Source organism: Pholcus phalangioides, unplaced genomic scaffold (genome assembly GCF_987345545.1).
Source record: "Pholcus phalangioides strain wild (caught in Gottingen) unplaced genomic scaffold, Ppha-v1.0 ptg000041l_1, whole genome shotgun sequence".
NCBI lineage: Eukaryota > Metazoa > Arthropoda > Arachnida > Araneae > Pholcidae > Pholcus > Pholcus phalangioides.
Genome location: NW_028301627.1, coordinates 2,920,304 through 2,973,368, shown reverse-complemented (window position 1 = coordinate 2,973,368; position 53,065 = coordinate 2,920,304). Strand labels below are relative to the sequence as shown.

At 37.5% G+C, this 53,065-nt stretch overlaps 2 long non-coding RNA genes across 2 annotated transcripts; one reads left to right on the top strand and one right to left on the bottom strand.

Annotated features, from left to right (window-relative positions):
* Window positions 1–18,649: 18,649 nt before the first annotated feature.
* On the bottom strand, window positions 18,650–36,665 carry LOC149065058 (uncharacterized). Its single transcript, XR_016195684.1, has 3 exons — window positions 36,456–36,665; window positions 35,878–36,041; window positions 18,650–24,679 (listed from the first exon to the last, which is right to left on the bottom strand). It is a non-coding gene; the product is annotated as an uncharacterized LOC149065058 (long non-coding RNA).
* A 763-nt stretch (window positions 36,666–37,428) lies between these two features.
* On the top strand, window positions 37,429–48,009 carry LOC149065057 (uncharacterized). The gene is made up of 2 exons (XR_016195690.1): window positions 37,429–37,577; window positions 44,047–48,009. It is a non-coding gene; the product is annotated as an uncharacterized LOC149065057 (long non-coding RNA).
* The last annotated feature ends 5,056 nt before the right edge of the window (window positions 48,010–53,065 follow it).

The window sequence follows — 53,065 nt, the reverse complement described above, 5'->3', positions numbered from 1 at the left end:
TAGAAGTGGGCCCTTGTTAGGACAGGGGGGGGGGGCCCACGAGAAAAAATGTGATCCATAGGAGGGGGCCATGAGCTGAAAAAGGTTAAGAAACACTGTTCTAGCCTACAAAGTTGTGGCTTTTCTGGTTATAGTCAGTAACTCTTCCCCCCCCCTTTACGAAAAAAAAATGGTTTTTTTTTGCCGAATAAATTGATAAATTGATTTCTTTGAAAAGTTGCGAAAGTCAGGGCTACACATTCTGTCTCCTGGAAAAACGGCCCAGAGATGACCTGGAGTCGAGGCCGTCCTAAAAGCATAATGGGGCCCCCGGAAAAATTGATTTTGCTCAGCCCTCTATCCAAATGCCTACTTACCAATTCACATGCTTATCTCTCAAATCTATAACCATATCCTCATTATTCCTCCCCCGCTCTTCATTCAAGGCCTCCGTGACGTGCCCGGGTTCGCCCATGTGTCAAGACGGCACTGCCTCAAGTGTATAGGTGCCTACCAAATTTGGTCCAATGATTTTAAAAATTAGGTATGGGTCCCAGACCAGACTTTTCACGGTCTATAGTAAACAAAAAAATTTAAGAACTCTTCTGGGTTCTTGGCAGGGCCGTTTTAAGAGCATCATGGGCCCCGAGCCAAGTGATTTTTCTGATTCCCTACATGGAAAATCTCTAAAAAATACAACTATCTCTCGTTTTTCTGAGGCCCCCGGGCCAAGCCCGGGTGGGTCCATGCGTTAATACGGCACTGGTTCCTGGGCTTGAGCCCTGCTAGCTCCACGCTTGTGGAGGCTACGGTTTCTTTCACAGGCTTCTGTGGTCTAGATACTGTGTTTCCCAACCGTCGGGCCGGAGCAACACCTTCTATAGCAGAAGGCCTCCGCGTGAAGCTCATGACGTCACTGAAGTTGCCCATTTCCCTTACAGTCATTAGATATACTACTTCCCTTATACTACATTAGATATATTATGACCGACCGGCCGCGGTATCATAAAGATTGAAAACCACTGATCTAGAACCTAGGACAGTTTCCCAAGTTTTTGTTTTACCGCCCCCTTCAATTATTGGGTGGCAAAGGCATTGGGGTTGAAAGTTCTGGCTTTCCATGGGTGCGATGCACCCCCCCCCCTCCTCCCACTTCTGCCTTCTCACGAAGAAAACACAACATAAGGTGGGGATTAACCGATTGACGGTCCTGCACGTATATGTACGTGTGAAGTTGATGCCTTCCAAACGGTCCAGGCCGTATTTTTACGTGTGAACTTTTTGACTTCCAAATGGTCCTGGCCGTAAATATACTGCCTTGCTTTCCCCCCATAAAGAATCACTAAGCTGGCTTAGCATACGCCCCTCTCCTTTCTCCACAAAATGACCATTGTACTCGCAACGGCGCTGGGCGTTGAAAACGACAAAATGGCTTCTGCCTCTTCGGCGGGAGGGGACAATTTTCAATTAACTTAGCAGATACAGACGTTTGACAAGGAGCTCTCGAATAGTCAGTTCAAAGAAGCCTTAATCCTTTTGTAAACGAAGAGGAATTTTTAGAAAGTATAAAGAAGGCTGCTCTTCAGCAAGAAATGCCCCACCTAAAAGGCACGTCTTTATCTTATTATATAAATTCTTATCCCTTGATTTGTTGGATATGTACTGGCATTCACTTTTATTTTGGCATGAAAAAAAAAATATATCACATCGTATTAAAACTCATTGACTGCGAAACACTGTGACCCCCTCCCGCGTGCAAAGTGATAATCGGGAAAGGGGGTTCAGTATTTCGATGGAAGTAACAGCTTACATATTTACATACTTTCAAAAATTATTGTGTGCCAGAATTTTATCATGTAGGCCCCATGAAGACATTATACCCCCCGGACTATGCCTGGATCAGCCCATACTTGTGAACCAGAGTTGGGCGAACGTACACAGAGAAAGCATATGGGAACGTATACGCATCACATTTGTGGTAAGGCGTACATAACATGTATGAAATTCTATTAGCTTTGCAAACTATGCCATGCTAATGTTCAGTGAAATCGAGAATGCGGCTCATTTGCAATACCTAAATCCACGCATGTATTCAATCTCTGCAACATTTCATTGCTTAGTTGATAATTTTCAGTTAGTATCAGTACTTATACAAATATATACATTTTTATATCATTGTTCATCGATTCGCTGAGCAATGCTCTAAAAAATAAATAATGCAAGGGCACTTGTGTGTGGCTTTTTTTTTTTTAATTTTATCGGTTATAGTAAGAATTAAAAAAAAAAAACAGTTGGAAGTGGAAATAAATATAAGCATGTTATCACATTGTTGACCGGTCATGAGTAAATTCGAACTTTCAAGCAGGATAAACCTGTAACCCAGCGATTCTCAACCGGTGCTCCGCGGAGCCCTTGGGGCTCCGTGTACACTTCCCAGGGGCTCCGCGGTGACTCCAGGAAAATAAAACAAATCGGTAACTTTGATAGATAAATAAAAAATAAGAGGCCTACAGGGCTCTACCATAAAAATTATATGCAAAAAGTGCTCCTCGAGTGAAACAGGGCTCCGCCCAAAAAGGATGAGAACCGCTGCTGTAACCGTGCATTAAGTGGAAAAGCCACAGAAAACGAGCTTCGGTAGACCACCACTCTTCCGCCAGTGAGGTACAAACTTGGATGTTCATGATGAGATCCCAGAATGATGTCCACGCGACGACACAGTAGCTCTAGAATATACTAAGTGGCTACGGGTGAAAATCCAGTAAAAAAGTATTGTGCTGTAAAAGCTGAGCCACGGCTTATGATTAAGCATTCCGTACAAAAAAAAAAAAATGTGCAGCTCATCTATCAATTCCTCACACTTATGTGACAGGACATGAATAAGCTTGTACGTGCTCATGAAGCACAATGCCTCAACATTGAACGAAAAAAAAAGTACATTTAAATTTAAAAATAAAATAAAATATTTTTTTATTGTACCTTTTGGTCATTTATCACACTTCTTATAAAATGTGTGCTCAGTGTACAAACGAAACATCCAGATGGTTGACTGACTTCTTTTTTTTCCATCTAAGATAGTGATCTGGTGGCCCAGCCATTAGATACGTCGGAAGAGTTACGAAACCGTGGGTGCAAAATGAATTTTGGGGGTGCTCAGATCAGTGGTACAGAATACTGTAGGTACTCGAGCACTCACTGCACCCTCTGGCTCCACCCCCACTGCCAGTCATCCCCCTAAATGCCAGAATTTTACTTATATATTGTGGAATCTTGACTAAGTACTGCACTGTCAGTTCCCTTCCCCCAACCCACAAGAAATTTCTGGCTACGGCTCTCCCAATAGCACCATTGCCCACATAATAGAAAGGTCTTACAGGTCTTGAGGCCAAACAACCTAACATAACATTTATTTGCACAATAATGTTTTTAGGAAGAAATTTAACGATCAAAAACAGTTCAGCTCCTGGATGTAAAACGGGCCACAGCAATTGAATTCAATTAGTGAGAAAAACTAATTTCTTAGTAAAATAATTACCGTACTTCCCCCACATTAGCTGGCATGCCGGGAAACAGTGAGGCAGACCAGCATGCTGAAAATATCCGTATTTTCCGGAATGCCGATAAATTCGATTCACGGATTCTGGAAAATTCTTGAATATCTTTATTTTTTATTAATTTCTTATCAGGAAAATAGATTATACATATCCACGGAACCAACAATGATGGCTCTTACTGGATGTTAGTGAAAACAAACAGTTGAATATTTAATATTAGAATGAATAACTGAATGGGAGGAAGAAGGAAATGAAACATTTCATAGAGAATCAGAAATATTGTTTAATGTCGGTACTGTAATTGAAAGAAGGTAAAATTTGATTAGTCTTCTATGCATGTGTATGAACAGGGCCGCAACTAGATGCTTGGTCACCCGGGGCAAGCGCGCATTTTTACGCCCCCTTGTAATGGTAAAGGAGAGGTTTCAGAATGAAATTTGCACCCCCTCGGGTTCAGCGCCCGGGGTACGAGACCCGTTTGCTTCCCCTAGTTGCGGCCCTGTGTGTGAATGAAGGCTGACAGTTGAATTCATATCAGATGGCATAGAGTTATAAAATTCAGGAACTATGTAAATAAAATACTTTCTTTTCAAAGTTTTATGAACACAAGATAATGCATAGATTCAATTTATTCCTGAGGAAGAACGAGACAAATTAATATTTAAAGAAAACTTATTTTTTTGAAAATGAGGAAGTGTGATTTAGGAAAATATACACACATATATCAACTTTATTCGGAAAATCCACTGATTCAGCTGAATGCATGCTGTGATCCTATTATAACCTCACTTTTTCCGGCATGCCAAAAGTGGCCAAGACCACAACATACAAAAAGCTGGTGCCCTCGTGTTTTACGGTATGCCGGCAAATGCGTGGGAATACGGTAAGTTAATTGAAATTTTTGAGTAAAATAATTTAGTAGTTGTTCAAATCAGCGCTCGTGTAATCACTTCCATTTTGCCAAGAGCTTTACTCGAAAAGTAAAAAATACGTTCGCAGAGGAATGGGAAAAAATACGAGCCCACAAAAAAGCCAAGTATTGTACTTAGTTTGAATCCTTTTACGAGAGAACACACTTTTTCTTTTCCTCTCCTACAAAGAAGCATTCAACAGTGGGCGGAACAAATATTTTAAACCACACAACACTAAATCCGATATCCCGCTGTTTGTACGGGGGGGAAGGAAAAATTGTTGGATTTTTTTCGAAGAGGTTTTGTGACAATTACCTGAACCTTTTTCAAGTAGATTTTCTCAACACCCTCAAACCGTCAGTCGGTTAAAGTGAAAAAGTAAAACTTTGCTCGCAAGCAAAGAAAAATTAGAAGAAATTCGCCATGAACACAATTTTGGAAAAACCGCCACCCGCCAAAGCCAAAAATTTCCCGCCGAACTGTTTTCAAATCAGCCCAATTTGGCGGGAAAACCGCCAATCTGGCAACTCTGCTCAAGAGATAAACAAAGGGTGAAGTTCGTAGTTGTTGTTGTCTTTCGAATGACCTTAAGCCGGGTTTTCCTAGGAATAGGTTTGTTGCGCAGCGTGAACCGAATTAGACTATTTCGCGCCGACAGAAACGTGTTACATAATCACGCTACGCGTTTGTGTTTTCCTAGCGAGGCGCATCAGATTGCGGCTATATAAAGTATATGGCTTTGGCATCAGCTACTCTGTCGTCTGCATGCTCCGGTTTGAAGGGAAGGAAAAGAAAACACAAAGGAGTGAAGAGAATATCGGCAAAACCGCGGCGCACGACGCATTTGACTTCGAGCCAATCACGCCCGACGTAAAGCGCTGTCGTCAGGCGTATTGCGCTCTTTAGGAAAACAGTCATGCTGCTTTTCTTACTGGTGAGTGGACGGCGTGTCGCGCTGGACGAATCACGTTGCGCGCGGCACAGGAAACCTGTTCCTAGAGCCGGGTTTTCCTAGGAGCAGGTTTCTACAGCGTGCGCAGCGTGAAAACGCTGATTCGTTAAAAAAAAACCTGAATTTCAAGTTTTTAACCAATCATCGTTTTCACGCTGCACACGGCGCAGAAGTTCTGCTTCTAGGAAAACCTAAGACAACTTCATATACGTGTATCAAGGGGTTCTAGGAAAACCCGGCTTTAACGTGACGTCATCGTCCTACTTCACGACCGTTTCATACATTTCCTTTCGTGTTTACCCAACACCATACTATATATTTAGTGTGGTGTTGCCTGTACACAACCAACACCACACTAAAGATATTATTTTTAACGTGGTGTTGACACAATCCGAGGACTTCGTGACAATTAGATCTGCTTACAATTTGCGACAGCTATTATGCAAATTGGTAGGCCGGTATTTTTAGCTGGTAATGGGGAGGGGGGCTCAGAACAGGTCCGTTTTAAGAGCATCATGGCGTCTGCATTTGTGCCATCCTTTTGATAAATCGAAAATTCTAGAATTTTCTGTTGGATACTTGATGCTGGAAAATATTTTACATTAAAAAAATCTATATATATAAAATTCATTTTCTGTCTGTGTGTGTGTGTATGTTCTCTATACAAATCTACAATTTTATATCGATCGTCGCCAAATTTTGCATATATACCAAATGGGACCCGACTTGAACGACAGGCTACTTTAAAATTTCGTCAGAGAAGGACAAGTGCCCCAAATGGGCAAAAAACTGTCGGGCAACAATGGTTTTTGGGCCTCAACAATCACTTTCCGAACGTTTACTTTGGTTACCGTGGTTTCCTAGCAATGCGTTTCATACGTGTATATGTCTTTACAAAGGTTTGTCACTTCTCTAATCCTGTTATTATAAGTATAATAGTTTATGCCTTTGTAATGGTTTGCCACTTTATTCAATCCTCCCAGTAATGAGAGCTTTTTTGAATAGACACCATCATCAGCATCACTTTGAGTGTAAGTCAAAGGATGATACCCATAGAAATCAGTTTAAAATTGCCGATTTTAATGTAGAAATGTGGAAATTTGGCGTGGTTTTTTCTGTCTCACCAATAATTTTAAAAACTGTATTAAATACTCGATTTTTGAAATATTGAGTTCGCTTAGATTATTGAAGACCAGAAAATTAGATATGAAGTAATTAGCCGGACCTACTTTTGAGTTGGATATTCATGCAATAACATTGATTTCAACTTTTTATTTATATTTTCTCAAGCATGAAAATTAATGTCTCCGTATTGTCTTTTGATATTGAACTGCATAAATTCATAGTTTAGGATGTTTTAAAATTAATTATGGGCCCGTAAAGTACATCGAAGAAATTCCACAGCTTCAATTAAGCATTTTTTGAAGCAGAAACAGGCAGAGATCAATAACTTGAAGTTCAATGGGCGCAATCGAAATATCTAGCACTCCTTAAAAAAAGAAAAATATATATATTAATTTTTTTACGTTTCTTTAAATCTAGATTTGTTTATTTCATGAGTCGTCATATTAGTTAACTTGGACACGGTTTGCATGTCCCTCAAAGAAAGAGGGAGATATCACGTGATCCAAAAAGCCTCATAGAAGAAAACCCGGGCAACGTCGGGTATTTTAGCTAGTATATATATATATATATTTGATAACTTTTTGTGGTGTCCCTTTTCTCCTGATGCCCTAAACACATGCTTATTTTGCTTAATGGTAAATCCGGCCCTGGGCTTGAGAACTTGAATTTTCATTCATAAACATCACCCGATCTCCGAATCATTCTCTCATTATATTCCGGAAGACGGATATACAATATATAAATTCTAAATTTTGATAATTTTTACTACTGAGCTTCCGAAAAAAAAGTTAGATGTTCCTTCTTTGAATTTTTTTGTCTTCTCAATCTAATTATTAACCTAGTACAGTACCAACATTAGATATATTTTGTTTCATGAACGGAGCCGGATCTTGAATCCAGCGAACTACGCGGCCGCAAAAGGCGCCAACTGAAAGGGGTGATTTTTTTTTTATCGCCAAAACATCATTCACTTGAAAAATGTCCAGAACCGACCCTGTTCATGAATAGAGAATGCATGCATAAAAACATTTAAGAGCACAAATTTCCAACATTTAGGATGGAGGCTACGTTGCTTACAGCGCCGGTAGTTCATTGCCTACTATTAAATAAGTTATACCTGAGGTTTAGGCTGATTGCAGCTAGTGTTGTTAATTCAATGTACAACCTATTCCGGAGCATCTTTTTGAATTTCGAATTTGAATATTCAAATATTGAGATTGCAATCTTGGATTTTGTTTGTGGCAACAAACTCTTAGTTTTAAACAAGTAATAACATTGAAGAGCTGGAGCCCTGTAAGCAGTGCCGTCTTAACGCATGGACCCACTCGGGCACGGCCCGTGGGGCCTCAAGAGAAAAGGGGCCTCACAAAAATGAGATATAGTTGAGATTTTCGAGAAGCATACGTGTAAATTTGCGTGGTAGGGCCTCAGAAAAATCATTTGGCCTGGGGGCCCATGGTGCTCTTAAGAAGGTCCTGGCACTCGAACAAAGGGATATATCTGAGCTCCCTTCCCCTTCTGGCTGAAATGCTCACCTAATAATTTGCATAAAAAATGCTCCGAAAAAAAGTTCAATTATTATTATTCTGAGTCCGCTCCGGGGGGGACCCTGGCCCGTAAAAGGGCTGGGACAACCAGAGTACTGCCTCGAGCAAATAGGGCGGGGGCTTCAAAAAAATATATACATATTATACATGATAATAAATCTTTTTAAGAGGCCCCAAGAAAGTCTGCCCGGGGGCTCCGAGGAAGCATGCTACGTCCCTGTGTGGACCCCATAGGCTCCTTCCCATAAGCAGGGTCACAACAGGGTCGATGCTTGGTTAGCCGGGCAAGATTACATTTTGGCATCCTTTGTAATGTTGAAAGAGGGTTAAAAGTTGAAATTGGTGCCCTCTCTGGTCTGGCGTCAGGGGCACTGGACCTGCTTGCTCCTCCCCCCCCCCCCCCACTAGTTGCGGCCCTTCCCACAAGAGTAGGCAGGACTGCAACTAGATGCTTAGTCAGCCGGGGCAAGCACGCATTTTGTTTGCCCATCCCCTCTGATCCGACGCCCGGATCACAAGACCCGCCTGCTTCCAGGGCCCGCAACTACAGGGGAGCAGACACGGGACGATAATTATCATTTTTTGTGTGATTTCCCACATTATAAACTTACTCTGGGGGGGGGGCATGAATAGTTTTGCCTGGAGGCGTACCAAAGATCCCAGCCTAGGAGCCATGCTGTCGGATATGGGATCCATGGTTCTTATAAATTCATTACAGAGTAATGAATATTCGGAAAAAAAATCTGACACAGCGGCCCTGCTTCTGGAAGGTGAAGAGAGGGGCGCTTGTGCGGAACCTATTTTTGGTGCCCTGCACAAGTTGTTTTTTTTTTGTCGACAAAGCTTCTCACTTTTTCAACTGGAATTTCGCACTCCTCTTAGAGCAGTGCGCAAGTGCGGATCCGATGGGGGGGGGGGCGATCGCCCCTCCCAAGAGCCGAATAATATGGGAGAAATTTGCCCTGCCCCGTGGAAATAAGGATGATCCACACAGGAAGTCGCTTCTCCGACACATCGTCCTGGATCATTGACACCGTGACTCACGGATCTCATTATCACGAGGCTCTTTTTGTACTTGAGGGGCCCTCTGGGCCCATGCGTTAACATAGCACTGCCCCTCTTCCAAAATAAATTACTGACTTCGATTGAGGACAAATATTTTTGGTTTTAATTTGGAGACCCGAAAAATTATGAGACCCCGAGAAATAGCCTACTTGTCCTGTGGGAAAATCGGTGCCCCCCCCCCCCCAACATCTTGCAGCAGGATCCCTAGGCTGGGATCTTTGACGGGCCCCTCTAAAGTGAATTTACGGTGGTTAAAAACAAAAATATGATAATAGAACCGTCCCTGGGTACAGGCCCGTAGCCAGAAATTTTGTTTGGAGGGGGCCCAAAGTAATAAAACAATAGATTTGGCGATCTTTCTCTTTTTTCGGTCATTTTCTCACATTTCGGGGGGGGGGGGACCCAGATCCCCAAATCCGCCCCTTCCCACTACGGCCCTCCCGGGGCCCAAGGCCGGTGCCGTCTTAATGCCTGGGTCCACCCGGGCACAGCACAGGGACCGTGAAATGAGATCTGGTTGAAATTGTGAGAACCAAGAGTGAAACCGATACGCTTATTGGTTGCATTTTTCAAGTTCTATAAAAGAATTTTTGCCAATCTTTTATAGTGTAATATCGGACTTACTATAAGAATTTTATGGGCGACTCCCTATTCAAAAGTATTTTATCGGCAGATTATGTCCCCTCTCCCTCTTCTAGCAAGTGTCGTCTTAATGCGGGGGGGGGGGGGCACCCGAGCACGGCCGAGAAGAGACGGGGCTCAACTGTAGAAATTAGCCTCATGAATATACGATCGGGTAGAAAATTCTGAGAATAAACACGTAAATTGGTAGGCGGGTAGTTTTTTATAGCCAGATAGGAGGGGTGCTCAGAAAACTCACTTTGCCACAGGGCTTATGCAAGGCCGCATCTAGGGCGAAGCCGGCTGGTTTGGTGAATCGGGCGCTGGGCCAGAGGGGGAGCGAATTTCACCGCTCAATCTCTGCTTCAACATTACAAGAGGGTGCCAAAATGCTTGTTTGACACAGTTGACCAAACCTCTAGTTGTGGCCCCGGGTCTACGATGGTCTTAAGGTGGCCTTGATGTACCAATGGGTAGTGGCAGAAAAGAGAAAGGAATCTCTGCCCGTCCGGGATCTATTTTTGGTGCATCCGATGACGTTCCTCAGCTCAACAAATTTTTTTTACCTTCCATTTCGGATTTGGCACCCTTTCCTAGAGAGGTGCCCCATGTGGATGCACAGGTCACACAACCTCTGTGGGGGCTGAAAGGCTTCAGCCTAGTTTCTTATAATTTTTGTTTTTTTTTTCATACTAGAAATTCTTTATCGAGGGACCAGTAAAAAATCTGGCCTCTAAGGTCCCAACAAAGATCCCAGCCTAGCGTCCCCTGCTGCAGGACATGGGTGCGATAAATGCATCGGCTTTCCGACTAGGCCAGTACGTCCCATAGATATTGTATCTAGGAAGTAATGAGTCCCGTATATACCGAGTGACTCGAAACGTTACGCCGTCCTCCAATAGCAGTTTTTTTTGCCTTGTAGCATTTGCAGCGAATTCGCAATGGCACTAACAATTTTAAGGGAACTAAAATTAATTTAATACTCTAGAATATTTTAAGCCATTCATTTTTAAAAATATTGTTGGTGCTGCTATCTACTTTAAAATCAGAAGTGCCTTATTATGTGGTGATGACGAAGCTCATGTATAAAACAACTAAATTCTCCCATTCACAGCTTTGCTTCTTGTAAACAACGCTTATAAACTGACCTGAAAGATCAAACTTCCAGTTCACTTATTTTTTCACGACCCAAGGAGCATCGAGATTGTATTACTGGAGAGAGCATGACGTCGTCAGCGGTCTCCGCCTTGGTAGTGCTGAGAACGGTGTCCCCCAACATCTTTCGTCGGAACATCACGTGACTCGGTGAAAATAAACACAGTCCTCCTTTATTGTCTTATGGCATTCACAGGAATTTAAAACAATAAATGAAAGAAATAATTTCAGCATCGATGAGATAATTCCAGAATTAATGAAAGAGACAATTCCAGAATTAATGAAAGAGACAATTCCAGAATTAATGAAAGAGACAATTCCAGAATTAATGAAAGAGACAATTCCAGAATTAATGAAAGAGACAATTCCAGAATTAATGAAAGAGACAATTCCAGAATTAATGGAAGAAAATATTCTAGAATTAATGTAAGAGATAATTTCATCATTGATAAAAATGATAATTCCAAAAAATTAATGAAAGAGATAATTCAAAAAAATTAATGAAAGAGATAATTCCAAAAAATTAATGAAAGAGATAATTCAAAAAAATTAATGGAAGAGATAATTTCAGCATTAATGAAAGATAATTCCAGAATGAAGGAAAGAGATAATTCTAAAATTAATGAAAGAGATAATTCCAAAATTAATGAAAGAGATAATTCCAAAATTAATGAAAGAGATAATTCCAAAATTAATGAAAGAGACAATTTCAGAATCAATGAAAGAAATAATTTCAGAATCAATGAAAGAAATAATTTCAGCATTAATGAAAGAAGCAAATCCAGAATTGATGAAAGCAATTATTCCAGAAGTAATGAAAGAAATAATAATTAATGAAGGAAATAATTTCAGAATTAATTAAAGAAAATTCAAGAAATAATGAAGGAAATAATTTCAGAATTAATTAAAGAAAATTCAAGAAATAATGAAGGAAAATTCCAGAATTAATGGAGAAAAATTCCAGAATTAATGGAGAAAAATTCCCGTATTAATGAAGAAAATTTTCAGAATTAATGAAGGAAAATCCAGAATTAATGGAGGAATGATTCAAAAATTGATGAAAGAAATTATTCCGCATTAATGAAATAAATAATTTAATCTTTTTTTCACCTTTAGATGTGTGAGTTTTCTCTTTTTTTTTAATCTCAAAAACCCAATAGTTTTAGACTAGAAGTTTTAGACCCAATAGAGACCGAACTGTATATTTTTCTATGAGCAAATTGCCAGGTGGGAACTTTGTTTTCACCGAGTCACGTGCTTTCCTTGCATTTGATGTCGCTGCGGCTGGATGCTCCCTCCAGTAATATAAGCTCGATGCAAGCCTCAAAATCTCTGTCGTCTGCTTCTTTCCATGTTACTTGTTTTGGGCGTCTTCTTGTGTCCTGAAAAAAATTACTGAACTGGAAGTTCGAACTTCCAGTTCTGTTTGTGAGCTTAGCTTGTAGAGAACCGACTTCTTCTCTGTCGTCTGCTCATTAAGAGGTTCTTTGTTTTGGACGTCTCCTTATGCTCAAATAAAATAACCGAACTTTCAGTTTTAATTTCCAGTTCAGTTTATGAGCTTTGTTTATAAGGAACTGAGCGGAATAAAGAATATAGTTTTTTTACTCTAAACTTCCTCATCACCGTACGAGTCACTTTTAAATTTGAGATTAGATGGCAGCACATTACTATAAAGTGGAGTGTGGAAAAATTCACTTTTTACGATCTTACCTGTCTTCTGCTTGTGTGGAGGTCCTATGTTTTGGATGTCCCCTTGGGTCTTGAAAAAATTACTGAACTGGAAGTTTGATATTTCAGGTCAGTTTATAAGCTGTGTTTATAAGGAGCAAAGATGAATGAAGAATTTAGTTTATTATACCTGAGCTTCTCGTCATCACCACATAAGGCACTTGTGATTTTGAAAGTACCAACAATATTTTTAAAAATGAATGTCTTAAAGTGTATTCTAGAGTATTAAATTAATTTTAATTCCCTTAAAATTGTTAGTGCCATTGTGAATTCGCTGCAAATGCTACAAGGCAAAAAAAAAAAAAAAACTGCTATTGATGGACGGAGTACACCGTTTCGTGTCACCCGGTATACACGGGACTCATTACTTCCTAGATACAATATCTATAGGACGTACTGGCCTAGCGACTGGATGCATTTATCGCACCCACGTCCTACAGCAGGGGTCGCTAGGCTGGAATCTTTGTTGGGGCTTTAGAAATTATAAGAAACTAGGCTGAAGCCTTTCGGCCCTCATAGCGGCCGTGTGACCTGTGCAGCCACATGGGGCACCTCTCTAGGAAAGGGTACCAAATCCGATTTGGAAGGTAAAAAAAATTTGTTGAGCTGAGAAACGTCATCGGGGGCACCAAGAATAGATCCCGCGCGGGCAGAGATTCCTTTCTCTTTTCTGCCCCTACCCATTTGTACATCAAGGCCACCTTAAGACCATTGTCATCGTAGACCCGGGGCCACAACTAGAGATTTGGTCAGCTGTGTCAAGCAGCATTTTGGCACCCTCTTATAATGTTGAAGCAGAGTTGGAAACAATTCAGAAAAGAAACCACAATCGGTGTTCTTAACTAGGGACGGTCGACCACGACTTCCTGTGTAGGTCCATTGGATCATCCGTATTTCACGGGACAGACAAATTTCTCCCATATTATTTGGCTCTTGGGAGTGGCGATCGCTCCCCGTCTGGATCACTGCTCTAAGAGGACTACGAAATTCGAGTTGAAAAAGCGAGAAGCTTTGTCGACAAAAAAACAACGTGGGCAGAGGTCACCAAACATAGGTTAGTACAGATTTCTTCTCGACTAACGCTTGTTCTTAACGCGTATTGATGCATCAGACCGCCTCCACCCTCCAGAAGCAGGGTCGCTGTGTCAGATTTTTTTACCGGATATTCATTATTCTGTAATGAATTTATAAAAACCATGGATCCCATATCCTACGGCATGGCTCCTAGGCTGGGATCTCTGGTACTCCTCCAGGCCAAACTTTTCATGCCCCCCCCCCTTCTTAAGTAAGTTTATAATGTGGGAAAATACACAAAAAAATGATAATTATCTTCCCGTGTCTGCTCCCCTCGGGAGCAGCGTGGCTTGTGACCTGGGTGTCGGATCAGAGGGGGTGGGCACCAAAATGTGTCCTTGCCCCGGCTGACTAAGCATCTAGTTGCAGTCGTTGCAGTCCTGCTTACTCTTGTGGGAAGGGCCGCAACTAGTGGGGGTGTGGGCAAGCAGTTCCAGTGCCCCTGGCACCGGACCAGAGAGGGCACCAAACATTACAAAGGGCGCCAAAATGTGATCTTGCCCGGCTGACCAAGCATCGACCCTGCTTGTGGGAAGGAGACTGCGGGGTCCACCCAGGAACGTAGTGTGTCTTCTCGGGGCCTCTTAAAAAGATTTATTATCATGCAAAATAAGTGTATATTTTTTTGTAAGCCCCCCACCCCCTATTTGCTCAAGGCAGGACTCTGGTTGCCTCAGCCAGGATCCAACCGGGGGTGGGGGGCTCAGAATAATAGAATTTGGTGAACTTTTTTTCGGAGCATTTTTCATACTAATTATTAGGTGGGCATTTTCAGCCAGAAGAGAGGGGGCTCAGATATATCACTTTGTTCGGGTGCCAGGTCCGTCTTAAGAGCACCATGGGCCCCCGGGACAAGTGAATTTTCTGAGGTCCTACCAGGTAAATTTTTATGTATGCTCCTCGAAAATTTCAACTATATCTCATTTTTGTGAGGCCCCACGGGCCGTGCCCAGGTGGGTCCACGCGTTAAGACGGCGCTGCTGACAGCCCTGGGATAAGGGACAATAACCATTTTTTTATGCAATAAATTCATTGCAGAAGGGCAAGTGAAAATTCCGGCTTGGGGCCCACTAAAGATCTCAGCATAGGGCCTTGCTCCAGGATGTGAGGAGGGGGATGTGGAATTCACAAAAATAATCCACAGGAATTTAAAACAATAAATGAAAGAAATAATTTCAGCATCGATATGAGATAATTCCAAAATTAATGAAAGAAATAATTCCAGAATTAATGGAAGAAAATATTCCAAAATTAATGAGAGGTAATTTCAGCATTAATGAGAGGTAATTTCAGCATTAATGAAAGAGGTAATTTCAGCATTAATGAGAGGTAATTTCAGCATTAATGAAAGAGGTAATTTCAGCATTAATGAAGTTATAATTCCAAAATAACTGCAAGTGATAATTCCTAAATAATTGGAAGCTATAACTCCAGAATTAATGGGAGATCATTTGAGAATAAATGAGAGATCATTTGAGAATGAGAGATCATTTGAGAATGAGAGATCATTTGAGAATAAATGAGAGATAATTCCAGAATTAAGGAAAGCAGCAATTCCAGAATAAAAGCAAGAGATAATTCCTGAATTAAAGCAAGAGATAATTCCTGAATTAAAGCAAGAGATAATTCCTGAATTAAAGCAAGAGATAATTCCTGAATTAAAGCAAGAGATAATTCCTGAATTAAAGCAAGAGATAATTCCTGAATTAAAACAAGAGATAATTCCAAAATTAATGAAAGATAAAATTCTAGAATTAATGAAAGAAGTAATTTCACCATTGATGAAAGTGATGTTTCCAAAATTAATGGAAGAAATAATTCCAGCATTAATAAAAGAAATAATTTCAGCATTAATGAAAGAAATAATTTCAGCATTAATGAAAGAAATCATTTCAGCATTAATGAAAGAAATCATTTCAGCATTAATGAAAGAAACAAGTATAGAATTGATGAAAGAAACAAGTATAGAATTGATGAAAGAAACAAGTATAGAATTGATGAAAGAAACAAGTATAGAATTGATGAAAGAAACAAGTATAGAATTGATGAAAGAAACAAGTATAGAATTGATGAAAGAAACAAGTATAGAATTGATGAAAGAAACAAGTATAGAATTGATGAAAGAAACAAGTATAGAATTGATGAAAGCAATTATTCCAGAAGTAATGAAAGCAATTATTCCAGAAGTAATGAAAGCAATTATTCCAGAAGTAATGAAAGCAATTATTCCAGAAGTAATGAAAGCAATTATTCCAGAAGTAATGAAAGCAATTATTCCAGAAGTAATGAAAGCAATTATTCCAGAAGTAATGAAAGCAATTATTCCAGAAGTAATGAAAGAAATGATAATTAATAAAGAAAATAATTCCAGAATTAATGAATGAAACAATTTAATCTTTTTCCTTCTTTTAGATGAGTTTTCTACCCTTTTTTTTAATCTTTAAAACCCAATATTTAGAAACCGAACTGTACATTTCTATGGGCAAATTGCCAGGCGGGAACTTTGTTTTCACCGAGTCACGTGATTTCCTTGCATTTGATATAGCTGCCGTCGCGGGGGCTGGATGCTCCCTCCAGTAATATAAGCTTGATGCCAAGGATTGATTGATTGATGACCGCTCACGCCCAGAGCTGTTGTGCAAGACAACTTCCTCTCTTCACCTCCTAGGAGGCTGGGTCGTGTCGGAGAGCATCTTCTATTTATTCAACAAATGAAAAGTTATAATATACATTCTATGGAAACAGTCCACCAGAAGACATTGAGGATACATACAATCAAGATTAACTAAGAGAGAAATTAAATAAAAATGAAATACAAAAGATGATGCCAAAGGGACATCCAAAACAAAGTACCTCCAAACAGACAGACGACAGGTAAGATCATAAGAAGTGAATTTCCGCGCTCCACTTTATAGTAGGTGCTGCCATCTAATCACAAAGGGACTCATGTGGTGATGATGAAGTTTTAAGTAAAAAAAACTATATTCTTTATTCCGCTCAGTTCCTTATTAACAAAGCTCATAAACTGAACTGGAAATTTAAACTTAAAGGTCGGTTATTTTATTTGAGCATAAGGAGACGTCCAAAACAAAGAACCTCTAAAGCCGGGTTTTCCTAGGAGCAGGTTTTCTGTGCCACGCGCGACGTGAATCACCCAGCGCGACACGCCATCCACTCACCAGTATGGCTGTTTTCCTACAGAGCGCAATACGGTTCACGACAGCGCTTTACGTCGGGCGTTATTGGCTGACTGCTTCTGGAGGAATCAAATGCGTCGTGCGTTTCACCGATCTTTCCTTCATTTTTGTTGTTTTCTTTCCCTTCTCTTCAAACCGGAGTATGCAGACGACAGAGTAACTGATGCCATGGCCATATAATATAATATAGCCGTCCTGATCTGATGCGCCACCCTAGGAAAATACAAACGCGTAGCGTAATTACGTAACATGTTTCTGCCGGTCTAATTCGGTTCACGCTGCGCAAAAAACCCATTCCTAGGAGTAGAACTTTTGCGCCGTGTGCAGCGTGAAAACGCTGATTGGTTAAAAACCTGAAATTTGGATTTTTTTTTTTGGCCAATCAGCATTCTCACGCTGCGCGCGCTGTAGAAACCTGCTCCTAGGGACAACCTGGCGTTAATGAGTAGACGACAGACAAGAAGTCGAAACCGACAATAAAATATTATCCTATTTCCTCAGGAAAATAACAAAAAATCGCCAAAAGTGATTTTACTACAGCTGACCCTGCCCTATAAATGTCATCTTCTTACTGTTGATAGGTACTTATATTAGAATTCTAACAGTTTAAATCAGGGCTTGACAAATCCCAAGCCACAATAACAAGGCCCAACTAAAAAAAATGGTATCCAAAATGCCCAAAATTTTCCAATAGAACAAATATTTATGCTTAGCACCTAAAATATTTGATCGGCACCTGGATTTGTTTCTCTATTTGTCCAGCTGTGGTTATGGCACAGGCTTCACAAATGCACAGGTTAAATAAGAAAAATTATAATTTGCACTTAGGACTTCATAATACAATTTTTTTTTTGCAATTCATTTTATAATAACCTAATATATATAACCAGGGAAAGATTAATTTTTCATTAGCGTGGTTATCACCAACGCAGCAACATTTTTTTTTGTTCTCATCAAAATCACTTATCTGGTTACTCACTCTGTGGGACACTCGTTTGGTCACTCACATACTTGTTCACGCTCCATGTCATTTTTTTGCTCACTCACGTGCTTGCAAACTCTCTAGTTGTCACTTTTTTTTTTCTCCTTCACTGACCTAGTCCCTTGCTGTCAGGGCAGAGGCGGATTTATTAAGGATTACACAAATTTCACTTTTTTTTCCTTCTCTAACAGGTCTTTTAGCCACTCATTCCTCAAATTCGCTACCCCCTGTAAATGAATCACTGTGTGCAATCGAATGAAGACTTGACTTATTCTAATTAACTATAATGCCCACACACAAGACAAGACAGTTTTGACTATTTATTAGCTCTGTTCGAAAAAATCATTTGATCATTTTGTCGCACCACAGTCATTTTCTGCACATGAGGGCTAATTAGACCGGGACCTACAATTTATTGCCGATTTGTTGTTAAAAAATCACCAACAAAAAAGGCAAATAAAGGAAATTACGAAAACTCCTGATTTTTTCTGAGTGTTATTAGGCAAAGTTTATCTACTCTTCAATATTAGATTTCTTGTCTGTACCAAAAGACTTTTGACCCTCCATACAAGTGATTAAGTTTTTTTTTCTTGATTTTAAAAAGCAATTCTAAAGGTCAGAAAGCAATTTTTTGGCCATAATAGTCTGCAATCAGACTCAGTGTTTGTGTTACATAGAATATATTTCATTAAAAAATTCAAATAAAAATTTACAGACAAATTTATTATTGTCAAAAGACTTTTGAGCACCACTGTATACTCAAATAGAAAGAATGAACAACAATATCTTCTGGAAAACTACAAAAAAACATACACACATGATCTTCTTTAATATTCTTTACTTCTTCTACCTTTTTAGTATTTTGTTTTATAAAATAGTACTGGAGTGAACTTTAATAAACATTTTTTGATAGAAACTGTCTCGAAACGGTGAAAACAATAACAAATTTAGGACTACCTGTCATTTTCAGGTCAAATTTGAAGCAAAATTAATGTAATATTCGAAATACAATTGCAAAAAATTCTATGACGAAATGTTTTGTTGTTTTCACAGTACATTCAGCAAGGTGATGAAGCACAGGTTGTGAACCAAATTTAAAGTATTGTGTGGTATGCTCATAAGTTACACCCAAAACCTGTTGATGCATGTAATAATTTTTTGAAATTTCATTGTGCATATCATATATAAAACACTGTAATGAGACAAATAAGTACGTTAGACCTTAGATTTTGGTTCATAACCTTCACAATATATAACAAAATAATTTTGTAATGATAAAATATATAGATTTTCAGAAATCATGTTTCAAACTCAAATAAAATGTCAAAAATACCATCCTTCATAAAGCGTTCAATTTTTTTTCATTCACAGATTACTTGATGTAAAACCGCAACATTAAAGTGGGCCCAACTTCGGTTCTAAGTGTCATACAAACAAAACAGGCCTGTTTTTGATTAATCTGATTACGAAAGTTATCATGTATTGTGCAAGGAAGACGCAATTAACATTATCCAATGAAAACCGTTTCAAACATGTGAAATATTCGATTGTGACACAGCAATAAAGTCATCAATGGATATCTCAATTCCGAAATACACTTAATGTTTTTTAATATTAATCATATATACAGGGTGAATTTGACCTATTCTGTCAAACGAAAAAAAGGGTGATAGATGAGCCCAAGTAGACCATGGAACACCCCACCAACCCTGTCCTATCTTGAACAATTTTCAAGTTATGGTGGATAATCGATTATGAAAAAAATGTGTCAAGTCTGAAAAAACCAAATCAATGTTTCATTCAAATTCACAAGAATTTGTTGAAGTTTCTGAAAGATGTACACGCAAACCAAGCACATATTTCAAAAGAGCAGAAAAATCCAATAAAGTGGCACCAATTTCATCTAAATATCTGGATTTAATGGGAAGCTACAAGCGCTGAAAGATTGGCAAAGTTCAAAATTGAATTGTTGCCAAAATTTTTCATTGCCAATTACGCAAACACTCTTCTAGTTGAAATCGGTCAAATTCACCAAAAACTTGTCCATTACACCAGCTTTTGACAGAGCCTACAATAAATCATATCTATTTTAGGGGAAATTTAGTCTTGTTTCAAAATCGCCAACCAACCAGCATTCATAGAAGTAATTTTAGTAAGTTTTGGTAACAATTCAATTTTTCACTCCACCAATCTCTCAGTGCTTAGAACCCCACCATACAGGTATCCTGTAGACAGAGGTAATGTCACCTAATACGATTTTTTTTTGCTAAATCAAATTTTCACCAAAATCTGTAACAGAAAATTTCTAATTTTTACCGAATATCTACTTCAACAAACGCTAATTTCAGTGATATATATTGGGGACAAAAGAATGAACTTCTCCTGAATCAGAACACTGATATTATTTGTTGTAGGCTCTTTTGAAAGGTAGCACAATGGACAAGTTTTCAGTAATTTGACTGATTGTAGTAGCTACAAAGGGTACGGAATCGACTATTAAAAATTTTGGCAAAAATTTGATTTTGAACTTTCCAATCTTTTAGCGATTGTAGCTAAGCATTAGATCCAGCTATTTCAATGAAACTAGTGTTACCTTATAGAATTTTTTGGTTTTTCTAAACATGGCTTAGTTTGCATATAGTCCTCTGAGAAATTTCACAAATTCTGGTTTTTTCAGACTTGTATTTTTTCCCCATAATCGATTATCCACAATAACTCAAAAACGGTTTGAGATAGGAAGGGTTGGTGGGGTGTTCCATGATCCACTTGGGGTCATCTATCGCCCCCTTTCCGGTTGACAGAATAGTTCGAATTCACCCTGTTGGTAAGGAAGGCTTCCACCCATTTAAGCAGTTGAACATATAGGCCAAGGTTTTGGAGTTTAAGTAGAAGTTTATTGTGGGGCACCCTGTCAAAAGCTTTAGAGAAATCCAAGAAAATTACATCCGTTTGGACATTTTTGTTGATACTGCTTGATAAATCATGTATGAAAAGAGCTAATTGGGTAGTTACTGATAAAGATGGCCGAAAGCCATGCTGATTTGAGAAAAATAAGTTTATTGAATCTAGGTGTGAGCGGATTTGTTTGGCAACTATGTGCTCAAAAAGCTTGCAGCAGGTAGAGGTGATAGCGACGGGTCTGAAATTAAGGGGATTTGAAAGAGAACCTGATTTATGAATTGGGATAATCTTATTAATTTTCCAGTCAGATGGCAAGGTTGATGTGTTTAATGATATGTTGAAGATAATCAAAAGATAGTCAGAAATTTCATCAACACAAAATTTGAGAATATTATTAAGTTTAATACTAGAACAGCTGGAGCAGTCATTTTGACGGTTTTTAATTTTGAAAATGCTATAATCTCGGCAGTATTTGACATACACATCACTTTTGCATTCATTACTTTTGCTCTTATCTCTGTGTATGAAAATTTGAAGACAATGAAGGTTTTAATCAGGAGATATCAACGTTTATACCTAGAACAGCCAAGAGCAATCATTTTGACTTCTATATGTAAATTGTGTATATTTTCTCCTTGTGATGGGCGTTTATTTCCTATCATTCCCTGATGGCACACACAACCCAACATATATTCAGGAGTAACATAACGCATATAAGAAATATAAATAAAATAACGAAATTTGTTGCATCAGGTTACTGGGCAATCTAAAGAGCTATTGACAGGGACAGTATGTATCCACAACCAAAACCCTATATCTTATTGAGCTATAGTCTGTTATCAAAGTTGAAGATTCTTTTTCTGATCGTTCACCTGGCAAGCTCAGTTTTTGTTTTGGTTTGACATTTCATAACTCTTCGTGCCATCATCTGCTTTAAAAGCTTTCATGGAAACAGAGGTTCATTCACAGTGTGAAATAGAAATGGCTGTGTTCATTCATAGTGTGAAATAGAAAAAGGATGTATTAGAACAAAATAGTCAAATCTTATCAGCGATGAATGATATTTCGGACAAAAAATCTGAGGTTGAGGAGACTGAAGATACAAACTCTGACAACGAAAATCATGATTTTCTGCTGTATCCACCCGAAAGAGAAAGTAGTGATTCCGGAAGTGTCCTACCTGAATCAGATAGCACTGACAAAAAAGAAAGACAAAGATGTATTTTTTTAATTGTATATTCTTTGTACGTTAATTTTTATTATGAAATTTTAATAGTGCCCCCAGTTTTTCCTTGATAGTGCAAATTTACAGTGGCAAAATAGTATATGTTATTCATAGCGTGCGTGAACAATTAAATAAAGTGAATAAAAAAAGACAGTGACATACATATAAAAATGACATACATCATCAAAATGGACGATGTGATGTAAATGAAATATTTATCTATCTTTTTTCATGGTAAATCTTGTCCACAGTTGCCCTCTAATTTTTCATATTTATAGTTGAAAAGTCCTTTTATGGACACCCTGTATGCTTAAGAAAACTCAAATTTCTTCAAAATTAACAAATTAACCATGTGGGGGGGGGGGGGAATGCTTGTAATTTTTATTGTAAAAAGTCAGTGTGATTAAATATATTGCACTAAAAAGAAACAGCAGCAAAATGACTGCCAGCAATCTTTTTGGGTATATCGTATAATCCTGCTCTTCTAGTGTTAAGAACAAAAACAAAAAAAAAATTTGGGCACCAGTTCTTTAGTCACCATGGCGATTTGGGATTTGTCAAACCCTGGTGAGGACATATTTCCATGCTAAGCTATTTGCTTGACACACTATCAATTTCATTTGAACTCCCTTCAGAATGAATCAACTTGTGCTTCTTCAGATAAGAACTGGTGGAAAACTTCCAGTAACAAAGATCACATTCAGGTGGCTTCTCTCTAGTGTGGACTCTTTTGTGTCGGTTAAAATTACTATGGTCAGAAAATTCTTTACAACAGATATCAAACTCATGTGTCTTCACTTCCGTGTGTACAATATGTGTTAGTTTAAACTGTTACTTTGAGAAAATGTTTTATGACAGATATCACACTGGTGTAACTTCTCTCCCATGTGGACGCTTCTGTGCCATTAAAAATTGCTTTAAGCAGATAATACTTCACTACAAATATCACTTACATGGCTTCCCTTCAGTGTGGACTTTTTTGTGTCGGTTAAAATTTTGAGCATTGGAAAATTTTTTACCACAGATATTACACTCATGCGTCTTCTCTCCAGTATGGAGTCTATAGTGTAATTTTAAAGGGAAATGTTCAGAAAATGTTTTACGACAGATTTCACACTCGTATGGCTTTTCTCCAGTGTGGACTTTTTTGTGTCGGTTAAAATTGTGAGCATTAGAAAATGTTTTACCACAGATATTACACTCATGTGTCTTCTCTCCGGTATGGAGTCTATAGTGTAATTTTAAAGGGAAAAATTCAGAAAATGTTTTACAACAGATTTCACACCCGTATGGCTTTTCTCCAGTGTGGACTTTTTTGTGTCTATTTAAATCGCCTACTCTGAAAAATGTTTTACCACAGGTATCACATTCATGTGGCTTTTCTCCTGTATGGAATTTTTTGTGAGTGTTTAAACTGCTCCTTTGAGAAAATGTTTTATGACAGATATCACACTGGTGTGGCTTCTCTCCCGTGTGGACTCTTTTATGTCGGTTTAAACAGCTGCTGTTAGAAAACATTTTATTGCATACTTCGCACACATGTGGCTTCTCTCCCGTGTGAACTCTTCTGTGAATCTTTAAATGGCTATTTTGAGTGAATGTTTTACCACATATTTCACACTTGTGTGGTTTCTCTTCCGTGTGGACGCTTTTGTGCATATTCAAATTGCTGCCACTAGAGAACATTTTAGTACAAATATCACGAAATGCGTGTGTGAATGTTTAAATTACCTACAAAAGAAAGTACTTTACCATGGATTTGTACACTCGCGTGACTTCTCCCCAGTGTGGACTGTATTGCATTGGTAAAAACTGTTAAATGTCAGAAATTGTTTTTGACTGAACATCACACATGTATGGCCCTTCTCCACTTTGGACCCCGTATTGGTGTTTAAATTGCCAACTCAAAAAAATATTTTACCACAGAATTTTCAGTGTGGAGTCCTTTGTATCAGTTCAAATTGCTGATGTAAAAAAAATGTTTCATCACAATTATATGGCTTCCCTCATCTATTTTGCATACATTTGCATTTTTTGCAAAACAATCCTTTCCGCAAAATTCCACTAGTGTGACACCTCCTCAGTGTCAAGTTTTGTGTGCTTATTTAAAATGTTGATCTGATGAAATGTTCTTCCACATATGTGGACCTCTTTTTTGTGTATATTTAAAAATTGCTGATTTCTGAAAACGTTTTACCAGAGATATCACACTGATGTGTTTCCTACAGTGTGGGTATTTGGTTGATAAATGTTGACAGAGCCTAGGTGATGTGCGGTTTAAAAGTAAAAAGTGTGGACATTTCAGTCTAATGTTTTTATGGACACTATTCTAAATCTATTCTGATTTCTTCGAAATCCCTATTCTAAATAATTTTCGTCGATGATTTTCTGCCACACTGATATTTGTGTGAGTTTTCTTCAGCTTGAGATAGATCAAAAATTATATATTTTGTATAAATCGATATAAAACTGGTTATGCCTTCAATCTCACAGATGATTCACCCATACTATTAAAGATGTGTTTGAACGGAGAACAGGCAACAAAATCTGTTCGTTTCAGAAATTCTTTTGAAGTCTGGTGTTTTTTGAAACATTTCCTCTGCATATCCTCTTATAGAACTTCTGCTGTTTCATCCCGCAGATTGTAATGGGAATCTTATCTGCAAAAGGAAAAATATCATCATCACAAAGTCTAAATCTATTGCAATCAATTTTTTCAAGGTCAATTTTTTACACATTAATTATGTATATTTTTCAATTTTAAAAAAAATTGTTCTTGTTTGTGATGTCTATGTTTGTGCGAGTTTCATTTTTTTCCCCCATATATTTTTTATTTAATGTTTTGTTTATTTTACATTTCTCACCATGCAGTAAAAACTTTGCAAAAAGTTTGCAAAAAGTCTTTTTTGTGTTGTGTGTGTATATTTTCTCGTTGTTGATCTTCACGTATTTTTTTTATTTGGCATTGATCATTTCGTCTCGTTTATGCTGTATATGTCTTTTTTAATTTTTCTGTTCATGTCATATGTTTCACATGTTTTATTCATTAATTTTATTCATTAATTATCACGTAAATTTTCAATCCCCCATACAGGCATCACAGCCTTTGAATGATAAATGTGTTTCACAAAACTAATGTTTAATCTATGTATGTTGAAAATGAATAAATTTGATTTGAATGCACAAGCCGGGCTACTATTTAAGAAAGTCTTTCTGCACAGAACTGGCAGACCAACAACACGAAACTGACATAACATGAAAATTCAAGAATTTACTATATTTTTTTCAAAATATGTAAGACAAGTGACAGCACCAGCAAGAACACAAAACAAGCACAATTCTGATGACAGAAATACTTTAGGGGCTCCACATACACTTAGAACACACATTCTAGCATATGCTGATTCGATAGAAATTCCACAGAGGAATGTGCACAGGGTGCACGTATGGTTAAGTAGTAATGCCGAATTGTACCACTTTACTTTGGTATTTAACTGACAGAAATAACAAGAGAGGGAATAGTTGATAAGGTTTTCGTGGCCATCATTTGATGAAAATTGTTTTTCCAGTTTGAAGATCATTTGAGTTAGTTCTCAATTTTTCCCCAACACTAGTTCAACCACTTGTGGAACAACTGAAAAAAAAGAAGATCTGTGGCCACGAAAATAAAAGAACATGAACGATGCTGCAGAATGGGCCAAACAGAAAAGTCGGCGGTGGCGGAGCATGTGCTTAACGACAACCATAGTGTACAGTTCAGCAAAACACAGGTAATAGCTAATGTTGACCACTTCTTCCCACGAATCTACAGAGAGGCTATTGAAATATACAAGCAAAAAACAGCTATAATAGAAAAGAAGAAACTTTGAAAATACCAGCTCTCAGAAGAACAAGAACCTTCCCTTCCAGATCCAGCAACAGAATGACGACAACAGCCAATCAGATAACTCCACATCTCTCGGCCAATCAGGTTCTCCCAGCATAAGAACTGTTTTCAATTCGCTGCCAGCCGTAGAATCAACTGACCATTCGCAAAACAATAGTGTACGTAAATAATTTGACTTTGATCCAGTTTTATCAATTCTCCTGATGATGCCAACCACTAGTGTTTTAGCCTAAATTAGGTTTTTTCATCATAAATTTAAATGATTGATGAAACTTTCATTATATTTTGAAGCATATCTCCGTTTACTATGTATCATTTGATGTTGATAAAGAGGAAAAAGGAAACTAAATCATCTATGATCATGATATAAAAAAGTGGACATTCGACAGTGAAAAATCAGATACGAAAGATATAACATGAATTTGAAGTCGTTTTTTAAAAGTCAAATCCAAAAAAGTTGATCGAGCAATAAAAGTAAACTTTTCAATGAGTTCAAAAGTGATATCAGATTTAATACTAGATATAATCTGGTATTAAAATATGTTTCCGAAATGACCATAACAGAGTTGATATTTTAAAACAGGAAAAATATTGGGACATGAATTTAAAAAAAATTTTCATAAGGAAAAAAATGCTTTCAAAATTTTACTGTCGTCAAAGCACAGCCATTTGTGGCCAGGCTTTGAAGATCCCTGGCCCAGTCCTGTCTTTTGATGTTGTTCCATAACTTGTTTGTCTTTATACGAAAATATGTCATGGTCTCTATCCTATCTACACACTAAAAAACTTTGAACACTCCCATTATGTCTGTAACATTATTAAGGCCAATGTTAGTATTTGACGACGGATAAATGTTTTAATAACTGAAGAAAAATTATGCTCATAAATATATTTTTTAGATTCACAGGTCATTTCATGATTTGCTTCTGAACCATAACTTAAGCTTGAATGATTGAGAGTGTCCAACAAAGTTAGTTTGAATTTCAACTTCTCGGTAAACATTCAAGTAAGTATTTATTACTTTAAGATTGAGGGTTAAAATAAGTGAAATGTAACAGCAGAGATAGATAAAGGATACTTTTCCCTTTTTCGCTATTTGTCTGTGAAAATTTCTATGAACTGATTCCATTACTAAACGAAAGCGATTATTTTCAAGGGTTATTTTATCGACTTCAGAAATCCATAAAAAATATTTAAGTTAAGTAAAGTTCAAACACAACATCTTTAAAAAATTGACAAATAACTGATCTTATCAATAATACAAAGCATGTTGTTGGTTGTGGCCGATTGCGAAGTGTTTCGTTTCTACTGAACTTGTCCAAATCATTTTTCCTCACCAGGGGGAGTTATCAATACAGATATTTCACAAAGGGGAAATTTTTCCACCATAAAATGCACAGGAACAGCTATGGTATCATAATCCCTTATTTGTTTGGCGATTCCCTTTCTAGACTGTTTGCTGGCTATTATTATTATTTGGTTGCTATTTCTTTTTTTGCTATAGGTTATCCTCTGAATGTGACGTCATATTTAAAAGTTCTCTAGTAAACAATAGGCTTTACAGCAGCATTTGAGCTTATCGAGTCCATTAACATGAGCACACATTTTTGAAGCTCTTATTTTTTTGTTTGTTATACATTTCACCAACATGTCAGTTTGAATTTGTTCTCAGGATTACATATGAATTCTTTCAGGTTGAACACACATTTTTTATATCTCTATTTTAATTTTTTTTTTCATACTGGCCATTATATCCCGCAATCATGTTTTTTATTGAACCCTAACTGCAGTATCATATTTGAAAGAGTCTGGGTTTACCAGGTGTACAAGTATGAAATGCGGATTTCAGAAAACAGATGGTGCACCAATGCAGTTTGTGCTATAAAGATTTGACACTGCGCCATCTTGTTGTGTCATCAACAAGTGTCAAATGCGCACGAGTGATAAATTGGAAAAGTGGGTGCATAGTGTTGTATTGTTGTGTTCAATATGTCGAAAGTTATACTGAACAAAGAGCATTCGCGGACAGCATTAATTTTTTTGTTTTCATTTGAAGAAAACTGCTGCTGAATCATACCAATTACTTCGAGAAGCTTATGGTGAACATGCTCCATCGCAAGATACGTGTGAATGATGGTTCCGGTGTTTCAAAAGTGGCGACTTCGATGTTGCAGACAAGGAACATGGAAAACCACCAAAAAAAAAGAAGATGTGGAATTGGAAGCATTGTTGGACGAAGATGATACTACACAGACACAAAAACAACTCGCAGAGCAATTGGGCGTTAGTCAACAAGCTGTTTCCAATCGCAATGCCCCATGACAATGTGAAATGATCCTTGACAATGTTCAATGGTCAATGTGCAATGCTCCATCACATACGGCAAAAGCGGTTCGCTGCACATTGGAAGCACTCAGCTGGAAGTTCTACCCTATGCGGCTTACTCACCAGACTTGGCTCCTTCCGATTACCACTTGTTTGCATTGATGGGTCACACACTTTCTGAGCAGCGCTTTGGTTCGTACGAAGATGTGAAAAAATAGCTTGATGAATTGTTCGCAGCAAAAGGGGAAGATTTTCACTGGCGTGGTATTCACAAATTTCAGGAAAGATGGGGGAAATGTATAACAAGCAATGGGGCATACTTTGAATAAAGCACTTTTTATCGTTCTTCCGAATTTTACGTGTTTTTTTTTTTAAATCCGCATTTCATACTTGTACACCTGGTATATATAAAAAATTAATTAATTATTTAATTATATATATATTATTTTCAAATGATATTTATATTCGAAAGAATATTTATTCATGTATCAAGAGAGATAGTCATATTATTGATGACGATGTTATATTTTTAATTTCCATCCCCTTCATTTAGTCTAAGAATGTTGTTTTGTTATTGTTTTTGGCCTTCATTTTTATCGTCATTTTTCATTTTAATGTTGACTCATTTTTCTGTGTAATTTCTTTCTTTAGCAGGAAAGACGTCAGAAAGAATAATCTTTTTTCACTCTAGACCAGTGGCTCTCAACCCTTGGAAGCCAGCAGCCCAGTTGATTTCTTTTTTGTGAGGGGAAGCCCTGTCATACACATGACTGATAAGGAATAAATGGGGAAAAATGAGATAGTGAATCATTCATGGCCTGGTTTGACTGATTTCAGGGCCCGGCAGTTGAGAAGAACTGCTCTAGATGACTTCTTTTCATGCTCTCAGATTTTTTTCTTGTCAAAGAAAATCGCCAACAGGCGAAGAAAATTGTCATATGATTCTACAGCTTTTAATACCATTATCTACACAAAAATCTTACTATGAAATTAATATAAATGAATCAGTTTAAACTCCTGACATAAAGGAGCCGCAGTAGGATTATCATGAGGATTGACAAATGCCAAAAAAAAATATTGGGATACTTTCAGGCAGTGCTGTCTTAATGCATGGGTCCACCCACGGCACAGGGCCTCACAAAAATGCGATCCCGTTTACATTTTCTATGATTTACCAAGTAGGGCCTCCAAAAAAAAACTTGACCCGGAGGTCCATGATACTCTTAAGAAGGCCCTGCTTTCAGGACCTGGATGCAAGAGTTAAGAAATTTCACCCTTGCCATCCATTACCTAGAAGATGACCTATTTGTAGAAGATAATAATTAAATACCATCATTTCGATACTAAATGACAAACCCAAGAATTTGTTGATCCATTTTTTGAAATGACCATAACTGACAGAGAAAAATTAACGAAAATGGATAGTTATCTAACAGTACCCTAACCAAAACGAAAGCATTAAAAACTGCACAAAAACAAATCTTGTTAGTGCGCATCTGAAAGAATAATTCATTAGTTAAAAGCCTGTTTACACACCTTAAGTGATTAAGTAGTTAACTAAATAATGTGTTACTGATTGTTCAAAAAAAGTGTCCACACGATATATGATTAAGTAGATCCTCATCGAGGCCAAGTGCAACTGGTGCACTTTTTACGGGCAATAAGTTGCCATTGTTGGCGCGCTCTGGTCCGTTGTTCTGCTGGGTTGTTGTTGCTCTAGAACAGTGGTTCTCAACCTTTTTTTTTCCATGGCCCCCTTTCAACCATTTCTCATTCCTGTGGCCCCCCTTGCGAACATGAATAATTTCCTACTCCCCTTCCTTTCTCCCCCCCCCCCCCGTTTTCCCATTTAATTATAATAGAGATATTTAATTATAAAAAGATAATTATTCAAAAATTGTCTGAAGTAGAAATATTTTTGAATTTAATTTGATTAATTTTTAATTTATGAAAATAACGAAAAAGCAAAATAAACATAATAAAATACAGTAAAAATGGAATAAATCCCTTGAGGTCACAAAGGGTCTGTATCATCGTAATGTTACTTTTTGTGAAGTTTATTGTTTAGTGTTTTTCTCAGTTTGATTCGTTTGTTTTATGTGTTGTGTCAGTCCAATTAAAAAAAATATATATTTTTAATCAATGTGTAAACTCTAAGCTTGAAGACGGCACAATGTCATCAAGTTACTCTTTACTGGATGAAATTTTTATTATTTCCAAATTAGTTTTTTTTGTGTAAAAGATTATGGTTTCATTGAGAAATGTCAGTGTTTTAGCTTCCAAAATATGCATTCTTATAATGATAAAAATCGCAAAAAGTGGTAGCAAGCAGTTTTGTTAATTTTATTCTCTTCGTGCGGATAAAAGTAGTGTAAAAGTAGTAATGTGTGCCACATAAATGAATCACAATTGAAAAGTTCAACCTTCCATATCGTTTTCAACAATAATACATGTATCAAGGATATAGGTTCATGTTTCAAGCCCTACTATGAATTTAAAAAAATGAACTAAAATATGTGTGAAAATTTTTTAAATATTTGTTTGAACCATTCATTCCAGAGAAATCATGTACGCAGTGACAAAACTGTTCGCGTGAACATAATAATGATTCATTATCAGGATTTCAAGCCCAAATATAAATAATCAGATTCTCAAATAAGAAAATCATCAGTTTGTTGACTTCAATTTCGATAAGGTGAAAATCTAATATTTCATTGGATGACAAGCTACCTTCAAGTGGCTTTTTGGTTCATAATGTGACCGCTCTCTTGCAGGCGAACGAAGCAACGTGCAAGTTGGCTTAAACACGACATAATATTTCTCATAACAGCACGTACTATATTTAATTTACAGGGCGCATAGGTAACGGGGCATATGGCATTTTTTACTGGCGAACCATTGGTCCTAGAGGCATACTTCCAGTTGGAAAAAGTACCCGAATAATTATGTAGTACTCAGATATTTGATTCATGTTGCTAGGGGTTGTGCATAGTTATTAAAATAAAAATGTTAACTTTTTATACGGACACCCTGTGCTCCAAAACCCAATTGGAAAGTTGTTTCTTGGTCTCCAACAAAAAAATTCAACGTGTTTAAGTTCAAATTTTCACTGAGATATTCGAAGAAAGTCTGAAAAAAAACAGCATTAAATGAGGGGAAACCATTTTACCCGCATTTAATGCTGTTTTTTCCCAAATTTCCTCAATTTTTCGAATTCTCATGTCTCGGTGAATATTGCACTTAGAAACGTGAAATTATTTTAGTTGGCATCGGGAAAGACAGAGCAACAACTTCTTAATTGGGTTCTTTGGCACACGGGGACGGTATAAAAAGTTTTTTTTCTTTTAGATTTTATAGCTATACAACCCCTTACAACATGAATGACATATGACACGTGATGATTTGGATACTTTTTCTAGTTGGGTATGTCTCTAAGACTAATGACTCACCAGTAAAGTGCCGTACGTCCTGTTACCCATGCAGCCTCCAAATACACATAAAAAAATAGTTAGAGACGAAATACAGTCAACTCTCATTTTAACAAATGCCATTATAACGGGAAAAAATATCGTTTTAACGAAAACTTTTCTAATCCCTTGGATACGCTTTGACCAAAGCGTATTAATAAAGGGTCTTTGATACGCTTTGGGTTTGACTGTATTTCCCCTCAAAAAAAAAAAAAAAATCTGACATTTTTGCAGTAAAGTAATTGAACTTCGGCAATTTGATCTGAAAACAGTCCTTTTTATAATGATTATGTCCTTTTTACTTTTATAAATTTAAGAAGGAAAAAAGGGTGGGAAGAAAAATGGCCAAGACGGGCTCGGTTGTGCGTAAATGCCTCGAAATTCCACTTGTGCGCAAGGGGATTCGTGCCTCACTCTCAGTTTTATGACAAAATTTCACATTTATGAGACGTTTGACTACGGGCACGAGATTAATCTCTATATATATATATATCTTTCAATATTAAAATATTTCATTTATACGAAGCACAATTTCAATTATTTGACGTTTTCATTTTGGTTCGAACTCCAAATCTTTGGCATTTAGATATCATTGCTATTGCGCCGCCTGGCAGTCGAGTGGTTAGGGAACTAGCTTCTCACTGTGAGGTCTGGGTTCGAGTACCGGTTCGGACATGGATGTTTACCAACCGACACTAACAAATTCCCTCGGCGGATCATGCTGATCCCTTAAAAATACGTGAAGATCACGTTATTTAAAAAAAAAAAAAAACTATCAAATCCAAGCAGATTGTGAAAACGCGTCGCTGAATTGGTTTTGCATGCGTATTATCAACACTAAAAACCATAAATTTTAGGTTGACAGATACAAAGAGACGCATTAAGCGGGTTGTGGACATATCAAAGTGAAGACAAAGTGAGAATTTATTGCACTTTTTTTAGAAATCAGCAGATGCAGTGAGTCTCAAATAAACGGATTTAAATTGCTTTAAATGTAGTCATACGCCTTTTTAGAATTTTTTTTCTAATGTCCACAACATTGTTCTTGCAGGATAGGAAAATTGCATTGAAATTATTTAGGATGCTGCAGGCCAGTAGTAGGGCAGTTAAAAGGAAGCATTACAGTATCGATTAAAAAAACGTTAAAGATGTGGTGTCAATCTTGGAGGAAGTCCCAATACAGGGGCAGCTCGAGCTTACCTGCCGCCGGGTGCGAAGCCTCATGTGCCGCCCCTACTGGCGACCCTGCCAGGAGGCTGATAGGGATTCGGTGAAGGGCACCTGGAGATAAACCTGGTTTTTTTTCAGAAGAAAGCCGCACATAATTGTTTACCATGCAAAACGTGTGTGTGTCCTGCTTTCGAAGTAGAAAATTTTTTTGTTCTAGAATTATTTTACCATTCTTAATAAATGCCAGATAACTTAATCCTTGAAAGAGCACTTATTTTTGTGAGCCATCATCATGATGATATCAAGATGATATTTAACGGGGTAATTTTTATTAAGAAAATTTTTTCAAAGGTGTTTCTGGTATTCCAGGGGCCGGACAAGTGAAAAACCGCATTTTTTTCTTCTTCAATTTAATCCATACTATTATGGATTAAATTATGAGTGAGGGTACGGGCCCCTAGGCTGAGATCTTTTGTAGGCCCCCTCCCAGTCAGATTTCTCACGGCCCCTTTTATAGTAAATTTATAGCCTGAAAAAGCCAAAAAATTATGAGAATTATCCCGGGCTGTTGTGGGGGCCATGGGTGAGGGAACCAAAATGCACACATGGCCCTTGTAATAGAGTACAGGGGTGGCGCTTGGCCATGCGACCCAATGCGACCACACGGGGCACCGCTTAAGAGGATGCTAAATCCGGGGTGAATGAGTAAAAAAAAATTCCATTGGCCAAAAAAACCAAACTGTCGGCTCTGGAGGGGCGCAAAATCCGAAATGAAGGGCCGCAAAAAATGTTTTGTTAGGAATTGTTTGGATAAATTGTGAGGGAGGGGCATGACCTTCTAAGGGTAGGGCTGACAGGGCTCCAGCTGGAGGTCCGGGACTAAATCCTTAAAACTTTTCTTTTTTCACTCTATGAATTAAGTGTAGAAGGGGCCCCGTGGAAAATTGGGCATGGGCCCCCCGAAAGATTCCCTGACGCAGGAAGTAGGGACTATGGAGGGAGCAATAGGTAGGAGGTGCAAAAAATAAGTCCCACACGGGTACAGATTTTGTCTCGAGCCGCCCAGATAGGCTACATTCTTGTTTCTGGTATTGCGATCAGAGGCCTTGTCTATTTTCTCAACGTTACCGTTGTCGAGGTATAGTATGACTCAAAAGCGTGATGTCGTGAATTTTTACTCTGCTAAATCTTGTTGTCTTAAGTAAAGTCTACGCTGCCGCACCTTACAACCTGCCGCACCCCTTGCACCCTCGCGTAAGCCACCCCTGTCCCAATACATAATCACAGCAATGTAGTTTTAAAAAATTAAATTTCGCGGGTATTTTTCCTCGTGTATGATTTGGTCTCTCGGAGTTCGTTATAACTGAATTCGACTTTCTTTTCAGCAGAGGCAATGGATTGTTTGCACTCCCCTCAAAATTCATAAAAAATACCCCAGAGCAATCATTCCCTATTCGATTTTTATAAATATATTCCCCATCAGACCAGTCAGTGCTGGCTGAAGATAGCTTTGTGCTAAACTAGATGGCTATCCGTCTGTAATAGCATGAAAACGATGGGTTTTTTACAAGCTTTCATTTTTCACCCATCTACTTCTTGGATTACATTTACTACCAGCACTCAAAAGAATGTCAATGAATGGTCAACAAATCTTTGTCTGTTTTCTTTCTGGCAGCTCTCTTTGAATGAAAAGTCTGAACATGCACAATTTTCTGTCTTACAGTTACTCCATTTTTCTTAAACCTCTTCTATAGTTTGTGTCAGTGCCTACTGTCACCCCCAAGTCGTAAATCACCGATATTACATGAACCACTTTTTTTTATTTCCTTCCTCGTGTTAATGTTACTTGAATGGGGAAAAATTACGAAAAAGATATTCTATGCGCACATTTTGTTTGAAATTAAATTTTTTTAGTCAGAGTGACTAAAAAAATTTAATGTCACAAATTTCTTCGTGGCCCCCGTATCAGTAGCCGTGGCTCCCCTTTTGCAAGATTTTCATCCGTGGCCCCCCTGGAATATCTTAGGGCCCCCGGTTGAGAACCACTGCTCTAGAATGTTCTGAAGCTTTTCTGAAAAATTCTGCCAGGTGGTGTTAGTTGTAGTAGCGCGTCTTTTCAAACAGCCGTACAGCCATTTTGTCGTTTGTGTCTGTTCCGAGTGTTTGGATTACATTTTGGTCATCTGGTCAGGTTGTATGGTTCCCTTTTTTTCCTTTATTTAAACAGTGCCCGAATTTTATTTAAACCCTGATCGATTTATTATTTAAACAATGCCCGGGTTTTATTTAAACCCAGATCGATTTATTATTTAAACAACGGTCCAGGCTTTATTTAAACAATCCCAGGTTTTATTTATACCCTGATCGATTTATTCTTTCCAACAGTCCGGGTTTTATTTAAACCCCGATTGATTCATTTTTTTTCCACAGTTTTATTTTTTAAACAATCCAGAGTTTATTTTTGTTTATACCATTTGTTTTTATTGCTTTTTAAGCCGGGTTTTCCTAGGAGCAGGTTACCTGCACTGTGTGCAGCGTGAAAACATTGATTGGTTAAAAAACGTGAATTTCATGTATTTAACCAATCAGTGATTTCACGCTGCACACATTGTAGAAAACCTTTTCCTAGGAAAACCCGGCTTTACTGTTTTCTATGCTGAAGATTTTTTTTTCTGGCGCACGTAGTGTCTGGCGGCTTTTTCTCGGTCCATCGTCCATATTTGGCGCCGGAAAAAAAGTCGCCAAAAATCCCCAACCAGCCCCTTATACCAAAGCTGTTCCCAGAAAAAATAAAATCATATTAATTTCACTAAATTACTTAAGCATTTACCAACTAAATGACACATGAACGTCCCTTATCATCTGCATACATTTTAAAGCGCTTGACAACTTAAAATTTAGTTAACTACTCAATCACTCAACACATGTAAACAGACCTTTAGCTCAAGAGATAATTAAAAAATATTGGGAGGAGGGACCCAGAATCCATGACCCAACATGCACCACTGACCTGCAGTCGAAGAGTTGTGATGAGCGAATCAGGTCTGAAGAATCAGCAAATCCTGTAGAGATTGAGTCCTAATTGGTGGCGATAATTTAATGATAGTTTGACTTTAAGATCGATGATAGCATTCACATCTTCCCTTGACTTGTTTCACGTAATTTTGCACCTATCTAGGGCAAGAAAAGAAAGAAAAAAAACAAAGACAAATACAAAATTAGTGTATTTAGATTGTTGGTTTTTTCGAGTGAGAAAGAATTTGATGCATAAGAAGCGATAAAAATCACAATTTAATTGAAAGATATTTGAAATATGTATGAGATATTTACCATCATATACATATACAGTCAAACCTCGTTAGTGCGTCACCCGGTTAACACGTCACTCCACTTACCGGATCACTTTTTGGAAGTCCCAATTACCCTCAGGCAGGAATTGGCACAGCTATGTCTGACTCCGTTTATCGAGTCACTCCGCTTATCAAGTCATATTTTTGCTCTCCCAGGAGTGACTCATTACCGAGGTTTGGCTGTATATGAATACACACATTCATTCAGCAGCATGAATTTTTACGTAAAAGCATTTACAAGCACGCTTGACTTGACTGTAATATTATTCAAGGCTCTATGCATCCATGGCACATAAAACTCTCCCACAAAAGATGTGTATAAAAATAACATCCAAGAATGCTTGAAGAAGATCAAAGAAGCCTTCTGACCAAGCAGGTGCAAGGATACAATACAATACAATAATAATTATACAGGGCTCTCGCCTACTAGGACGTACAAGGATAAAGTAAATAAAGGTAAATATTGTCGACTATGACTGCATACTAATGTGGTAAACAAAGGATGAAGTTTGTAGTCGTTGTTGTCTTTTGTCTCTTTCTATGACGTCATCGTCGTCATTTCCGAATGGTTTCGCCATCTTCCGAAAATTGAATCGTCGTCTTCCATGAGTTTTAATCCATCGAATTTTATATTTATATCACAAGTAATGTAAGCTCGATGTTTGAATTATAATAGGAGTGTGCAATGTGAGTTTTATCATAACGCTCTCCGAAAATTATCGCAAAGCCACTGCAGAATACGACGATGATCAGTTTCTCGGGAGATGGCGCTTGTTCCGCGGAATGAAAAAAAATGATTGGAAGAAATAAAGCACCAAAAATTGAATCAATTTTATTCTAACAATAATTTTGAAGACAGTTTAATAGGCATGAAAAAAAAGATCGAAAGAGAAATAATAAGACGATGATGTCACTTGAAGAAAAAATTGATTTCTAAAATCTCAAAACAACTACTACGAACTTTCTCCGTTGTTTATCTCTGGAAATGATTTTTGGTTACAGCCGTTGATGTTTACCCGACGGGTATTGCCGTTGGGATCGTGCTCTCAAGATGGAAGAATGGAAATTGCTGGAATTCCTATGTGTTCTGTGATTGATGGCAACTCTTTCGTTAGTATATTTTTATAACATGTTCTATGCTCTTGTGGAATGTTCTTTCTCTAACAGGGGATGGCCCGAAGGCATAAAGCCCTGTATAATTGAAGAAGAAGGATCGTGCTCTCGCTGATCGTGATCGTTGAAGGATCATTAAATAGTCATTATTGGTCATCAAGGGATGTAATTATGATCTCTTCTTGAAGTGGATTCTCTGATTCCTCTAGACAGATTCATTCGTGGTCAAGTTCACATTCAATTTCAGGTCAGTAGATGAAATGTAGGGTCGTCACAACACACTCTGGAGCCCAAGCATTCCTTTTGTAGGGAAGGGACTAGGCCGGTCCTAGAAATTTTGGGAACAGATGCAGTATGGTCCGCCACGACTTTTTCTTCGCGATAAGTCGCCAAGACCGTCATAATGCTTCTCTGGGTTGCCGTACTTTTCAACACCTTTCCGGTTTCGTTGGGTGATACTAGATGGCGCTGGCTTCACCAAACAGGATTTTTTTTTTTTTTTCTTTTGTTCACCGTGTTTTTTCAAAAATTCCAAACAGCCGTTGTTCCATTTCCAGCGCGTCTCTGATTATTATTCCTCCCTTCTTTAGCTCGAGTCATTTGGATTATCTACTGCTCAAGTTGTATCATACCGTTTTATTATTTCGTTGTATTTATTAGTTATTCATCCATTGCCATGCCTGGTTTCTGGCATAGTTGTTAGATCGGTTACTGCTGCTACAATGGCAGGTTATCGAGATTTAAGTGAGTTTGAACGTGGTGTTATAGTCGGCGCACGAGAGATGGGACATAGCATCTCCGAGGTAGCGATGAAATTTGGATTTTCACGTACAACCATTTCACGAGTGTGTGCAACACTTCCGCAAATTGCTGCAGATTTCAATGCTGGGCCATCAACAAGTGTCAGCGTGCGAACCATTCAACGAAACATCATCGATATGGGCTTTCGGAGCCGAAGGCCCACTCGTGTGCCCTTGATGACTGCACGACACAAAGCTTTACGCCTCGCCTGGGCCCGACAACACTGACATTGGACTGTTGAGGACTGGAAATATGTTGCCTGGTCTGACGAGTCTCGGTTCCAATTGCTTCGAGCTGATGAACGGGTATGGAGACAACCTCATGAATCCATGGACCCTACATGTCAACAGGGGACTGTTCAAGCTGGTGGAGGCTCTATGATGGTATGGGGCGTGTGCAGTTGGCGTAATATGGGACCCCTGATACGTCTAGATACGACTCTGGCAGGTGACACGTAAGCATCCTGTCTGATCACCTGCACCCATTCATGTCCATTGTGCATTCCGACGGACTTGGACAATTTCAGCATGACAATGCGACACCCCACCCGTCCAGAATTGCTACAAAGTGGCTCCAGGAACACTCTTCTGACTTTAGACACTTCCGCTGGCCGCCTAAATCCCCAGACATGAACATTATTGAACATATCTGGGATGCCTTGCAACGTGCTGTTCAGAAGAGATCTCCACCCCCTCTTACTCCTACGGATTTATGGACAGCCCTGCAGGATTCATGGTGTCAACTACCTCCAGCACTACTTCAGACATTAGTTGAGTCCATGCCACGTCGTGTTGCGGCACTTCTGCGTGCTCGCGGGGGCCCCTACACGATATTTGGCAGGTGCACCAGTTTTTTTGGCTCTTCAGTGTAGTATGAGTAAAGGTCGGTATATGGAAATGCATTCTCTATTTTATGGGACAGAACCATTATTTTCCTTTATTATTTTTGTTTCCCAGCCAAATTCCTCCCTCCCCCAGAAGTCTACTCTGGATTACGAATGTTAAAGGCATAAACGTGAGTTTATACCAACATCAAATTGCCATTCAACTGTAACAAAAAAATTTTAAATTAAAGAAAAATCATCCTGATGATATAATATATCTACAGCTGAGCAAGTCCAGTGTTCACTTTGACCAAATTTTAAACATTTTACCAGACCAAAATTAAAACTACAAAGGAAAGGGGTGTTTTTTTTTCCTCGTAGGTTTAACATTCTTCAAAGGTTATAAAGGAGTCTCTGGATCACCTATCACATTTTGTATATAATTTTTGAGAAAATAAAAGTGTATTTGCATAACTTATTCAGAATTTTTGAGACATTTTGTTAAGTTAAACATTTAACACACTCAGTTAAACATTTCTGTGCACTTTGTTACAATAGCCCCGTTCACATGTGCGAGATTGGGGGTCGCTTTGGTGGTAATTACCGACATGACAACTTTTTTTCCCTCGTAGGGAAGAAAAAAGTGGGAGAGAAGCTCATCAAAAAAAGCCTATCTTTCTTGGGGTGGATTGGAGGTTGATACAGACCTTCTCTCCCATAATCCTTTGCGCCGCGAAAACTGCTATAAGCTCCTTCGTCAACCATCTTGAATCAATCACTTCCGTTCAACCTACGTAACCAGTGACGACTTCTGGAAAGAAGAGGGGGGCGGATTACCGGCATAAACTTAACGTCATGTGAACTGTTTGTAGCAAAAATCCCCCTTACCGGGAACTTCCCGGGATGTTTTATTGTACATGTGAACGGGGCTAATGATATCCACTCTGTGTTACAGGAAGCATTTTCACAATTAACAGGCAAAAAAATTTAAGAACTCTTCAAACTAATATGTTAAATTATAAATTACAAACCTATTGCCTGTCAGAAATAAAAAGTTTGAATTTTGAGTAGCTAAATATATGTAAAAAATAAACTTCTCTGTGCTATTTCAAAAAAATCATGAACCATCGAAACAACAGGAAAAAAATAGGAAATTTTTTTTTTTAAACTGACCATTTTTTCAGTATATGTGTAAGAAATAAGTTGATTTCATTATTTTAGGAGATAAAACAGCAAAAATAATATTTTTTTTTACAGCGATATTTGTTTACGTATCAGAGTGGACAAAATCCATGACTTTCAGTCATAAAACCCTAAAAATAAAATCTTACTAAATAAAAGTGAAAAATATTTATGAAACATTAAACTTTAAGTCATTGGCTATAAACTGAGACCAATTTTATTTTGAAAATTCAAGTTTGAATTTTGCATTTCAAACATGTGCTATGTATGTATAGCTTACATATTTTTGGGAATGATCCATATAGGTATTGCTACTTCATCTATAACAATGTATGTTTCATAATTTGCAATGTATGTTGTGAATGTATGTTTCATAATTTGCAATGTATGTTGTGAATGTATGTTTCATAATTTGCAATGTATGTTGTGAATGTATGTTTCATAATTTGCAATGTATGTTGTGAATGTATGTTTCATAATTTGCAATGTATGTTGTGAATGTATGTTTCATAATTTGCAATGTATGTTGTGAATGTATGTTTCATAATTTGCAATGTATGTTGTCAATGTATGTTTCATAATTTGCAATGTATGTTGTCAATGTATCTTATATATAAATGTGAAAGTATGTATGTATGTATGTATGTATGTATGTATGTATGCTCTTTATACAAATCTACAGTTTTAGACCGATCATCGCCAGATTTTGCATATATACCAAACAGGACCGGGATTGAGCCGTAGGCTACTTTAAAAGTTCGTCAGAGCTGGGCAAATGCCCGAAATGGGCGAAAAACTGTCGGGCAACAATGGTTTTGGGGGCCTCAACAATCACTTTCGGAACGTTTACTTTGGTTACCGTGGTTCCCAACAATGCGTTTCAGACGTGTATATGTCTTTACAATGGTTTGTCACATCTTTAACACTGCCATCATTACAGTTTATTCCTTTATAATGGTTTGGCTCTTTTCCAATACTCCCAGTAATTAAAAAAAACCCCTGGAAGCGCCAGATATTTTTGCTTGCATGTATACAGGGTGTCCTGTAAGTGCTAATGTGGCCTTTATCTCATCAACCACCCATCGTTGAGGTATAGTTTCAATTTAAAAAGTGCTTAAAAGGAGTTTGAATAATATTCGCTGTAGAAGCTGGACATATGGCGTCACTAACAACAGAGAACAACAACTACGGCGATAAAACTGGGAATAAAAATGTTCAACGCCAGCTGATGAACTCAATGCTTGCCTCAAATCATCAGCACTCTACTTCACCAAACACCAACTCTGGCCATATCGCTACATTGCAATTTACTGCCATTAGTGAGATGGGTTGGAAGTGAAGGTGGTGTGCTGTCTATCGGTGGTCGCCTCGAGTTTGTTAGGACATCAACACTCTGGCATGAAGCTAAAAATTATCATTATCCACCAACATGCGAGCTGAACTGCAAAATGACTCAGCACTGCTATCATTTTCACATCAGTTGATCAAACTTGGCAATGGAAGAATTCCCGTAGACCCAAGCACTAGACTGATAACGTTCCCAACTGGATTTTGCCAGTTATTATATATATAAACTCAGTTCAAGAACTTGCAGACCACGTTTTCCCAAACATTCAACAAAATCACCGAAACCATGAGTGGCTTTGTGAGAGTGCGATTCTGGCACCGAAAAATGGCAGTGCGAACAAGATCAACGGAAAAATCCTAAAAATTATTTCGGGAGACTCCACATCTTACAAATCGGTTGACACTGTCACAGACACAGCGCAGACAGTTCTGTATCCTGCAGAATGTCTGAACTCTTTGGATATTCCGGGTGTGCCACCACACAACTTGACCCTCAAAGTCGGAGCACCTATAATGATTTTGAGAAATTTGGAAACACCAATGCTCTGCAATAGCAACAGACTCTGCGTGAAGAAATTGCACAATTACATCATCGAAGCAACGATTCTAACTGGATGTGCCAAAAGAAGACGTCTTCATTCCACGTACCCCAATTATCACTGGAGAAATGTCATTCACTTTCAAGCGATTACAGTTCCCGATTCGTTTAGCTTTTGCCATGACAATCAACAAAGCGCAAGGCCAGTCGTTAGGCCAGTGGCAGGTATCAACTTACTTGAGCCCTGTTTTTCACACGGACACCTTTTCGTCGCCTGTTCGCGTGTTGGTAATAGCAAAAATTTGTACATCTACACACCAGATGGAAAAAGAAAAAGTATTGTGTATCCACAAGCGATTGCCTGAAGATTTTAATTAAAATATTTAAAAATAAAAGTAATTTTTTCTTACTTGATGCAGAAATTTTTTTGATTAAGAAGTAATTAATAAGCTATACATTTTTTACGGGGCGGGCAACGTCGCCGGGTATCAGCTAGATCCTTGCCGAATATCATCCGAGTGCGATTCTGGCACCGAAAAATGAGTGTGTACAAGATCAACGGAAAAATCCTAAAAATTATTCCGGGAGACTCCACATCTTACAAATCGGTTGACACTGTCACAGACACAGCGCAGACAGTTCTGTATCCTGCAGAATTTCTGAACTCTTTGGATATTCCGGGTGTGCCACCACACAATATGACCCTCAAAGTCGGATCACCTATAATGCTTTTAAGAAATTTGGAGAAACCGATACTCTGCTATGGCAACAGACTCTGCGTGAAGAAATTGCACAATTGCATCATTGAAGCAACGATTCTAACTGGATGTTACAAAGAAAAAGAAGTCTTCATTCCACGTATCCCAATCATCACCGAAGAAATGCTATTCACTTTCAAGCGATTACAGTTCCCGATTCGTTTAGCTTTTGCCATGACAATCAACAAAGTGCAAGGCCAGTTGTTAGCAGTGGCAGGTATCAACTTACTTGAGCCCTGTTTTTCACACCATTTCGTCACCTGTTCGCGTGTTGGTAATAGCAAAAATTTGTACATCTACACACCAGATGGAAAAAGAAAAAATATTGTGTATCCACAAGCGATTGCCTGAAGATTTTAATTAAAATATTTAAATATAAAAGTAATTTTCTCTTACTTGATGCAGAAATTTTTTTGATTAAGAAGTAATTAATAAGCTATACATATATAAATTTTTTACGGGGCGGGCAACGTCGCCGGGTATCAGCTAGTGTTTCATAATTTTCAATGTATGTTTCATAATTTGCAATGTATGTTTCATAATTTGCAATGTATGTTTCATAATTTGCAATGTATGTTTCATAATTTGCAATGTATGTTTCATAATTTGCAATGTATGTTTCATAATTTGCAATGTATGTTTCATAATTTGCAATGTATGTTTCATAATTTGCAATGTATGTTGTCAATGTATGTTTTATAATTTGCTTTTAATAGTATATGCCATTTATCTCCATTTTCTAGACATGCAAGTTTTTCATTGTGTATTTGTAATTAAAAAAAAAATGGGAACCATTGATACAGAAAAAACAATGTGATAGAGATTGTTTACAAATATATTTCAATTCAGCACTCCCAAATTTGTCTAAATAAACTTATTTCACTGATGTTATAAAAAAAAGAAATTAAAAGTTGTTGGCCAGTGTAATCTGCATAATGAGCAGATTTCCAGGTATCAACACGAGTGGTTCCTGTTCACCTTTTGCTCATAGATTAGAAGGATTTACTTGCAAGTAAAAAGCAATCATTATTGATATGAATTGAAGATTTTGCTTTTACTTTGATCGTTTTGCTTGTAAGCATTTCGTTTTCTTATTAATGCTGCCCATCATGTTTACTTTGATTTTAATTTTTCCTTAATGATTTTTAAAGCGAGTTATTTGGACAATATGGTAAATACCAAGTATTTTACCGTATTGACCGAAACATTGGCAACCTTGATTTTTATAGGTTTAGACTTTGTGATGATAGTACTTTTTCTTTTGCAGATAATCAAAGATTCCCATTATAATGTGCAGGATAATACAACAGAAACTCTATAGGGGGATATGCAAAGTAGTTTTTTTTTTAAAAACATCAGAAAAAAAAAAACAAATTTAGTTTGCTCTACGTTCAAACACATCTTTAAGAGCATGAGTGAATCATCTGCAAGATTACATGATGAAGATGATATAGATGAAAAAAATGCCAGTTTTATTTAGGCAGAATTTACAACTTCTGATATATTTCAAACTGAAGAAAACTCACATGAGTGTCAGTGTTGCAGAAGGTCATTGATGAAAAGAAATGATTTAGATTTGTGTTCGTAAAAATATTAGACTGAAATGTCTACACTGCAGAAAACACACATCAGTGAGTGTCTGTAGTAAAACATTTTCAGAAATCAGCAAATTTTAAATCTGCACAAAAAGAAGATACATCGATGGAAGAACGTTTCGTCACATCAACACTTTAAAACAAATACACAAAAATTAACAATGAAGAGGTGCCACATGGGTGAAAATTTTGTGGAAAGAATTGTTTTGCCAAAAATGTAAATATACACTACTTTCCCTAACATCAGGGAAGCCATATTATTGTGATGAAACATTTTTTGACATCAGCCATTTGAACTGATGCAAAAGAGTTCACACACAAGCGAAGCTGCATGATTGTGAATTTATATTTCTTTTCGAGTTGGCAATTTAAATGACAAAACAAGGGTCCATGATGGAGAAAGGCCATGTAAGTGTGATGTTCATTGATAAAAAATTTTCCTACAGTTTTTACCAACACAAAACAGTTCACACTGTGGAGAAGTCACACAAGTGTGAAATCTTTGGTAAAACATTTTCTCTTGCAAATAATTTAAATATTCATGTTTTGTGGCATTTGTAGTAAAACGTTTTCTAGCTGCAACAATTTAAATATGTATAAAAGAGTCCAAACGAAAGCAAAGGCACATGATTGTGATATCTGTGGTAAAACATTTTTGCGATTGGACCTTTTAAACCGACACAAAAGAGTCCATGCAGGAGAGAAGCCACACGAGTGCAAAATATGCAATAAAACATTTACTCAAAGTAGTAATTTAAACATTCACCAAAGAGTCCATACTGGGGAAAAGCCATTCGAATGTTATGTCTGTCATAAAACATTTTCTCAAATAAGCAGTTTAATGATTCACATAAAATTCCACACAGGAGAGAAGCCACATGAATGTGATATCTGTAGTAAAACGTTTTCTTGTAGCAGCAATTTGAACAAACACAAACGAGTTCACACGGGGGAGAAGTCACACAAGTGTAAAATCTGTGGTAAAACATTTTCTGAACTTGGCAATTTAAAATCACACCATGGGGTCCATACCAGAGAGAATCCATATGAGTGTGAAATCTGCAGTAAAAAATTTTCTCGAGCAGACAATTTAAACATTCATAAAAGAGTTCACACAGGGGAGAAGCCACACGAGTGTGAAATCTGTGGTAAAGTATTTTCCTACCATAGTAATTTTAACCGTCATAAAAGAGTCCACACTGGAGAGAAGCCGCATGAATGTGATCTTTGTTACCTGAAGTTTCCAACCAGTTCTCATCTGAAGAAGCACAAGTTGATTCATTCTGAAGGGAGTTCAAATGAAATTGGTAGTGTGTGTCAAGCAAATAGCTTAGCACACACATGAGAATATGTTCTCCTGGGGCTTGACAAAACTCAGGTCGCCATGGTGACTAAAGAATTGGTGTTGGTGCCCAAATTTGTTTTTTTTTTTAAATTTCTAATCCGAGAACTATATAAAATTTTTAGAACTTATATCCACATATGTATGAACATGGAAAGGAGTCACTATGTCCTTTAAAACTAAAGAAATAAAACGTTGTTTTGCACCTATTTTTCTCCTAAAAAATTGTTCTGGTGCATAGATTTTTTCCCCGATATGTCAAGCCCTGGTCTTACCATGATATTTCAGTGGAAGCTACACGGAAAGATTTGATTTTGCTTAGTATTCCATATGGACGCACGAAAGATCGCTCATTGAATGTTATTAACACAAGGTATTTCACATGAAAAACGTTTCTTCATTGGATCAACATATTCCTTATTTTATTGTTTCAAGTGGCCCGAGAAAAATCAAAGAATCAGTTCAAAAATGTCGAAAAATAATGTTCAAGAAGAATATCTGTTGCATGTAAATTTTTCAATAAAATTTGTCTTTACATGTTAATGCCTATAGCCATAAGTAGGACATTTGTGAGGTGGAGGGCAAACATTTTTCTGACTCCACCGCTGCGAGATTTGATGATTTTAACAGTATTTTTGTTCTTTCTTAAAATTTTCCGCCCGAGGGCAGATGCCCTCTATGCCTTCCCCTTCCTTCTAGTTCTGGTCCTGGCTATAATTTTTTTTATGAGCCTATATATACTAGATTAATATTTAAAAAGATTAAGTATATTTCGGAATTGCGATATGTATTGATGACTTCAGAATTATGATAAAAATATTTTATTGCAAGATATACAGAAAGCTGGATGTTGTGAAGCTATTTATTTTTTGAGACGTTGATTTTTTTAGGAAGGAAAAATTCATCTCTGCCGGGAGTCGAACCCGGGTCCCTCGTTTGCCAGACAAGTGCTCTCACCACTAAGAGGAGATAGAGATTTTCCTTCATTGGAGCGTAAAATATTCCTTCCTTAAAAAAAATAACATCTCAAAAAATAAGTATCTTCACAACATCCAGCTTTCTGTATAGCTTGCATTAACAAGTGGAGAGCGACAACATGTCATATAAAAATTTTATTTTTGTGTCACAACCAAATATTTTGCAAGTTTGCAACTGTTTTCATTGGATAAAGTTAATTGCATCGTTCCTTGTGTCATACATAACTTTGGTAATCGGATCATATTAAGGCATCCGAATGCATTTACAGTAATACATCAGTTTGGAATTTAAAAATTATTTTTACATATTCATTTTTCATGAAAGTTCCATCTCTTTCGATTCAAAAACAGGCCTTGTTTTGTTTGTGTGGCCAGCATCACACTATAAGAGTTTTATAAAACTTGACAAATACCATTTGAGTGGATGCAACCATTCAGTAGGCTTATTGGTGGGTTTTTTTTTTAATGTAAAAGATCTTTTATCAAGCTTTCATAGTGTAATCGCAGCCTAAGAGGCTTAGAGAACCAAAGTTACCCCCCCCCCCCATTTTAGTGTTGTGGTTTTACATCAAGTAATCTACTGTTGGGATATAATTAAACTCTTTCAAATGTTGCCACGAGAACCCTTTTCCTTTTATACTAATAAAAACTAAACACTTTTTACGAAAGATAGTAGTATTTTATTTGAGTTTGAAACATGATTTTCTAAAAATGTATTGATTTTATCTTCACAAAATATTAATGTAATATAGTCTGTCATACATCGTTAAGGTTTTATGAACCAAAATATCTCTCTCTCTCTCTCAAGACCTAACATACGTTTTGTACTTTTTTTATTTGCAAAAACAAACACAAAATACATTTCAAAGACAAAACATAAACATATAATAATCGTGTAGTTAAAATAATCAGCAAAATGAAATTTCCAAAAATCCGCACGTACATCTAGAGATTTTGGGTGTAACTTATGAACATGTCATATTGTCCTTTAATTTTTGGTTCACAACCAGCATCATCACTTGCTGAATGTGCTGTAAAAATTTGTTAAATTTGTTTGTTTCTGTGTGAAATTTGTTATTGTTTTCACCGTTTTTTTTTTGTTTTTTTTGAGACACTACATCAAAAAATGTTAAAGTAGCATTTCATAAAAAAAGGGCAAAGAAAGGTAGTGGATATCTTAAGAATGTTAACAGAGATTGTATGTGCATGTATTTTTTATAGTTTCCCTGATTATCGTTCTTCATTCTTTGTATATGAGTATATACAGTGGTGGTGCCCAAAAATCTTTTTACAACAATAAATTTGTCTACAAATTTCGTATTCGAATTTTTTGATGAAATCTAAAAACGAACTATAGACGATAGATGGCTCTCAAAATGTCGAAATCAGTTGATACCGGTTTCGGTCTAGCGCAGAGACATGCGATTGGCGGAGAACTGGCGGGAACATTCTAGAAAGTCCCGCCCCTCCAGACAGTGGTCCAAGACCCCCGTACAGTGGCACCGACAACTTGGAAACTGTAAAATAGAATTTTGTGGAATGTTCTTTTTCTCGAAGTTTCTCCTGGAGTGCGGCGCTCACAAGATTGGCAGGTTAAAAGAGGCTCGAATAGAGAGAGACTGTCAGTTGTTATTGAACTTTTCGAAAAAGTTGTTAGCTCTCTGATTAGCTTGTAAATACGTGTAAATTGCTGTTCTGTAAATAAATCTGTGTTTATCCGTCGAACCGCTTCTTGTTTTGCGATCTTGAAGTCTTGTGGAAAATTATCCGGAACAGTATTAAGACAAAAAAAAAATTGCTCTCTGACCTATAAAATTGCTTTGGGGGTCACTCAAGTATTACGTCAACATCGATGGTGGGGGGAGGGGCTTTCTCTCTCTCTCTCCAGATTTGCTAACTTTTCATGACGGGGGGTTTGAATGACGCTTACATCATCGACCACCCTTTATGAAAATATAAAATATTCTTAATGGCAACTTTAATCGGTGTGCCAAAAACGAGAAGAACCTTTCCTTTGTTTGTGGGCACCTGAACTGATATTCTCTATTGTTATATTTTTCAAGTGAATGCATTTTACTCAAAAATCGTCAACGAATATAAGGCAAATACCACGAAATACTAAAAGATTCCTAATGCATTTCGACACGCTATGGGTGCCGTCTTCAGAGGATAAGAGTATCACGCTCGCCGAGTTTCCGTAGCCGGTCAATTTGTCGCGCTCAACTTGTTGCGCCTCAATTTGTCGTGGTACAAATTCGTCACAGTGCCAATTCGCCGTCGTACAAGTTTGTCGCAGTGTCAATTCGTCGCGGTGCAAATTTGTTGCAGCTCCAATTCGTCGCGGTGAAAGTTTGCCGCAGTGTCTATCAGGGCCGCCTTAAGAGTATCATGGGCCCCCAGGCCAAGTGGTTTTTCGGAGGCCCTACCTGGTAAATTCTAGAAAATTTCAACCGGATCTCATTTTTGTGAGGCCCCCGAGGCCATGCGTTAAGACGGCACTGGTGTTAATTCGTCGTGGTACAAATTTGTCGCCACTCCAATTCGTCGCGGTAAAAATTTGTCGCAGTGTCAATTATCGAAGAATCAATTCCTCGAACCGTCGATTCTTCGCTGTACATGTTCTACGCGAGCTTGCATGTAGGTTTTGTCTTATACGTGAAATATAGGGAACATGTGAACAAAAGTGTACAAGCAGTTTACTAAAAATAATTATTTTTGTCATTGCGGAAAGGTCACCGAAATTAAAATTTCTCACACAATTGATATTAATATTTTAGTATTGTAATTACCATATCAATTGCATTTAAAAATTTAATTATATTTGAAAATTCAGTTATTAAAAATTTGAAATGTTCAATAATTGATTTTTGCTGTGATAAGATTTCAATATCGTGTAGAAAAATTTCGGTTTTTTATCATATTCTCCAAATTACAGTGGAGCCTCTCTTTAACTATAAACTTCTATCTGTCCCATGGGCTCGAGAGTCACCAACACTTACCACTACAGTATCTCATTAAGAACCTGAAACATTTAATTACTTAATAATTCAATTAAATTAATATTTAATTTTCATCGTATAAGCCGCACTTCCCGCTTCATGTCAGGATTTCCATTTCTCGCAACGAAGGGTGTTGGGGGAGCACATCAAGATGATAAATTGGGATTAAATAAATTTTGAAAATGTAATTTTCACACCGTATGAGCCGCACTTCCCACTTTTTGTTGGGATTTCTATTTCTCGCAGCGAAGGGAGTTGGGCGCAGATCAAGGGTAGAAATGTACAGTGCTTATAAATGACGATTCGATGAAGCTTGCATAATGCCCACAGGATGAGCACCGACAAAGGCCATATAATCACCAATAAGAAAGACGACTATGGATAATAATATAACCATTAATATTATGTCTATGGTCAGTCGCATATTTTTGGCTGGTTTGTTTGAATATTTTAACATAGTTTTCATTTGCGTCCAAGTTTTTGGTACAAAGTTGGTGTGCTTGGTCTACATTTTTCTGTTGGCAAAAACGAGGAGTATTGCAAAACCGAACGTGGAAATTATATGGTGGTTTGTGTGTGTGTTTCAAAGTTTTCCCACATAATTCGTGTTCCGAAATTAGAAACACTCTTAATGCAATTGAATGAATTAGCCTATGATTAATTTTCTTTATTTGAGTTTTTTGTTGTATCATAAAATAGAGATACAGATTATACGGATGACAAAAAATAATGTAATACTTTTTAAATTAAATTGTTTGAATTCCATTCGAATTGCGATAAATTGAAATCTTTTCCTACGTATCGTTAAAAAAAAATTATGGTAGTTTAAAATAGCATCCCTTATTCTATTAATCCTCATCAGGCTTTTTATTGCGATATTCACGTTAGATAGGTGTTTAAATAAAATGTTACTCAAATGCACTGAAAATAAAGGTTTGGATATTGTGGAGTGTTTAAAAAAAATTAATATCGTACATATAATTAAAATTATCCTGATAAATGTAGGCTATAATCAGAGGCGGATTTATAGCTTTCCCACCTGTGGGCTATGCAAACCTTGCCTCCCTTCTCCTTTTCTAATTCATGTTCTTGATCAATTACTCAATTTTGGTTACGCACTTGAACTTGTCATCTTGGGATAAAGCCCGCATATACCCCTCTCCCCACCCAAGAAATATACCTCTGAATATAATCTTATATTGTCTGTTAATGTTAATTCACTTGTATTAAGTTTCTTGTACAAGAAGAAATTTTTACTAATCGTTGGCTGGAGCCGTATGAGCGTCATGTACATGAAGTTACATTTAACGGGCTAATTTCATTCTTTTTACTTGAGAGTGGAAAAAAAACCAATCGAAAATCGATTGACATTTGCAATGGTGTCAGAGACAGGGATGCTGTGGGTGCCCACGGTACTTTATGGAATGGGTGTGAGCATCCAGAGAAATGATTCAGAAATCAAAATTTCCTACTTCAAGATCAAGACAAGAACCCACAAGTTCCAAACACTTGCGGAATTCTTGTCCAGTCAAAGCTGCCGACATGAAGGAAACATCGAGGGAGGAGGGGGGCTGAAAATCGCCATTCATTCCGTATATAAGGGACTCAAACCCGTACTCAAGAGGTGGAATGGTGCATTGCATTATATATTCATGAGTTATTGGAATGGAGGAGGGGGCTCAAATGGCAGCCCCCAGGTTCCGGCGCCTGTGGTCGTAGTGTTTGAACATTATTTCGGCGTAATAATACAAAGTGATTTGAGATGTACATTGCATTACAAAGAATAATTTAAAAATAAGACTTTTCGCAGTTGTTATACATAAGACTGAGATACATTGTCGATAAAAAATTCCTCAAAGATATATTCCTTAAAGGAGATATTTGATACTGATACTGTGATAATTGATACTGTGACAAATTGAACGCGACGAATTGACCTAAACCCCCGTGTTCCCCATTTGGATTGAGTACCAAATCTTCAATCTCGGTTGCTCAGCGGAACGAAAAAACAATACGTCTGTTCAAACGTCGTGGAAGAATGAAGCGGAGATCTTGCGTGGAAGTCGGAAGATCACGTGACTCGTTGCACATCTCTCGGCGCAATCTCCGTTATTTTCTTATGGCATAAATAGGAGTTCAAACAACGAAAAAAATAATTTAAGCATCGATGAGATAATTCCAAAATTAATACAAATACAACGCCACAACAGGCAAATTGCCCAACGAGGTGGCTGACTTAAGAACATCATGGATCCCCGAGCCCCTACCTACTACTGCTACACCACACATGCACCCCCTCCCCCGCGGAACCCCCCAACGAATCGGTACATGCGGGAATGTGCGTGTACGTGTAGTGCAACCTGACGTAAAGTTTGTTTCTGTGTAATGCTTGTTATGTGTAGTGCTGTCATCTGCCCCCAGTTTTACTAACTATGAGTGAAGTGTTATGGTTGAATGATTTACCGTTGTAGGACTGTTGCTCTCTGTGGCGAGACTTTTTAACGGGGAGATCGGCTCGCATTTGCGCCTTGAAGTTGGGAACCACAGAAAACCAACTTCAGCCGACCACCACTGTGGGGTTCGAACCCGGATCCTCGCATCACGAGTCCGGCACTATAACCACTCGACCACCACAGCGGCAAAAAGATAATTTCATAATTAATGAAAGGGATAATTCCAGCATTAATGAAAGATAATTACAGAATTTATGAAAGAAAACATTCTAGAATTAATGAAAGAGGTAATTTCTGCTCCAAAATAAATGAAAGCAATAATTCCAGCATTAATGAAAGATAACTCCAAGATTAATGAAAGGGATAATTTCAGCATTGATGATAATGATAATTTCAGCATGGATGAAAGTGATAATTCCAGAATTGATGAAAGAAAAAATTATAGAATTAATGAAAGAGATAATTCCCGCATTAATGAAAGATTTCCAAGTAGTCGCCTGACATCAAATATGACTTGAAAACTTGTTATTTTCTCTGAATGGCGTCAGTCGAAAAGTAATTCACGTCATTACAGTCATTTAATGACCACTAACAATAAAGGTCAGGAAATAATGTGATACTTGATGACCTAATGACGTGATATGAAATGATTTTGCGTCGTAAAAATCACGAATTTCTTTCGAATTGGAAAATTTTGTTCCGGATGAAAATATCAAAATTATCCAAAAAATGTTTGTTAATGAACCGTAGGTCCATCTACGGTAATCAAAATTACCGTAGGCCTATTCGCTACTGATTATCACAAGATAAATGAAGCACTTTTAATTGCAATTTTGTTTAAATGGAAGTGTAAAACTTTTCAATGAGTAATTGTGTTCACATAAATTTATCAACACGTTACATAAATTATAATTACATCC